The sequence below is a fragment of the Manis pentadactyla genome, chromosome 12, assembly GCF_030020395.1.
Source record: "Manis pentadactyla isolate mManPen7 chromosome 12, mManPen7.hap1, whole genome shotgun sequence".
Classification (NCBI taxonomy): Eukaryota; Metazoa; Chordata; class Mammalia; order Pholidota; family Manidae; genus Manis; species Manis pentadactyla.
In genome coordinates this window covers 76,579,377-76,651,465 of record NC_080030.1, presented here as the reverse complement: position 1 = coordinate 76,651,465, position 72,089 = coordinate 76,579,377, and the positions used below count along the sequence as shown (strand labels likewise).

The 72,089-nt window shown below is 37.5% G+C and overlaps 1 protein-coding gene across 4 annotated transcripts; it reads right to left on the bottom strand.

Moving 5' to 3' along the window:
* Positions 1-14,392: 14,392 nt before the first annotated feature.
* On the bottom strand, positions 14,393-52,962 carry HDAC2 (histone deacetylase 2). 4 transcript variants are annotated; one of them, XR_008992782.1, is made up of 15 exons: positions 52,684-52,962; positions 37,727-37,839; positions 36,748-36,865; positions 34,512-34,586; positions 33,852-33,990; positions 31,710-31,851; positions 28,921-29,013; positions 28,731-28,839; positions 19,995-20,135; positions 19,648-19,756; positions 18,937-19,067; positions 18,022-18,177; positions 17,117-17,164; positions 15,901-15,958; positions 14,393-15,251 (listed from the first exon to the last, which is right to left on the bottom strand). XR_008992782.1 is itself a non-coding variant. In XM_036893568.2 (14 exons), exons 1-14 carry the CDS (start codon positions 52,733-52,735, stop codon positions 15,221-15,223), a joined length of 1,467 nt encoding a protein of 488 aa, XP_036749463.1. In that variant the 5' UTR covers positions 52,736-52,961; the 3' UTR covers positions 14,393-15,220. The 4 variants fall into 4 exon arrangements, 3 of the variants coding, with proteins under 3 accessions (XP_036749463.1, XP_057345306.1, XP_057345307.1); XM_036893568.2 differs by lacking the exon at positions 17,117-17,164 and having other exon boundaries at positions 52,684-52,961; XM_057489323.1 differs by lacking the exons at positions 17,117-17,164; positions 52,684-52,962 and adding an exon at positions 51,980-52,095.
* Positions 52,963-72,089: the final 19,127 nt, after the last annotated feature.

The window sequence follows — 72,089 nt, the reverse complement described above, 5'->3', positions numbered from 1 at the left end:
TTCAGCAACTATCTCCTCAGAGACACTTTCTATCCCTTTCTCTCTCTCTCTCTTCTTCTTCTGGTATCCCTATAATGCGAATATTGTTCTGCTTGGATTGGTCACACAGTTCTCTCAATATTCTTTCATTCTTAGAGATCCTTTTTTCTCTCTGTGCCTCAGCTTCTTTGTATTCCTCTTCTCTAGTTTCTATTTCATTTATTGTCTCCTCCACCGTATGCAACCTGCTTTTAATACCCTCCGTTGTGTTCTTTAATGATTGGATCTCTGACCTGAATTCATTCCTGAGTTCTTGGATGTCTTTCCATACCTCCATTAGCATGTTGATGATTTTTATTTTGAATTCCCTTTCAGGAAGAGTCACTAGGTCCATATCATTTAAATCTCTCTAGGGAGTTGTATTAGTAATTTTACTCTGGACAAGGTTCCTTTGGCGTTTCATGTTTGTATATGGCGCCCTCTAGTGTCCAGAAGCTCTATTCTGGAGCTTCTCAGCCCCTGAAGCAATGTCAGGGGTCGCAGGGGAGCAGTACTGGTGCCTGGGGGGAGGAAAGAGCTGTTCCCCACCTCCCGGCTGCTGTGCCTGTCTCCTCTGCCTAAGCCATTGGGCCAAGCACACAAGTATAAATTTTTGCCCCAGAGCAGCTGGATATGGATCCCTGCTTTCCACAAGTGGCCAGAATCCCAGTCTCCCCAGGAACTCTGCCTGTATTAACTTTCCAACCCGGTAGTCATGCAAGTCTCATGGAAGCACCATGAAATGTAGGTTTGTGCTCCCAAAGCAGGTCTCCGGAGCTAGGTATTCAGCAGTCCCAAGCCTTCCACTCCCTCCCTGCTCCATTTCTCTTCCTCCCACCGGTGAGCTGGGGTGGGGGAGGGGCTCAGGTCCCACGGAGCCACAGCTCTGGTACGTTACCCTGCTCAGTGAGGTCTGCTCTTTTCTCCAGGTGTGTGCAGTCTGATGCCGTCCTCTTTCCTGTTGCTCTCTCTGGATTAGTTGCGCCAACTATAGTTTCTAATTGTATCCAGTTTTAGGAGGAAGCCTCTATCCCTCCTCTCACACCGCCATATTTCTTGTTCCTATCTATCTTTATCACCAACCAATCTTCCCACTCTCACCACCAATCAGAACTGGGCTCTCAGTGGTGCCTCTCAGCCTCATTCATTCTGGGTTTCCAGCAAGGAGCTCACTGCTTCCTGGCTTTTGCCCTTGTTGGAGTAGGTTTCAGTCACCACTTTGTAACTTTCCAAAGTGATCGTTTCGCTTTTCTATTGTGGTGTCCTTTTCCATTCTCCTTTGGATTTATTTTTTGGTCCTTCAAATATATTACAGCTTTGGGAAGGACCAAAACAACTCTGGATCTCGTTTAATCTTTGTATCCATCTGATACTATTATTATCCCTATTTTATAAATAATGAAACTAAGGCTTGGAGAGGTTAGGAAACTTGTCCAAGGTCACAAAGACAGTAAGTGGTAGAGCCCAGTTGCAGAGGCCTTTATATTAACTTTTACAGCTTCACTAAGCATGAGTAGACACACTTTGCTCCAATGTCATCTGGCTTCAGAAATTGTTTTAAAACAAGTTTTGTTTTAGAAGTCCCTCTGTTTCCTAGGGTGTAAAGCAACAAGTTAATCTTCCTACTGCTCATACCCCAAGACTAACCAGGTTCATTACATTAACCTTCACTTATACTCAGTGGTCCTAGAGATACAGGAATCTGTGTTAGACAATTATTAGCAAAGATTCAAAAGGCAGTAAAGAGGAAACTGGTGATGATATTGGCTAAGATAGATGTATGTATTGGAGAGCTGTGCTGGATGGAAGAGTAGATTTGCCTCTAGTGAATGGAGGGCAAAGCAAAAGTGATTCAAGTGAAGCCTACTTGAGCCCACAGAATAGTTGATGATCTTATTACTCTGTTGTACACACAGTTAATGCCAAAGAGTCTTTTGGAAAGAGGAACAGGCCAGTTATCAGTTTATTGCCTCTAGCTCAAAAGACATCCTTCATTGCCTGCACTGCACTATTAGAATTGGATCTTTTAAATATTTCTATTTTGTCAGCTGGCATAATATACTACTCTTGTCGATAGAGTGTGCTACAGAAGGAGAGGGTTTCTTTTCTCTGGTTCTGGTGTGCTCTTCTTAGCAGGTCCTTACAGCATGCATGGCTTCTCTGATACCTGACACCTGCAGCACATGTAGTAGCTTCTTTAGTGCATGGCTCCTGCATCACCAGTCAGTACTCTGGCACTTGGCCCCTGTCGGGTATGATGTTCAGCAGCACCCAGCAACAAATAGTTCTGTACCCATTCAGGCTGTGTCATGGCACAAGACATCTTTCCATGAGTACCTTTCCCTAGTACCCTAGAGGAAGGATTTCCAGCAAGTTCTAACAGTGCAATACACCAGTGACTTGTCTGCTATCCAGTGAGCTATGACTGTTCCCTCTCCAAAGTCTGGATCTGTCTTGGATGGGGGTGGTGGGCTCTTTTTGGGGCACTCATTCTCAGCCCTAAGGATAGTGGCTGCTCTTTATATGTTATTTCTGTTTGTTTTATTTTTGGAATTATTTATTTTTTTTTAGTATTCTCCTTATTTTTACTAGGACGCCCCTCATTGCTCCAATCCTGTTATAGTTAATGACCACATTAAACTTTTCATGTACAAATTACAATGTGGTTTCTCTTCCCAGACTGGACTCCAACACAAGGAAACTCTGGTCTCTGTGACCTTTGTGATAGTTTTCCAATAACAATTCTTGGCCTGATGAACTGATTTAAAATTTTAAAAATGAATCTCTATGGGGAAATGTTTAGATATGAGGAAACAACTGATGTTAAAAAGAACTTCTGATTAAGTATATTGTTTTCACCAACCAATAAATACATTGCATACCTGTTATGCATAAAGACATAAAGGCACAATGTTGATTTTGGACTTTATAAAGATCTTGCAGCCCAGGGATGGCAGAAGTGTTTCATCTTTAATGCCAACTCAGATTAATTGTAGTGGCTATCTGGGTTGAGAAGGATTTTCAGGCCAGAAAGCAATGATCAATTTGTGCTATTTATCACAGGTAAAAGAAGTGGTGAGAAAGCGTGGTTACTTGTCAGCTGTTACCTAGCGAGTTTTACAGATTAGTAAGCAGAGGCACAGAAATTTAAATGGCTTGGCCAAAGTAAAACTATATAGCATAAAGCTGGGGCTAGCTCCATAGTTACAATTTCCAGTGCATTTCTTTACCTATTACTACTCTAAGTGATGATGGTGTTCTGAGGTCAGGTAGGAAGTACAAACACATGTAAAATGAGTCCATTTACCTTATGTAACTGTTAGGGTCCAGGGAACAGATAAAGGAAATCATATTTATCACCACCAAAGTCAAGAACAGATCTGAAATGAAATGAACTTACAGAATTTTCTGCCTTACTCCAGAAATAGAACAGTGGAAGCATCTTAGGAAAGCCCAGTGCTTTACCATTTACTTAATTTGGCTTTCAGATCTCACAAGGGTATTCATCACCAAAAGCATGGGATATCATGAAACTATGCTTAAGCCTATTACAGATACATATTAAACTATACAAATTATGCGTCTGAGAATAATACTTACTTTTTTAATTCACCAAAAAGTTTTATTTGCACTTGGTTGATGGGGAGGATGATAGCTAATAATAGTTTGGACTTTGGACTGTAGAGAAAATCTTTTTCTGGAAAATATTGTATGTCCCCTTTGGGTAGATCCTATGGAAATTAGGAATCCAGTCCATTTAAAGGTGTAACTTCTGAAATATTGATGAGATAAGTCTTTCTCCCATTCTTCCACCTGCAGGGCTGTTACCCACCACCACTGGAGCACACAAGGGTGGCCTTAAATCCCTAGAATCTAGTCAAAGGCGATACAAGTCAGAACTTCCCAGTAGAAAAATGAGATTTTTGAAGTAGTTTTCTCACTTAAGGACATAGCATAGTGTGATTTTAAAAAGCAGGTGAAATTTTTGTCTCTTCAAATCAGACATTCAGTTTATTGGTTGCCAGAACATGATGACCTTTTGCTGGTATTTGTTAAACAGAAGCAATTTTGATGTTTTCTCTTTTAACTTAGGAACTGCTCTCTATACTAGCCTGTTATTGAAACCTTTTACCTGTGCATCAGCCTATAAAGTACATGCCACCTGACTGGAGGCCACCGTTGAAATGTTGATTTCTGAAAAAACAAAAAAGGTAACTAGTTAGATGACACAGGAGAGAAACTGGAAGCTTCTGATTTATCAATAGAACTAGAAATTCACAACCCCAAGGAGATTAGTCTTAGATTTCAATCATAACTTTTTTCAACTCACCTCTAAACACACACCAGTTACAAGATGGACAAAAAGTTTTACCTATTCAGAATCCTATTAATTTTATTTTTAGAAATAATTTATACATATTTCCTCAACATTTAGAGTAAACATTCTTAAATTATCAATTAAAAAGAGCAACAGAATCTAATCAAGGAATCTGATCTCCCTTAAAATTTATTGTACCAGAAAATAATTTATTAATAAGCCTAATCACAACTCTGTAAAGTATCATAATTTCAAAGACAAAAGAAGCTGGGTATTTAGTTTAGTAACAGAATTTGTGGAATAAGAATTTAATGCCCCTGCATATTAACTTCTCTGTATTAAGCTACATTTCCTAGAAATAAATTTCAGTTCTCCTTTTCTATTGTATATACTAAATAAGTTCATCCCAAGCCAAAATAGAAAACTATTCTGGGTCTCATATTCATTTCTATTTTACTTTTTACTAGAAAAGCCACAAGTAACGATTTACTATCAGATATGCTGTTTTATGAATGTAAAGCTCAGGAATTAGTTTTATAATTGTTCCATGTAAAGAAAAACTCAAATCAGTACACCATATTGCAGTTTAATTCAAATAGTATTGAATCCAATATTGCACTCAAAAGAACCTGTTATTAAGTGCTACTCTGCTGTAAGTGGACCACCAAGAGCACAAATGAAACTAGAAAAAAATTTAAAGAATGGAGTATCTGCCATCTTGTGGTAAGATGGGGAAATGCAGCAATTGTCGAGAAGCTTGCAAATACTGTAGCCCCGCCTAAATATTATTTCTTCACATTAACATTGCTACTCATGTGAACAACCAATAACAATGCAATGTGCTTGTTTTTTTTTTCCGTGATTCACTTACAACCATTTTTCTTGACAGATTATTCTTTGGTAAATTGTTGGTGCCTTAAGATCCCCCTAAACTTGCCAAGTCTTATGAGTTTCCTAGCTAAAATCAGTTTTCAAATGGCTTGCTTCTGTATTCACCATGACCTAACGGTGTAATGTTAATAGCCATCATGCTGTAACAAAAAGCTCAGTGCAACCCATCTGATGTCTAGAGAACACTTGAAGATTTAAGACTTCTCCCCTGAACTATTTTGCCCTACCTCTCTTTGCCTGATACTGTAACAATAGTTAACACTTACTGAGAAAGAACTGTGTATAAACTCAATCCTTACAACAGCCCTCCAGCAAGGACTATTTTCATCTTCATTTTGCGGAAACCACTGAAGCACAGAGAGTTCACTAACTTGCATGAAATTATGATGAAAAAGGGATCATAAACTACTGAAACTTGTGACTTGTGATAACACAAATCAGTTTTTATTTAAAACCTTGAAAACCCATGTTCCAGACACCAGAGAAGCTTCAGCAGTATTTCTACTGAAGCCATAAAAACCAGAAGATATAGGTAAATTACTTCAATGTAAGAACTTCAAAGAATCTATTAACAGAATGCTAGTAGAAGAGCAAAGATTAGTTATTATGTAACTACCTTATAATGCCAATGCTGATTGGGAGCAAGCATTCATCCATGCCACCAGGAAATGAGAAAAGTGAGAGAAAACAGGCTTTTGTTTTCCTGAGTTAAGGCCTTAAGGTATCATTTTTAAAAAGTGAAATGATGAGTTTGATAGCTACTTTACCTCGATCAGGACCACAATTCTTCCAGATGACTTTGTCTCCGCACTGGGGTTTTTAACCACATGGTGAATCTCCCTTCTCCTAGGAGGTGATGAAGCTATTAAAGTCACTACTGTTGCATCAACATTACACCAGTCTTTTAAAGTCCTTCCAAGAAGTGAGCAGAGAAATGGAAGCTGTAAGGTTGGGGAAACTTCATCCCTTTGACAAATTATCTGCTGGCACTTTCAAGTGAAATCTTTGTATCGTATTTGCATTAAGCAGCACTCAAAAAAGCCATTTCAATGCTACAGTTTCACCATAATCTTAGATATTGTTTAACCAAGTCATTTTGCATGGTTTTTTTTATACAAAATGTAGTACATTATGTAACTCACAGCTTCATTGCCTTTTTTCAGTTAATGATTATCTTGAAGATATTTCCATATATAGTATGTAGTTCTCATTCTTGCTATGGCTGTATAGTCTTATGATATCCTTCAACTCATCATCAATCAAATACTTGGGTCATTTTAATCTTCTATTATAATTTTTAACAATGTTGCATAATGAAGATTTCTGAAAGTCATTTTGCACATCAGGTATTTTAATTTTCCAAAATGGATTTTGAATCAGATTTCTGGTTTTTATATAGAGTATCAAATTAAGCTTAAAGTGATGACTTACACACTATACCTCCATGTGTGACAGTTCTCTGTAACTCGTTTTTCTTTTTCAAAATTCTGAAAGCATATTTTTATTAGCATAATATTCCACTTAAAGTACTCTACCATAGTTCCTTTTTTTCCCTTACTTTTTTTATTGAGGTATTATTGATATACACTCTCATGAAGGTTTCACATGAAAAAATAATGTGGTTACTACATTCACCCATGTTGTTGTGTCCCCACCATAACCCATTGCAGTCAATGCCCAACAAGATGGCAAAGTCACTATTTGCCTTCCTGTGCTACACTGTCTTCCCCATGATCTCCCACACAACACGTGTGCCAATCATAAAACCACTCACTTACCTTCTCCCTCCCTCCCCACCTATCCTCCTCACCCTTCCCCTTTGGTAACCGCTAGTCCCTTCTTAAGAGTCTGTGAGTCTGCTGCTGTTTTGTTCCTTCAGTTTTGCTTTGTTGTGATACTCCACAAATGAGGGAAATCATTTGGTATTTGTCTTTCTCTGCCTGGTTTATTTCACTGAGCATAATGTCCTCCAGTTCCATCCATGTTGTTGCAAATGGTAGGATTTGTTTCTTTCTTATGGCTGAATAGTATTCCATTGTGTTTATGTACCACCTCTTTTTCATCCATTTGTCTACTGATGGACACTTAGGTTGCTTCCATATCTTAGCTATTGCAAATAGTGCTGCAATAAACATAGGGGTGCATATCTCTTTTTGAATCTGATAAATTATATTCTTCGGGTAAATTCCTAGGAGTGGAATTCCCAGGTCAAATGGTATTTCTATTTTCAGTTTTTTGAGGAATCTCTATATTGCTTTCCACAATGGTTGAAGTAGCTTACATTCCCACCAGCAGTGTAGGAGGGTTCCCCTTTCTCCACATCCTCACCAGCATTTGTTGTTCTTAATCTTTTCGATTCTGGCCATCCTAACTGATGTGAGGTGATATCTCATTATGGTTTTTATTTGCACTTCCCTGATAATTAGCGATGTGGATCATCTTATCATGTGCCTGTTGGCCATCTGAATTTCTTCTTTGGAGAATTGTTCATATCTTCTGCCGATTTTTTAATTGGGTTATTTACTTTTTTGGTGTTGAGGTCTGTGACTGATTTATATATATTTTGGATGTTAACCCCTTGTCGGATATGTCCTTTACAAATACATTATCCCATACTGTAGGTGCCTTTTTGTTCTGTTGATGGTGTCCTTTGCTGTACAGAAGCTTTTAAGTTTGATGTAGCCCCATTTGTTCCTTTTTGCTTTTATTTCCCTTGCTCGTGGAGATGCATTCAGAAAACAGTTGCTCATGTTTATATTCAGGAGATTTTTGCCTATGTTGTAGTCTAAGAGTTTTACAGTTTCACGACATACATTCAGGTCTCTGACCCATTTTGAGTTTACTTTTGTGTATGGGGTTAGACAATAATCCAGTTCATTCTCTTGCATGTAGCTGTCCAGTTTTGCCAACAGCAGCTGTTGAAGAGGCTGTCATTTCCCCATTATATGTCCATGGATCCTTTATCATATATTAATTGACCATATATGCTTGGGTTTATATCTGGGCTCTCTAGTCTGTTCCATAGATCTATAGGTCTGTTCTCTGCCAGTACCAAGCTGTCTTGATTACTGTGGCTTTGTAGTAGGGCTTGAAGATGGGGAGCATAATCCCCCCAGCTTTATTCATCCTTCTCAGGATTGCTTTGGCTATTCGGGGTCTTTTGTGGTTCCATATGAATTTTAGAACGATTTGCTCTAGTTCATTGAAGAATGCTGTATTTTGATAGGAATCACATTGAATATCTAGATGGCTCTATGCAGGATGGCCATTTTCACAATACTAATTCTTGCTATCCATGAGAATGGGATGTTTCCATTTATTGGTATCTTCTTTAATTTCTCTTGTGAGAGTCTTGTAGTTTTCAGAGTACAGGTCTTTCACTTCCTTGGTTAGGTTTATTCCCAGGTATTTTATTCTTTTTGATGTAATTGTAAATGGAATTGTTTTCCTGATTTCTCTCTCTGCTAGTTCATTGTTAGTGTATAGGAATGCACTTGACAAAATTCTGTGTATTAATTTTGTATCCTGCAACTTTGCTGAATTCGGATATTAGATCTAGTAGTTTTGGAGTGGATTCTTAGGGTTTTGTATGTACAATATCATGTCATCTGCAAACCGTGACAGTTTGGCTTCTTCCTTGCCAATCTGGATGCCTTTTGTTTCTTTGCATTGTCTGATTGCCATGGCTAGGACCTCCAGTACTAAGTTGAATAGAAGTGGGGAGAGTAGGCATCCTTGCCTTGTTCCTGATCTTAAAGGAAAAGCTTTCAGCTTCTCGCTGTTAAGTATAACCTTTATTATGTTGAGGTACTTGCCCTCTATATTTTGTTGAGAGTTTTTATCATGAATGGATGATGAACTTTGTCAAATGCTTTTTCAGCATCTATGGATATGATCATGTGGTTTTTGTCCTTTTTGTTGATGTGGTGGATGATGTTGATGGATTTTTGAATGTTGTACCATCCTTTACATCCCTGGAATGAATCCTACTTGATCATGATGGATGATCTTTTTGATGTATCTCTGTATTCTGTTTGCTAATATTTTGTTGAGTATTTTTGCATCTATGTTCATCAGGGATATTGGTCTGTAATTTTCTTGTTTGTGGTGTCTTTGTCTGGTTTTGGTATTAGAGTGATGCTGGCCTCATAAAATGAGTTTGGAAGTATTCCCTCCTCTTCTGAATTTTGGAAAACTTTAAAGAGAATGGGTATTAGGTCTTCACTAAATGTTTGATAAATTTCAGCGGTGAAGCCATCTGGTCCAGGGGTTTTGTTCTTTGATAGTTTTTTGATTACCAATTCAATTTCATTGCTAGTAATTGGTTGGTTCAGATTTTCTGTTTTTCTGGGTCAGCCTTGGAAGGTTGTATTTTTCTAGAAAGTTGTCAATTTCTTCTAGGTTATCCAGTTTGTTAGCATACAGTTTTTCATAGTATTCTCTAATAATTATTTGTATTTCTGTGATGTCCGTTGTGAGTTTTCCTTTCTCATTTTTTATTCTGTTTGTGTGTGTAGACTGTCTTTTCCCTGATAAGTCTGGTAAGGGGGTTATCTATTTTGTTTATTTTCTAAAAGAACCAGCTCTTGCTTTCATTGATTCTATTGTTTTATTCTTCTCGATTTTATTTATTAATGCTCTAATCTTTATTATGTTCCTCCTTCTACTGACTTTGGGCCTCATTTTTCTTTTTTTTTTCTATTTCATTAATTGTGAGTTTAGACTGTTCATATGGGATTATTCTTCTTTCCTGAGGTAAGCCTGTATTGCAATATACTTCCCTCTTAGCACAGCCTTCACTGCATCCCAGATTTTGAGGTGTTGAATTATTGTTGTTATTTGTCTCTATATATTGCTTGATATCTGTTTTTATGTGGTCATTGATCCATTGGTTATTTAGGAGCATGTTGTTAAGCCTCCATGTGTCTGTGGGCTTTTTCATTTTCTTTGTGTAATTTATTTCTAGTTTCATACCCTTGTGGTCTGAGAAGCTGGGTGGCACAATTTCAATCTTTTTGAATTTACTGAGGCTTTTTTTGTTGACTAGTATATGATCTATTTTTCAAATGTTCCATGTGCACTTGAGAAGAACCTGTATCCTGCTGCTTTTGGATGGAGAGTTCTGTAGATGTCTGTTCTAATGTATTGCTCAATGCCTCTGTCTCCTTATTTTCTCTCTGGTTGAACTGTCCTTTGGAGTGAATGGTGTGTTGAAGTCTCCTAAAATGAATGCTTTGCATTCTGCTTCCCTTTTTAATGGTTAGTATGTTTCATATATGCAGGTGCTCCTGTGTTGGGTACAGATATTTATAATGGTTATATCCTCTTGTTGGATTGACACCTTTATCATTATGTAATGTTCTTGTCTCTGGTGACTTTCTTTGTTTTCAAGTCTTTGTCTCCCTATTAGCTGCATGAAATATCTTTTTCCATCCCTTCACTTTTAGCCTGTGCATGTCTTTGGGTCTACAGTGAGTCTCTTTTAGGCAGCATATAGTTGGGTCTTGTATTTTTATCAATTCAATGACTCCATATATTTAGATTGGGGCATTCAGACCATTTACATTTAGGGTGATTATTAATAGGTGTGTACTTATTGCCATTGCAGTCTTTAGATTTGTGGTTACCAAAGGTTCAAGGGTAACTTCCTTACTACCTAAGAGTCTAATTTAACTCACTTAGTATGCTATTACAAACACAATTAAAGATTCTATTTCTCCCCCTTTTCTCCCTCCTCCATTCTTTACATATTAGGTATTATATTCTGTAGTCTTTGTCTATCCCTTTTTACCTTTGGTGACAGCTATTTAACCTTATGAACACTTGCATCTATATAAGTCCCTCCAAAATACCCTGTAGAGATGGTTTGTGGGAGGTAAATTGTCTTAAATTTTGCTTATCTGGAGATTGTTTAATCCCTCCTTCAAATTTAAATGATAATCTTGCCAGATAAAGTATTCTTGGTTCAAGACCCTTCTGCTTCATTGCATTAAATATATCATGCCACTCCCTTCTGGCCTGTAAGGTTTCTGACAAGATGCCTGATGGGTTTTCCTTTGTATATGATCTTTTTTTCTCTCTGGCTGCTTTTAATAGTCTGTCTTAAATGGTTGAACTTTACCATTTTAATTCTTATGTCTTGGTGTTGTCCTCCTTGTATCCCTTGTGCTGGGAGCTCTGTGCACCTCCATGGCCTGAGAGACTATCTCCTTCCCCAGATTGGGGAAGTTTTCAGCAATTATTTCCTCAAAGTCACTTCCTATCACTTTTTCTCTCTTCTTTTTCTGGTACCCCTATAATGTGAATATTGTTCCATTTGTTCACACAGTTCTCAGTATCCTTTCATTCCTTTTTTCTCTCTGTGCCTCAGCTTCTTTATACTCCTCTTCTCTAATTTCTATTCAATTTGTTTCCTCCACCATATCTAATCTGCTTTTAATACCCTCAGTTGTGTTCAATGATTGGATCTTTCCTAAATTTATTCCTTAGTTCTTTAATATTTTTCTGTACCTCCAGGAGAATGTTTATGGTTTCCCTTTTTTGAAATCTCTTTCAGGAAGATTTATTAGATTCAGTCTCGATCCTTTTTCTGGTGGTGAGATTTCGCTTTCAATCAGGTTCCTTTGATGTTTCATATTTGTTATGTGGCACTCTCTAGTGCCCAGAAGCTCTACTCTCTGGAGCTGCTCAGCCCCTGGAGCGATGTGGGATGTTGCAGGGAGTGCTGCTGGTGCCTGGAGGGAGGAAAGAGGTGTTCCCTACTTCCTGGCTGCTATGTCTATCTCCATTGCCAGAACCAGTGGGCTGAACATACAGGTGTAAGCCTCTATGCTTTGCATTTGTAGCTGCTGTAGGCAGTGCTTCCCTCTGGCTGGCCTGATGCCAGGGCAGGGTTTGCCAGTTTCTGAGCCAGGTGCAGACTGACTGAGGCAGGCGGATCAGGCTGCATTATCACGGTGGGGGGCCTTGGAGCTCTGTAGCCAGACAGGGGGATAGAATGCCTGAAGACTGTGAAAGTTCCCAACCTGCTGCTCTGCAGAGTGCACCTGGGCAATTTTGTCTACCTGTACTTTCTCCTGAGCAGTAAGCGCTGTGCAATTCTTGCTTGCCCCTTCAGCAGCCCTGTCGCTTTTAGGAAGTCTCTCGGACTGACCACCTAGATCAGCCAGAAATGGATCCCCGTTTTCCACAAGCTGCTGGAATTTCTCTCTCCAGGTATTCCACCTGTCTTAGCTTTCCAACCCCACTAATCACCAGGGCACCATGTAATGTAAGTTCATGCTTGCATAGCAGATCTCCAGGGCTAGGTCTTCAGCACTCCCCGGCCTCCACTTGCTCTTGCCGTTTCTCTTCCTCCCACAGGTGAGCTGGGGTAAGGGAAGGGCTTGGGTCCCGTCAGGTCATGGCTTTGTTAAGTTACCCTGTTCTGTGAGGTCTGTTCTTCCCTCCAGGTGTATGTAGTCTGACAGTCTTTCATGTTGCTTTCAGGATTAGTTGTATTAATTATATTTTCATATTATATGTGGTTTTGGGAGAAGGCCTCTGTCACCTCTCATGCCATCTTTAATCCCCCTTTTTAACCTTATGATCTAATAAAGTTAAAAATTATCTAATTGCTTTTAATCTTCATTTCCTAAGGTTAAAGACCTTCTCATATTTAAGAACTATTTATACCTTTCCCAGGTAATTGTTGACATCCTTTATGCATTAAAAAAAACCCTCAATTATCTTTAGATATTAACCTTTTGATCTATGACAAGTTCCAAATCCACACACACCATTTGTCATTTTTTCAACTCGTTTTTTGCTAGTGTATGGAATTCTTTTTTAGTCAATTATATCAACTGCTTAGGTTTGATGTTACAGACTTTCTCTAAGTATTTAAAATTGTTTCTACTTAACATTTTTCCTTTCCACTTTAAATCTTAATGTTCTAGTGGAAGGAATAATACAACTTTCTTTTTCCACTTGGCTATCCATTATTCCAACACCAGCTAAGGAACAATTTTTTTCCTCAATGACTTGAAATACTTTTACCTAGTATTAACTTCCAAATGTATCAAGTCATGTATTTTTGACATCCTAGTATGTTACACTGATCTCTCATACACTGGACCCATAGCTTCTTTGTATTTTTATTTCTGCATATTTCCACTATTACTATTGTAAATGGGTGTTCATTCTTCCAAGACATCTTCTGGTTGTTGCCTGAATATTAAAGGTACAGGTTTTCCAGTATTCATGTTATGCCAAGTCACCTAGTTGAATCTGGTTTAATTTTCTTGTTTTAGTTTTATATAAATGCTATTTGCAAACAGGAAAACAAAATCTCAAGTGTGCCCAGGAGGTTCACTACAGTACGTTAATAATTTTAAGTATTTTCTTATACTGTAACAAATACATAGCAATTAAAATGGATGACATTTGTTCAACAGGCAAATCACAGTATGTAATGAAAGCAAGTTACAAAAGAGTTCATATGTGATACCCACTTATGTTTTACAAATACCAAATACATTACTCTGCTAATGAAGGACTAATTCCTTAATTACTCTCATAAAGTTTTATATGCTGACAGATAATGCAACGAAAGAGTAAAACCATGGGATACCCATAAACTTCATATCGGTTATTTTTGAAGAGGGAGGGAGGGGAATTAAATGGTTAAGTATATATATACACAGGGTTTCAACTCCGGTATAATTTAAAAATATTTGAAGAAAATATAGCAAAAGCAAAACATCTGTTAAACTTGGGTGAGCTTGTGGCTTAATTACAGAAGTCTAGGTGCTCTTGTTAATGTTTGGTATTTGTTAGTACTGCGGCTTATTTATAAAACATATTTTTGACTGATCAATCTTCTAGCACTCCATAATTTTCATCTCAGAAGAATCAAGCAGGGGCTGGCAATAAGTTCCTAAGATGTTTTCCTCCTTAGCACATCTTAGTAGTAGAAATCATGCCATTTGTCTGCTTTCTACCACTAGAATATAAGCTGTGGGACCAGCCATTCTTCCATTATGCTCAGTTGCATATACCCAAAGCATTAAACCAGGTAGATATACCATAAACCAAAAGAAAAACTACTTCTTTATTTCTTTGGTTTAGAAACCTGGGTGTAATAGTGAAACCTGGATGCCACGTAAATGCAGTGAAAGAACCAGGTTTTGTCTAAATAGGTTTATTTTAGAAAGCCTTAATACAAGAAAGTTCTAGTCAAACACAATAATACAACTCTTTGTTTACGTGGTACTTGGTAGAAGTTGGAAAAAAAAAATACATACAGCTGAAGATGGAAGCTACATTTCCTTCTGGTTGTAGATTTCTTCTTTCAACTCAGAATTCCCATTTCTAATTTTTGGGAATCTGGTTCATCTCAAAGATAACCCGTATATCTCAACTGCATAGCTTGTATTTTAATTTCAGATATAACGAGATGCCAATCTTCACCAATTCTCAGTAGCTACCCTAGAGGACAAGATGGTGTAATTCCTTCCCACCTCATAAAGAAATAGTCATTACACTACTCCTTCCTAAGGAAACAGTAAATGGATGTCCTTTAAGTTATAATCAGTATCCTTCACGACTCTAATTCTCCAGAGTCACACCATTAGTGTCTGAAAAAAAGATTTCATGTTGTAAAAAACAGACAAGACAATCCAAGTACAATTTTTTAATAAAGATAATTACAAAAGATGGAAAAGCTCAGAAAGGCCAATTACTTCTTCAACAGATCAGCTCTTTGACATAACTCACATCCAATTTTAAATACTATCACATAAAGCATGGTGGAGGAAAACAAATTTTGCTTCCTAATTAGAAAACTCATAATAAAACTTGCCAAGAAAAACAAAAACAAAAAGCCATTTTGAAAATAAATACAGTTCATGCCAAAGTAGTATAAAATGAAGCCAGAAGTCTTCAAATAGAAAACACTTCTTCCCATTATTTTCTCACTTGTTTTATGGTTTTTGAAGCTGGTGACTCTCAAATTCAAGGGTTGTTAAGCTGTTCTGATTTGGCTCTGTTAAAAGAGGCAACATAAAATATTAAAAATGGCACGATCTCAGTTTAAACACATTGACCTACTACTGACCACATCTTGTAGGCTCATACCAAGGAATATGTAAGCTGATAATGCCTGGAGTGCTCTGGCATACTGACTGCCTTAATCTTTCTAGTGGTTTTATGATCCAGCCAAGTTTTCCTATAAAGGATATGTGTAGCTAAGCATTTATATGCTTTCTCACAACAAAATCTTAATTATGCTTTTACTTAAAATTTGTTATGCTAGCCTAGTGTTTTCTTAAAAGAAAAAAACCCATCTCAAAACTATAAAAATCATGTATACAAAAATAAGTGCATCATGAAAGATCATGAGAGCTTATATAAAAGTTAGTAACAAAAGGTTTCAGATATATTATGTGTAAGAATACAAACTGATTTATATTCAGTTAAGTCAAAAACATGACATATAAACAGATGGGTAAGAAATGGCCAATGCTGTATTACGTACCAATACAAACTAAAATTCAGAGCACCTCATTCCACCTACTGATGTTCTCAAGTTTAGTGTAGTACTTCTGCAAAGAATACACACATACACACCCCAAGTAAATGTGTTTATTATTTTTATAGTATTTATAGATTTCTAGATAAGGAATGCAATTTACCCTTTGGTATCTGTTTTTTCACTATTATTGTCCTTGGCTTTATCTTCTTCCTTAACATCTAAAAACAAAGATTGGGAAGAGATTAAAACCTATTTTGAAAGATAAGATGTATACATTTTATTTTAAAACATGCTTAAAATATAAAGATTTGTCATACACTATCTTTTTTATTCATTAATTCAGTAACTAAATAAGCTTTTGTGCTAGGTGCTGTGCTAAATGGCAGAGGTTCAGTGTCTGTTAACAAAATAGTCACTGGCTTTTTGCAAGTTTTGCTTCTTTGGGATCATAGATTGCAGCTGGGGTCTGTGCTGCGAAGAAGTTCAGCTTACAGACATAAGCACAGCCCTGCAGGAGATTGCGAAAGGCTACCACAAAGACCTGACACTTGAGAGGCATCCTGAAGAACAAATAGCTTCTGTGTGGGGAAAGCGGAAGTATCTTGAAAGGAGGGACCACTTACAAGGACTCTGAGGCAAGAAGCAATCAGCAGGTTACAGGGAAGAATTGAAAGTCAATTTTGGCTGAAATATTGGGAGAATTGGGGAGAATTACTAAGATGAACCCCACAGACACAGCAGATGATAAATCTCATTACTTAACACCATTAGTTTTTAACCTTAAATATGTAAGTATTGAAACTTTTACCATTTTAATAAAAATTAATGAACGTAAATAATAAAAGCTCAAGATCACTAAATCTTATTAGCCCAAATGTGCTCAATTTTTTGTAATAAAAGCAAACAAACCCAAGTTGTAAGGCAATGATCTAATAATAAAGATACAGTGATTAGATAACACTGCTGTTAAGCATTCTACATGGAAACCTCAGGATGCTGGTCTAACCTATTAATACAAATACATGTGCTGAGAACAGGATATAATGACATTTGTTTCAACTTCTGGCTTAATTATGGATATGCAAACTTAATAACTCATAGTGTCAAAATGGGATCAGGAAAGGGAAGAAGAGAAAAGGAATGGCCTTAACTTTAGGTTTTAACATTAATCCACCACTCTGAATTTTGAGCAATATAGCAATGAAAGACAAGCAAGCACCCCTGTACACATACTTTACAACTGGGAAGAAAAAGCAAACAAAAGATAAAGATTCTTTAAATGGGAGGATGTCTTAAAAAAAAGACAAGACATACTAGCAGTGACAGAAAAGAAAAATACTAGAAAAATCCTACAGCTAAAGCTAAATCCTCCTTACCTCAATTATAGCTGGAATTCTGGATGTCCATCAGTCCACAAGAGCACACTGGAGTGTATCATTTTAATACATTGGGAAGTTAAAATTATAAAATGGCAGATAGCAAATGGTGGCCTATTGAGTGAATCATGTGTAACAGAACAGGACTGGAAGTGTCAGATATGCTAAGGAGTCCTAACTCTATAGTGAAAAAAAAGAACAAGTTCACTCATGTAACTTCACTGTGACAGAAACAGGAAAGGATGTTGACCGAATCTCAGAACTGTCTTCTTTCTACACACTAACGGGGTCAACTAAAGCTAGACATCATCACCACAACGTCATGCAGGTTATCAGGTGTCCGGAGACAGATACACCAAGTGCTGAGAATACATGTATTTGACGTTATTGCTCCCAAATCCCTTTCTATTCATTCTTCAGAGTTTTTGCTTTCATCAAGTAATTTCTGAACAAAGTCCATTCTCTGAGCTTTTTTAAAATGGTGAAAATGGTCTAAGGATAATAACTCTTGTTTTTGTGTTTTATTCACAAGTAAACTTTAGGTCGTTAAAAATTCTTAGAATTTTAGCTCTGCTTACAAACTACAAATGGATCTAAAACTACTTTGTTCTTTCTCTTACCCAATCTGTATCATAGTGTAATGTTCATATTTTAAATCTGTCACAAAAGAAGGTAATAAGGTTCTCTGTATTATGAAAGCAAAAATAACTAATACAATTCAGAAAGCTCTAAATAAGGTATATTTAATAGCTAAGTCCTCTTTACACAAGGAAATAAAAAAGGCTACCTGGATCCCCCAACTGCCCCAACACTTGTGTGACTGACTTCACAACCTTATGAAAACTGCAGTGTAGCTCACTTTTTAAAACTAAACTAAAATACATTTACCAAAAACTGAATCTGACCTGCTTTTTTGTCCTCTGTTTCCTTCTTGTCTTCTTCGATTCTAGCTTTCTTTGCTCCTTTCTTATGATCAGCCACATTTCTACGACCTCCTTCTCCTTCGTCTTCAGAATCTGAGAATTCTTCATCACAAGCTATCCGTTTGTCTGATGCTCGAACTGATACATAAAGATTTCAGTAAGTTCTGACAAAAGCAGCCATAGGTTTATAACTGTGACAGCACGCTTTGTACAAATGTGCTAATAGCTCACCACATTTAAAAGTATAGGATAACAGATGTTTACTGACTTAAAAATTAGAAGTGAATGTACGGTTTGCTAAATACTTACACAGCTTTGATCTAGGAAAAAAATAATTCAAAGAAACATGAAAAATGCTTGGGGATCTCAATTAAGAAAACTTTGGAGGAAAAAATGTGTTTTTCTACCAGGAGGTAAAAATAATTTGTTTATTTAAAAAGTAATTGTTTACTAAGAGGGGATACAGACAAAACTTAAAATACAATGAATACCAAGCATGTTACAGTGACTAAACCATGACAGTGCTGTGTCTCTGCCTCTACTAAGTAGACAGAGAGGTTGTAGAATCAAAAAGAATTTACTTCATGTTACTCAACCAATTCTACTTTGGATAAAAAAGGTTATTGTCCACTTTATTCCCAAGTACACATAAATGGCTTATTTGTGGAAACTTTTGATCATATCTCCAAAGTCATATAAACCGAAATTGCTGACACTCAACTCAGGCTCTAAGACATAAAGTCAAATTCATATAAGATTAAAAATGAGGGGGGCAATAAAGTATTCATGAAAATATGATCCACAGGAAGTGCTTCAGTCACTAAAACCTTCAATTTGTAGTGATGACTTAATAAACCAGAAAAATGTAACAGAACACACATTAAGGTATTGTCTTACTAGAAATTCTTTTGTCTGGGTCTTCTCCATCTTCATCTCCACTGTCTTCATGAACAGCATCTTCTGGAATAGCTTGCATCTGGACGCCAGGTGCGTGAGGTAACATGCGTAAATTTTCAAATAAACGCTGTCTGAATTATACAGGCAAAGTCATTAGACAAAATTCACTTTCAAGTTCCTCTTACATATAAATATGAAATGGTAAGAGTAAGCAATAATTTTTATCTTTTTATCTGGCTTCAGTGAACAATTAACATTTACTGAGCTGTGATACTTTACAAAATATTATTAACCATCCCATTCAATCCTCAAAATTTACAACATGGGTATGGCAGTGGGAAGCCACAAATCATCAGGCCCATGTACTACAATGTCCTTCTAAACACTGTGTTCTTGGACATGAAGCTTTATTAAAATGCTACAGGAAATAAAATTTTCATGTAAAGAAAACGTAAAATTTCTGGTGCCATGTGAAATTTAAAAATCCATTTTAACTAACAGAAAATTGAAGTATTTTTGTGCTATGAAGCCCATACCTTTCCATTTTAAAAAAATGAACCAAAATTCTTAAGAATTTCAAATGCTTTGAAAAAGACAAAGAAAATATCTGATTCATATAAAAGTAAAATGATCTACTGCACTTTGCCCTTTAAAGGCTTCCAGAGCTATACCAAAATGAAATTTTATCAAATCAATTCAATGATGTCTTACTTTATCTTTTCCATATATTCTGGAGTGTTCTGGTTTGTCATGTTTGAAGGACTAATATGCAGTTTGAAGTCCGGTCCAAAATACTCAAAGTAATCATTATATGGCAATTCTATTCATAACAAGGAAATAGTTACGTGTTAAAAAGGCCAGTTTTTACACAAACCCATGCACAAAATCCAGATTCATGCTGTGAAATATTTCCATACAAAATATTTAAACATGAACATAAAGTGAATTCATTCAGTCACTGCTCTCCTATTTACACATCATTTTGTAATCTCTTATACATCCATCAATTTATATATATTAACAGTTCATCCCATAAAAATACCACAATAACAACTTACCATTGGGAATTTCACAATCAAGGGCAACTGCAGTCTCATATGTCCAACATCGAGCAACATTTCGGATTGTGTATCCACCTCCTCCAAGCATCAGTAATGGTAAATTGAATGTTTTTACAACTTCTACACATTTAGCATGACCTAAGACAAAGAAGATTTGGGTAACAAGAAATCTGCACACTACAGCAGCTTTAAAAATGAATTTTTAAAAGATAATGAATGCAAACAGAATTTTACTCAACCAAAAAGGCTTTTCTAAATACTTTAAAAACAAGTGTGTAAGAATTTCAAGAAATTTCTAGTCCAAGTTTTTATTAAATAACTTTCACACAATGATATACAATATAATAAGGTATAATTTGCTATTTTAGCAGACATCCCTAGTAAGTCAAATATACAACTATGCAAGATTAAAAATATAACATATTTTTGTTGACACAGAAAAATGTTTTATGATACGCAGATGCTACTTTCATATGAGGTTATATGGCGGGGAAAAAGGTTATAATGAAACATGCATAATCTAAATGGATTTTTCTTTTTAACAATTCCCCCTATGGACACATAGAAAAACTACATTTTAATTTTAAGTTTTCTTTAGGTGATGGTATTATGGATAATTTTTAAGATTATAAAATTAATACACACTACTATAAAAAAAAGTTCAACAAATTTCCATGTATAGAAATTTGAGTAAAAAGGTAAACCTAACATAAAAACAAAGTATTTCCTTTGGGTAAATATAAGAGCTCAATAATCAATTACTAGTTACCAATAACTTATTGTTTATAATCATTAAGGTACACATATCAATCTTTAAAGAAAAAAAAAATTCATGGTTTTTGAAGAATATTTGGAAAAATCAAAAAAGAACAAAGAACAGTCATCCAAAAAATGTTAAATATTCCCTTCTAATTCCTACTAATTTTACTGAGTTTAACAATACGCTTTCTTCATGTAACTGTATACTGTGAGCTTTTCATTAAGTATCCTTCAATTCTTGCATATGATTCACAACTCAATTTTTATTACTGCTACTAGAGAAACAAGGGTTTCTTAAAACAGAGAAAAACTGGGTATTTTTTAAAAGGCAAACAAACAAAAATTAACTTATACACTCCAAGTAAAGACAGATGGCTAACAAAGTCATTTACTTTTCATCACAAAACCTAATAAAAATGCCTACAAAGGAATTTTTTTGAAGGCTAACATCCATAAAAATTAAGAATGGGAGAAAACTCAATGGTAGCAAGATAACTGAAGGTAAAAGGGAGATGGACAAGAAGTACAACTGACTTGAGCAAACCTGGGTAATCTGAATTGAAGCTGCAGTGGAGAAAGTTTAGAATTTAACAGTTGGGATTGCAAACATCCTTAGGTCTTACCCAACTGAAATAATGTCAGTTGAAGTATAATGTAGACTTATATAAGAGTAAAATTCTGCAGCTTATGATTTTGAAAGGGAAGCTATTAATCAGTACAAAAACAGAACTTTCAGACTTAAGACAGGAAAGCTCTTGAAGAGAACATTAGGTGACTCTGAAAAACATTGGTGTAGAAAAAAGGCAAGGCAAAAACCTCCTCCCAAAATCACATAGAGCCTGAATACACAGCAAGTACAGCTAAACCTGAAAATGATCTGCAGGCCTGACTGCCTACACCTGGGGAAGAAGAGAAGACCTTACAGAGAAGGGTAAAGTGGCAAAGCCGTGATTCCGCTGGACCTTCACCCTCCCCTGCAACCCAGCCCACAGGCGGGAGGAAGAGGAACAGAGCTGGGAGTAGAAGCCCTGGACCACTTAACACCTGGCCTGGAGATCTGCTCCGGGAACATGAGCCCACAGTACACGGTGCCCTGGTGATCGGTGGGGCTGGACAAGAAAGACTGGAGGAACGCTCAGGGAGGCTGAGATCCCAGCAGCTTGTGGAAGACATGCTCTACCGGCCCAATGAGAAAAAAGCAAAGCAGACAGTTTGATAGACTTCCCAGAAACCAGAGGGGCAAGGATTACACAATGCTCTCTGCTCAGGAGAATTGGCAGGGGGAACAATACCTCCCAGCCCGCCCTCAGCCCAACAGGTGGGGCTCCATCCCCATAGCTGGCAACACAGCCCCGAGGCTCCTCCTTGTGGTGTGTGGCCTGTCAGCCAGCAGCAAAACCAGACTTTGCTCCCGGGTAGGAAGAGGGGTGTACCACCAGCTTTTTCAGCACTTTCAACAGAGCTGCAAGTGGGAGCCAGCTCCGGGAGTACCTTCCTCCCTGCACGTGCCCATCCTGCTCACTAGTGGCCCGATGGAGGACACCTCCCGGGGCACAGCCCTGAGGCTCCTCCCTGGCAAGCACATGGCTCACCTGACCTGGCAGCGCAGGCAGACGTCTCAACCGGGAAAACAGAGGGAAGCCCTTCCAGCTTCTTGGCCCTAATTTGGCCCAGTCATAGAAGTACTGTGGGAGCCTGCCCCGGGAGCTCTCCCCTCATAGCAGGCTCCAGTTCCACTCGCCTGCAGCCTCCACCAGTGCTGCAGACCGGCTGGGGACGGCTCTGTCCACAGCAATTCCAGACCCGAAGCTTGGAGTATCCTCCCCGTTCGCATAATCAACCAAGGGCCCACACAGTCCATCTTAAACCAGATCACTACAAGCCAGACAGAAATGTGCTGTGCCCATTGCACGCCAGCAGCTGGGGCTCCTCCTTCATAAAGCTATTAATCCACAGCGAACACTGTAAAAATGAAGAGGCAGAGAGAATTTGGTCCAGAGGGCTGAGTCAAACTGAAATCACCCATCTTCTTGATAATGACTTCAAAGTAAAAGTGATAAACATGCTCACAGATTACAGAAAAATATTCAAGATCTCAGGGAGGACCTCAAGAAAAAGTAACTCAGAACTGAAGAATACAGAACCTGAAATGAAAAATACAATGGAATGAAGTAATAGATCTACATAGGTTGAAGAAGTTGTAGGTGATCTGGAAATTAGGGAGCAAGAAACAATGAAGCTGAAAAAAAACAGAACAAAGGATCTCTAGGAATGAAAGAATAGTAAGAGATCTGTGTGACCAATCTAAACAGAACAATTATACGGGTATGAAAAGAGAGAGACAAAGGGTTTAGAAAGTCTATTTGAAGAAATAATTTTTGAAAATTTCTGCAATCTAGCAAAGGAAATAGACACTAAGGTCACAGGAGCACAGAGATTTCCTAACAAAAGGAACCCTAGGAAGACAACACCAAGACATACAAGAATTAAAGTAGCAAGATCAAGGGCACAGAGAGAATACTGAAAACAGCAAGAGAGAGAATAAAGATCACTTATAAAGGAAACCCTATCAGGCTATCAGCAGACTTCTCAACAGAAACTTTACAGGCCTGAAAGGAACGGCATGTATATATAATGTTATGAAACAGAAGGGGCTCCAACCAAAAATACTCTACCTGGCAAGATTATCACTTCAATTTGAAGAAGCAATTAAATAATTTTCAGATAAAAGTTGAAGGAATTCACCACAACTAAGTCATCCCTACAGGATATATTAAAGGAATTGTTCTAGACGGCGATGTTCCTAAGGCTAAATAAATAGCTGTCACCAGAGAAAATAAACTCACAGTAAAGGTAGTAGACCAATTTATTACCAAGCAAATACAAAATTAAATAAATCACTCACAAAATCAGTCAAGGGTACACAAAAAGTGCAGAATATGACACCTAATATATAAAGTGTGGAGGAGGAAGAGCAGGAAGAAGAGGGAAAATGGTACCTAAGAATGTGTTTGAAATAGAGTAATCAGTGATTTAAGAGAGACTGTTAAGATAGTAAGGAAGCTATCCTTGAACCTTTGGTAACCACAAATCTAAAGCCTACAATAGCAATAAGTATATAACTATGGATAATCACCTTAAATGTAAATGGACCAATCAAAAGACACAGAGTGGCAGAATGGATAAAAAAACGAGATCCATCCATATGCTACCTACAAGAGACTCCTTTCAGACCCAGAGACATAAACACAAACTAGAAGTGAGGGGATCCGGAAAAGATAATTCATGCAAATAACAAGAAGAAAAAAGCAGGAGCAGCACTACTTAGACAAACAGAGCTGATAACAAAGAAAGTGAACAAGAGAGTAAGAAGGACATGACATAATGATAAAGGGGTTAGTCCAACAAGAGGATATAACCATTATAAATATGCACCCAATAGAGGAGCACCTAAATATGTGAAACAAATACTAACAGACTTAAAGGTGGATATAGAATGCAATGTATTCATTTAAGGAGACTTCAACGCACCACTCACTCCAAAGGACAGATCAACCAGACAGAAAATAAGTAAGGACACAGAGGCACTGAACAACACATTAGGAGAGATGGACCTAACACATCTACAGAACACTCCACCCAAAAACAGCAGGATACACATTCTTCTGAAGTGCACATGGAACACTTTCAAGAATAGATCACATACTAGGCCACAAAAAGAGTCTCAATATATTTAAAAAGATTGAAATTGTACCAACTAGCTTCTCAGACCACAATGGGATGAAACTAGAAATAAATTACAAAAAGAAAATGAAAAGTTAGACAAACACATGGAGGCTTTACAACATGCTCCTAAATAACCAATGGAGCAATGACCAAATAAAAACAGAGATCAAACAATATATGGAAACAAATGACAACAATAATTCAACACCGTAAAATCTGTGGGATGCAGCCTAGGCTGTGAAAAGAGGAAAGTATATTGCAATACAGGCCTACCTCAAGAAAGAAGAACAATCCCATATAAGCAGTCTAAACTCACAATTAATGAAAGCAGAAGAAGAACAACCAACGAGGCCCAAAGTCAGTAGAAGGAGGGACAGAATAAAGATTAGAGCATTCACAAATAAAATCAAGAAGAATAAAACAATAGAAAGAACCAATGAAAGCAAGAGCTGGTTCTTCAAGAAAATAAACAAAACAGATAAACTCCTAGCCAGACTTATCAAGAAAAAAAGACAGTCTACACACATAAACAGAATCAGAAATGAGAAAGGAAAAATCACTACAGACACCACAGAAATACAAAGAATTATTAGAGAGTACTATGAAAAATAATATGCTAACAAATGGGATAACCTAGAAGAAACAGACAACTTTCTAGAAAAATACAAACTTCCAAGGTTGACCTAGGAAGAAACAGAAAATCTGAACAGACCAATTACCAGCAATAAAATTGAACTGGTAATCAAAAACCTACCTAAGAACAAAACTCCTGGACCAGATGGCTTTACCGCTGAATTTTAACATTTAGTGAAGACCTAATACTCATCCCCCCTCCTTAAAGTTTTCCAAAGAGTAGAAGAAGAGGGAATACTTCCAAACTCATTTTATGAGGCCAGCATCACTCTAATACCAAAACCAGGCAAAGACACCACAAACAAGAAAATTACAGACCAATATCCCTGATGAACATAGATGAAAAATACTCAACAAAATATTAGCAAACGGAATACAGAGATACACCAAAAAGATCATCCATCATGATCAAGTAGAATTCATTCCAGGGATGTAAAGGATGGTACAACTTCGAAAATCCATCAACATCATCCACCACATCAACAAAAAGGACAAAAAAAACATGATCATCTCCACAGATGCTGAGAAAGCATTTGACAAAATTCAACATCCACTCAGGATGAAAACTCTCAACAAAATGGGTATAGTAGAGGGCAAGTACCTCAACAGAATAAAGGCCATATGTGACAAACCCATAGCCAACATGATACTTAACAGCGAGAAGCTGAAATCTTTTCCTTTAAGATTGGGAACAAGACAAGGATGCCCACTCTCCCCACTTCTATTCAACATAGTACTGGAGGTCCTAGCCATGGCAACCAGACAACACAAAGAAATCAAAGGCATCCAGATTGGCAAGGAAGAAGCCAAACTGTCACTGTTTGCAGATGACATGACATTGTACATACAAAACCCTAAAGAATCCACTCCCAAACTACTAGATCTAATATCTGAATTCAGCAAAGTTACAGGATACAAAATTAATACACAGAAATCTGTGGCATTCCTATACACTAACAATGAACTAGCAGAGAGAAATCAGGAAAACAATTCCATTTACAATTGCATCAAAAAGAACAAAATACCTAGGAATAAACCTAACTATGGAAGTGAGAGACCTGTACTCTGAAAACTACAAGACTCTCATGAGAGAAATTAAAGAAGAGACCAATAAATGGAAACTCATCCCATGCTCACGGGTAGGAAGAATTAATATTGTGAAAATGGCTATCCTGCCTAAAGCAATCTAGATTCAATGCAATTGCTATCAAAATACCAACAGCATTCTTCAACAAACTAGAGAAAATCGTTCTAAAATTCATATGGAACCACAAAGACCTCAAATAGCCAAGGCAATTCTGAGAAGGAAGAATAAACCTGGGGGCATTATGCTCCTCAACTTCAAGCTCTACTATAAAGCCACAGTAATCAAGACAATTTGGTACTGGCACAAGAAAAGAACCATACCAATGGAACAGACAGACTAGAGAGCCCAGATATAAACCAAACCATATATGGTCAATTAGTATATGATAAAGGAGCCATGGACATACAATAGGGAAATGACAGCCTCTTCAACAGCTGGTATTGGCAAAACTAGACAGCTATATGCAAGAAAATGAAACTGGATTATTGTCTAACTCCATACACAAAAGTAAAGTCGAAATGGATCGGAGACCTGAATGTAAGTCGTGAAACCATAAAACTCTTAGAAGACAACATAGGCAAACATCTCTTGAATATAAGCATGAGCAACTCCTTCCTGAACGCATCTCCTCGAGCAAGGGAAACAAAAGCAAAAAGAAACAAATGGGACTACATCAAACTAAAAAATTTCTGTATGGCAAAGGACACCATCAGTAGAACAAAAAGGCATCCTACAGTATGGGAGAATATATTTGTAAACAATATACCTGACAAGGGATTAACATCCAAAATATACAAAGAACTTACATGCCTCAACACCCAAAAAGCAAATAACGCAAATAACAAATGGGCAGAATAACAAATGGGCAGAGGATATGAAGAGACAGTTCTCCAATGAAAAATTTCAGATGGCCAAAAGACACATGGAAAGATGCTCCACATCACTCATCATCAGGGAAATGCAAAGTAAAACCACAATGAGATATCACCTCACAACAGTAAGGATGGCCAGCATCAAAAAGACTAAGAACAACAAATGCTGGCGAGGATACAGAGAAAGGGGAACCCTCTTACACTGCTGGTGGGAATGTAAGCTAGTTCAACCATTGTGAAAAGCAATATGGAGGTTCCTCAAATAACTAAAACTAGAAATACCAGAATCCCACTCCTTGGAATTTACCCGAAGAATACAACTTCTCAGATTCAAAAAGACATATGTACCCCTATGTTTATTGCAGCACTTTTTACAATAGCCAGGATATGGAAGCAACCTAAGTGTCCATCAGTAGATGAATGGATAAATATGTGGTACATATACACAATGGAATACTATTCAGCCATAAGAAAGAAATAAATCCTACCATTTGCAACAACATGAATGGAGGTGGAGGACATCATGCTCAGTGAGCCAGGCAGAGAAAGACAAATGCCAAATGATTTCCCTCATTTGTGGAGTCTAACAATGAAGCAAAATTGAAGGAGCAAAATAGCAGCAGACTCGGAGACTCCAAGAATGAACTAGTGGTTACCAAAGGGGAGGGGTGTGGTAGGGTGGGTGGGGAGGGAGGAAGGGATTGAGGGGTATAGGGGTATTATGTTTAGTACACATGGTGTGGGGGATCACAGGGAGAACAGTGTAGCACAGAGAAGGCACATAGTGGATCTGTGGCATCTTACTACATTAACAGGCAGTGACTGCACTGGGGTATGGGTGGGGACTTGATAATATGGGTAAATGTAGTAATCACATTGGTTTTTCATGTGAAATCTTCATAAGAGTATATCAATCATACCTCAATTTAAAAAAATAAGAAAAATAAATAATAAATAGATGATGATAGATGATAGAGAGGGCAGGCGGGCAGGAGGGCAGGCGGGCAGGTGGGCAGGCAGGCAGGCTGGCAGGCAGGTAGATGAAGAAAATTGCACAGGAAAAAAGCTATGCAATAAAGAAACACTGGATAAGCTGAAAAGTGCTTTAATGTTGATGATGCTGTGAACACTCACTACGACAACCAAAATTCTGGTGTAAGTATGGATTCAAATTGTAGAAAAATGAAGACATTGGAAGTGTGTTGTGTGCCTGTGTTGGATATAAAGTGGTGAACGAAAGCTAAATCCCTCTTCTTCCACAATGGGAAGTGAATATGTATACAAGGCTAAAATTAAAAACTTAAAAGTAACAAAGTTTGCACATTATTTGGAGAAAGAAGATCAAAACAATCAACCAAAAATGTTAAAAATGGCTGCCTTGGTTAGGACTGCAACCAGCCTTATCAAATGATCCATGTATGCATGCATACATAAATTAAACAAAATATTAACACCTAATAGACTGAGACAAGATTAATTATAGTTATGAAATCAATCCCAAATACATACATATGACAAAGACTAATGAAAAATATAAGACACATGGTTCTGTTACAATAGTATAGGTAAAATATTACAGTGACAACATTTATAGGAAATTCATAAGAAGGAAAAACACCCTATTTTTATGGGAATATCACCTTTTAAGTTGCTCACCTTTGACTGTTAGATTGAAGCAGCCAAGTCTATCACCGGACAGCGAGTCTGCACCGCACTGTAACACCACAGCACTAGGCTGGTACATCTCCATCACTTTTGAGATAATCTATGCATAAGATAACAAATGTTATCTCTAAATCTCTTAAACATTTAAAATTACCATTTTGAATCTGAAAATAATACTTACAGGCTTAAATATCTGCCCATATGACTCATCATCTATACCATCTCTCATTGGAAAATTGACAGCATAGTATTTGCCTTTTCCAGCACCAATATCCTAAAATATACAACAGAGAATATTTTGTAATAAGATTTTGATGTATTTTGTTTATGGATTGCTTATAAAGTTGAGAAGACCAATTATAATTTATCTGTAATAATTGTTTTGGGGTTAAAAGAAGTTCAACAATACATTAAACAACTTTGAGTAAAACTGTAGAAAATATACATTCTAAGCCACAAAATTTTACAGCACAATTGTCTCTGAAATGCAGAATCCTTCTTGTGGCTCAAATCTGGTATGAGTTTACTTATGATGAAAGAAAAGCCCAGGTCTTCTTCAAGTTTTAACAGCTGCAGACTAAAGCAATGAAAGCTATTAAATGAGTGTGAAATACATTGTGTTTTTACTTGTTGAATAAATACCACTCTAGACATTAATACCGCTCAAAAGAGGCAAAGGAGAGAAATTGAGAGCTAAGATTCAGCTACACACACATACTTAAGATATATATACATGTATTTATTTAATGTTATACATGTATTTATGTATACATGTGTGCATATATGGATATACACACTCATATGTACACATTCCTAGACGAGATGGTGTAACAGAGACATTTCTACAAAGAATTACTTTTAACTACAGCACCAAAGGATTGGGGGTAACTGAATCTTATGTGCTTTAAATTATGTCTCAGTATATGAGTCTTTTAGGACTAACAGTTGTACAAATTCTTCTCTCATCTCTCATGGAATGAGCTTAGCTTGAATCCATTTTTTAAAAAAGCATAGTTCATTATTATGATCCAACTTTCAATGAAGAAAAAGCCAGTGGAATTAAACCCTACCCCCAATTTTTTCTTAAAGAGATCTACATCTTTATATTTTACTAAAGACAAACTATACAAATGTGGATGAACTATTGTGAATCCCTAGACTCCTGCACTAAAAACACAACTGGAATGCACAGTGACACCAAGATTTCAGAACGCAGTGAGTTCGTCATCAATTGTCACTCTATGTTATGTAATGGCTGGCAACTCAGATCTGCTGTCCTTGTTGGATAGTTTCCTAGCTTTCATTTCTTATTCCATATTGTTTCTTAATTACTTTTGTTTTTATGTTTTACCTGAACTATAAATCTAATAAATACAAGCAGAGTTTAAATAATTATTTAAGCTCAGAGTAGCCTTTTGACTTAGAATGAATAGGTAGAAAAGAAAATGCTTATTTTATTCAATTAACATCTAAATATACAGAAGTTTCATCAAAGTCTAACTTTAACTACACAATAATGATTTTAGTTTCCTTACCAAAATGAGATACATTTATAATATCAAAGGAAAACTATTATGACATTTCATATAGTGTGTGTAAAATCTTTAAGTGAGGAAAAGATGTTGAAAGTCATTCTAAAGTATTTTTAAAACATGCACTCTTCAATATTTTCCAACTGCAAGTAATAAAAAATACTGCCAGAAATTAAAATAGAGGCTTCCATTTGACATTTCTGAAATTAATTAGGATTATACTACAAAGACATTAACTTTAAGTTTAAAGCAGGGAAGGCTTTTGCTTATTTTCCACCGGGGTGCAATGGTTTTAAACAAATTAATTCTATTGGTAAAAAACAGTCATTCTTAAATTTTAGTGTGCAGAACCATCCAGAGTCTGGCGCCTGAGAATATGTGCTTCTAATAGGTTCCTGGGTGATTCTGATTCTACAAAGTTTAGGGCTCATACTGAGAACCACCGGTCAGACAAATTGGGGAAAGACATTGAAGGAGCTAAATGACAAGGAACTGAAAATATAAATTTGCCATTTTAAAAGTCACATAATTTAAACTTAAATAAATGTCCTCCTACCCATTTATAAGTAATTTCACAATCACAACTGTTACTGAAAGAACACCACCTTGTGGTCAAATAGTCACACATTTTGAAGAAACACATTAAGGCTACTCTAAACTTTTGGTTCCTAAATAAACTAACTACTTATCACAGATATGTAAAATAACATTAATAAAATACTTTAGAACTAATGCCAAATGCCATGCTAAGTGAAATTCCTTACATAATTAGGCTGAATTAAAAACAGCTATTTCAATTTCTGAATTAAACTTAAACATGCATGTAGTTTGGTTAAAAAAACTTCAAAAAGCTTATAGAAACAGGTTTGATTGATAGTATTTATATTCATAAAATACAGGAGAATCAAATTGAAGAAAATAGCAAAAATATAATAGAAATAAATGCATTTAATGTAATAGGCAGAATACACTATGGTATTTTTTCTTTCCCCAAATGGTATACTACAAATTACAGAAGCCTAAGGAAAAAAAAGATTAAAATTAGACCCATCATTAATCAAAACCACTCATAAAAGAAGTGTAATACAAGAACTTAAAAAAGTTGATTATTTTCCACCAATCTTTATAACTGACAACGATGTAGACTACCATCAAACTGGTTTTGAAGATTCAAACTGAGTATCAAGAAAACTGTTTCATACTCCAGTCAATGTTCAAAAATATTTATTCAAAGAAAATAGCTGTGAAAAAGAAAGTCCTCTTAGTTATCATGTTTTTTGTTTACGGTCAGCAAAAATGAATGCTAGCAGATTCAACAGCATATAGAATGACTCAATTTTGCATACAAGCTTCAATTAGTGACTCAGGATTAGTTCGGATATAGGTATATTAGCTTCTTAGGTTGTTTCTTATTTATCCAGACACAATTTAGTCTTACCCTCAAGTCTCCTGTTCCAGGAAAGTATTCCCCATATTTATGGAATGATACAGTCATTACACGATCTGTTGTATAAAAAGCTTCTTCAACACCATCACCGTGATGGATATCAATATCAATATATAAGACTCTCTGATGATACCTGAGAACAAAGCCGGTAAATCTTAGGAGGAACCACCACAGATGCAGAAACCTATTTTTAAGCTCTTACATTCCAGAATGTTTAATCCCCTTTGTACTTTACTTCCAGCCTAAACGACCCATATTCAAACATCTGAGGATCCAGTTTGAGACTGAGACCTTAAAGTCCTCCCTTTAGGCTTTTAGGCTCAGTCTTGGTAAGAAAATGTATTTATTCTGTGAAATCTGTCCTACTCTAAGTGCGTTAAAAACATAATACATTTCTATACATTAACAACTGAAGATTATATCATACTTAAGATTACTTTAAAACATCTCTCTAGTAAATCTCCAGTATTATAAAATGGGTTGGCAATCTAAGGTTCACAGCCCAAATTTGGCTAATACCCTCTTTTTTGTACAGCCTTTGAGATAAGAATTGTTCTTACATTTTTAAATGGCTGAAAAATAAAATCAAAACAAGAATGTTTTATGATATATGACAAATGAAATTCAAATTTCAATGTACATAAATAAAAGCACTACTGAAACATGGCCATGCTCATTTGTTTACATATTGTCTATGGCTTCTTTTGTGCTTCAACTGCAGAGATGAGTAGTTGTGATAGAAACTACATATGATACTCTCTCTAATCTCCTCACAGTGCTATTGGAGCACTACACACTGCAGCAACACAGTTATAACTAGAACGCATTTTAAGAGTCACATGTATCACCATATTGTGACATCTTATTACTAGTGCATGCCCATGTCAAAACAACAAAGGAAAGTGAACTTCCAATGTTATCCCAGTGAAGTGAGGATTATTTTGTTACTGAATTAGACAGCAGAGCATTGTATTTATGATACAATGATACCACAGTGGTGTTAAATAAATACAATATAAACTGACATTACCAGATTAAACACTCAGAATATTCTCATCTCTCAGGACGGCAACATTCAGAAAACTTAGAAAGTAAAAAACAGTATGTCTCATCATAGCAGAACTTCACAAAAATAAAAAATAAAACTGTGAGCAAAGGAAGTTTCTGAATGGCTCATGAACTGTTATCATCAATTAAATCATGTTTGACTGCACCAGCTGAAATACATCTAGAAAAATTAAACTTGCTTAACACTATCAGCATGTGGGCAAGAACTGCTCCTGAAAGATAAGATTCAGGAACCAACATCAATAGTTAATTAAACAGGAAGGCCAATCATTTCCAGTGGTTTTCCTTGGCCCTTGATGAGTCCAAGAAACACAGCTCAACTGTTTATTAGAGGAGTCAATACCAAATTATAGGTGACTGAAAAATTAGCCTCTATAAATAATAGTATGTATGGAATAATTACAGGCAAGAACATTTTCAAAGTTGAGAAAACACTAATTCACTACATTCAAAAGTGGACTCTGCTAAGATGCAGTTACAAATGATGACAGTAAAAGGAAAAAAATCTAACCTTGTAAATCTCCAAATTCACAAAGTAACTATCTACAACAGGTAACTCAAACTGTAGTCAAAGATTAGTTTAAAACTAATGCCTTCAGTAACTAAGAGATAATTATATCCATTAGTAGAGAACAAAGCCCCATTCTATGTGGAAGCAAGGCAATTAGCTAAACTCATTCAACAGGTAAATAAATTTCCTTTAATACAGGTTTCAACTTTTGCCTTCAAAAGTTAAAACTTACAAAATGTTATAAACTTCTAGGGTGACTGTCATTTTTTAAAATTAGTTGAAACTAATTAAAATCTAAATACCAAACTACTAATATTTTTTAAAAGGGTACTTACTGGTAGTTTTAGACATTTATATCCATTTCTCATTCTTGCTAATCCAAGGACTGGGCAAATTTTCTCTATTTTTACAATGGTTTGTGATGAATCTACAGAGACTCATCACTAACTATTTTCAATCCACTATTTACTTATTTTTAAAAAGACTGTATTTTAAAAAGTGTTTTAATCAAAACACTTTTTTCTTGGGAAAACTATAAACATAAATTAACTTACTTTAGTAATTCAAGGATGGCAAGTACAATATCATTAACATAACAGAATCCTGATGCTTCTGATTTCTTTGCATGATGTAATCCTCCAGCCCAGTTAACAGCCATATCAGTTTGTTGTCGGTTCAACTTCACAGCCCCAGCTAAGAAATAAGACAGGGTAGACTTTTTAAATGTTTAAAATCAGAAATTATTACAAATACAAACAGACAGAAGTTTTATAGGAAAGAGTATGCCATGAATAAGCAAAAGTCTCTAAAATCACAGAAGGACCAGACCACTATGCAGGGCATACAGCAGCTCCTCCTTGGCCTCCCTACAGCTGTGATGTGACTGAACAAGAGTGTACACAGAAAGTGGTAGAGTAGTGGGGGACAGGAGAGAAGTCTCTCAGTGAAAAGACAACTGAAGTAATAAACTAAAAAGTGAAAACAAAAACGAAAAAACCGACAACCATCCAAAAAAAAAAAACCCACACACAAAATACATTTTGACTCATTATGATCATAAATCATGGAGGGTTTTAAAGACAACTATATGATGAACAACCTACTTTTTGCTATCAATTTCCACCACCATTAAAACTTTTGCTTTATACAAATAACTCAAAAGACACATATCAAATTAGATCAACCTTTAAATCTGACTGAATCAGAATACTTACCAACTGAGCCACCCGTTGAGAGCTGACAAAACTCAAATAGTCCATCAAATACTGGGCAATCCTCTCCAACATTAACTGTGGAAGATAGACTTATTAACTTTAACCCATTCTGTGAATTAATAAAAGCTTTTTCTTACAAAAATTATTTCCTATGAATACTTTTTGATGCAATCATAAAACACACCATGTGGTAATCTAAAATTTACAATTATGAAAGTATAATTTATCACTTTATCCAAGGTGATTAGTGTGATATGTGAAATACCACCACCACCAGATCTTAATAGAATTACTTGTAGAACATCTCTGACTCTATTAATAAGAAATCAATAGATATCAAAACAAAAAATGTATTTGCTTTTAATTAAAACATGACTTAAATTTTATAAGTACTTCTCCTCAAATATAAGACAATAAATTAATCAATCCTAAAAAGTTTAAATGACTTCAATTGCTTTAAGATTTACTTTCTTTAGGTATACAAAACATTTACTACTTTGAGATTTATCTTAGTATTAAAAGCATTTAACAGCTGGTTACCTATGCAATCTTAAAAGATGGAATTAACTAGATTCATGATAGCCAAGATATAGAAGGAAGGGGTACTTAAGGCCAAAGAAACACACATACACAGGACACATCATGACATATTTATTGCTTTAGTACTAAGAGAATGAAAAGGACACATGTATATAACCTATCCTCAGTCTCTCTCCACCCTTCAAATTAGAAACCTCTTCAACTATAAGGGCCACTATTTTACATAGTTTTGAATACACTTAATTTATTAGCACTATAATGAATAAATTTGTTTCTTACTAAAATTTTAAGATGTGATTATACATATTAAGATATCATAATCTAATACAGTTCAGTATTGTATGTTTTTAATCAACCCTGTTAATTCATTTGACCTTGGGCTACCCATGACAGTCTAAGCCTGAATCTCCATTGAAAAAACAAGGGTAAATAATATCTATTCTATATTATGCCATTTATTGAATCAAATAATCTATGGCAGGAATACATTTATATTTATATATTAAGTTCTTTGAATATATGAGATGGTTAGAGCTACACTTAATTTAGTATTACAGAAACTCTTCTCTTTAAAAAATTATCACTAAGTCCATCAATAAAAACACTGGTAAGAATGAACTCCAGTAACAAGCTTTAAAAGACACTGTTCCAATCATTTTAGGATGTTCTTTTGCATTCCTTCAATACACCCAATTTCTAATGAGATATTTAATTATAAAAGAGAACAAACACTATGTAGAAGAAATAGCTTCATTAACAATGACAGAAAAGGGAATTAACAGTTGACATGTATTACAAACCAGAATAAATAACCAAAGTATAGAAATAGAAGCCAACAGGTATATACAACAGACTAAAACTAAAGTACAGCTGAGCCTTTGACAACATGGGTTTAAACTGTGCTTGTCCACTTATATGCAGATTTCTTCAATAAATACACTGGGAAATATTTTTGGAGATTTATGATGATCTGAAACATTTTCTTTTCTTTAGCTCACTGTATCATAAAAATACACGTAACATTTAAAATGCATGTTAATTAACAGTATAGTATCAGAGTTCTGGTCAACAGTAGGCTATTAAGTAGGAAAGTTTTTGGGGAGTCAAAAGTTATACACAGATTTTCAACTGCACAAGGGTTGGCACTTCTAACTTCTTGCATTGTTCAGGAGTCAGTGGTGTATATATATATATATATATATATTTTTTTTTTCATGTAATGATCCCTAGTTCTAAAGCTAAGGAATGATTAAGTCTATTGAAATAATCTGAAAGAACATAAGGCTGGAAGTCAGAAGACACAGTTCCTGGCACTGGTGGTTTTGAATGAGCTTTGTGTCCTTCAGTGAAGCACTCGAATGCTGTTCAAGGGTCAAGTGTATAATTTTTTTTTTTAATTGAAGCAGGGGAATAAGGTCTCCCTACCAAAATCCATTATCAAAAGTTAACATAGGACCAAAACAAAGAGCAAAGGATCATCCGAACAGCTTCAGCAATTTGGCAGACCCATAGGCTTCAAGGAAGCTGTCTTTTTAAAGGTAGCTTTGGTATGATTACACTGGTTTGCAAATCAATAATTACAGTAATATTTTACATCAGGAAAACACCTAAATTTGGATAACTCTAACTACAATCTTCTAAAAATACTCATTTGTACTTATCAGTGCTAGTATATACTTTTAACATAGAAACGTACATCTCTGCATCTGCTTACTATACTCAGACATGTTATCTGGTCTTATTGAACGTAGAAATTTGATGTACTCATCACTGTGGTATTTTGTCATTTCTTCAGCAGTGGCTTTATGGGGCCTCTGTGAAGAAAATGAAATGTCAGACTGTTGAATTACAACTGGTTACATCAATGTTATCAAATACAAAGTATACAATTTTCCAAACAGTCCTCTCAAAAGAACTAGGTCTGCCATAACAAAACAAATTCCAAAGCTAATTCATACTCCTTTTAAAAGCACATCAACTATGACTGAGCTTTTCCTTTGCCTATTTTAAGCATCCTTGTTCCAAAAAGGTCAGTTTTATTTGTGACACATTTCTTCCCCAAAGCTTCCTTAGTCTTATCCAACTCTTCCTCTTCTCTAAATATCTGTATCTGAAAGAAAATAAGTCACATATATTGTTCAACATTAACTGCTTCAAGTGTTTCTTTTCTCCCCAAATAGGTAAGAACTGTGTCTTGTATTTGTTTATATATACTTCTACCTTTATGTACAAAAACATTTACAGCAGTAGCTCTATCTTACATGTTATCTGTACTCAGCATGCTAACACAGTGTTTCGTATGCCAAAAGATACTTATAGGATTAATTTGCTGCACAATTCTTTTGTAAGAGTTCCAGGTCAACTCTTCAGCAGCAAAGACAGACCAACAATTATTTTAACAAAAACAGTAACTAACCAGATTTGTTTTTCAGAATGTGAAAATCTGGGGAAGGGAAAACTGTTTTCAAAATGGTTAAACAAAGAGGGAAAAGAAGCTCCAGGTTCCACACACTGTTTTCTCTGAAGAATAAAACTAAAAAGGAGTTTTCTATTTTCTTCCACTCCTTTTCATCTGTTAAATGCCCTCCAAAGGGAATAAACAAAGTTTCAAAGCAGTTAATTAAAAAAAAACACAGAAACATTAGTGCTGAATATTAACCAAAAGGTATACTCACGTATATTTCCATTTTTCTATATAAGCCATAATTTAGCAGCAAGTTATGAGTCATGCGGATTCTATGCGGTTTCATGGGATGACCCTGTCCATAATAATAATTTCCAATATCACCTAAACAATACAGACAAAAGAATCTTCATGAATGACCTAAGTTTATATATGTTCATTAGAAGGCATTTATTAATCTAATTAAGATTTATTTAAAACCTTAATAATGATTTTAGATTCTGCAGCTTTCACACTGTATTAGAAAACCATACTTCATACTTCAACATGTTGGCAACTCCATTAAATAAATTATTTGTTTATAGATTAAGACAAGCAAGCTTTTCTGACTTCCAGTTTATCAAAATTTCTCATTTAGGATTAGCCCAAGTAAATTATTCTTTACTCACAGAGGTAGTTTTTGTTCTTTACAGTGATACCTACTTTTAGAATTCACCAGAAAATTCAGATATTTCAGGTAAATTCTGAGTTTGACTGGTATGATTTAAAAATTTGACAGCAAATATTACTTCTTGGATGATTTACTATCAATCACAGAAATCCTTCATAGGTGGTATTATAATATTCTACATCCACAGCAGTCTATTAAGGGAAATTTGGTAACTTAAATTTCAATCCTAAATATGCTCTAATAAGACATACCCATGACATTTTTCAAGGTAATAAGAGTATTATATTTTAGTTTCCACAATTAAAAAGTTGTAATCCTTAGCCTCTTTTTGTGACATCTTTATACTCAATGTCTTAAAACTTGTTCATAGGACTTATTTGAAAATAAGTAACACCAAGATGAGATTTTCATCTGCCAAATTTCAACAGAATACTTTAAGGTAAAGATTTAGTTTTTCTATAATAAAAAGCGGTATTAAGAAAGTCTCTTAAACATACATATTTTTAATGTAACAGGAGCTTATTATAACAGCCTTCATTGAACATGAAATTACTGGTAGTACTAATTCTAGTCTTAAGCAATTCCAAATTTTGTTAGGACAGCCAAGTTGATTTTAATGGCCTGAAGTCAATCGTTTCAATATGGGTTTATATAATAAAAGCCAGGGTTTACTAAAAAAAAAAAGTCTTTTAACCCATCTTCAAAATCAAAAGACCTTTCAAGATCCTGCCTAAATACATTATCTTTTTATGTTTAATGGAAACTGAGAACTTAAACTTTTGTTTGTCTTTCATATATTTGTTAATAGTCCAGGATGAAAACACACTTGTATAACATACCTGCTTCTAACTACTAGTACTTAATTTTGTTGGTATCATACCTCTAACTAAGGTAACTCTTCTTTTGTAACACAAGCTCTCTTGTGGAAACAATTCATTTTACACGGTCATTTAAAGGGAAAGCCATGTCTCCTAATGCAGATGCCAAAAACAAAGCTGACACAGACAAGGAGAAAAGCATGGGGATAGGAGACATTCCTCTGCATTTATCACAATGCAAGAGGCTATGAAAACAGGAACAAACCACCCTGGAAAGGAAGATCTGCTATAAGGCTCTGCCCTAAATGGTGGCAGTACATACAGTTCCTTGAAAGCAGCCTGCTATCAATGAATTCTTAGATATGGAAAACCCACTAGTTACAAAAAACATCATGGCTCAAGGTAATACAAGGAAAGTATTTCTAAGTTATCACTATTACCAAAGGAAATTGTGAGAATGAGAATAATCAAGATGAAATGTCTCTAGCATCTACTACATCTTAAGATCAAACACTCTAATTAGGGACCTGCTGAGAATCCAGAGGAAAGCCACCAATAATCTAATAATAGGAAAGACCTGAATAATCTACACAAGGGAGAGTGCAGTTCCAATTTTTCAGCTAGCATGTTTGAAATGATAATAGCGATAATTAACATTTATTGAATGCTCACTAAGAGGCACTATTCGAAGCACTTCACATGTATGACCTGTTAACCTTCTCAACAACCCTATGATGTAGGTGCTATTACTATTGGTCCTATTTTATGATAGTGAGGAATGGTGAGGTACAGACAAGTCAGTAACATAGCTTGGAAGTAGAGGAGCTAGATTTAAACACAAGCAGGGCAACTCAGCTAATAACTGGCTTACTTCAGTAGTAACTACTAAGGTAGCACTTAGTCACTAGAAATAAATCGTAGAAGGAAGCTTGACAAGAAAAGGGCATAATATGAAATACAAATATTTTAATAAAGGCTTAGGGTCTTTGTTAGAGAAAATGAACATAAAGAACTACCTAACTAATCTATCAAAGTAACTTTTTTTTTTCAAAAACAGGGTCCTCAAATTTTTATGAACATACACAGCTTTCAACAAGTTTCTCTGCCACAACTTAGGGATCTCAGATCCACCAACAATACACACACTACCTAAATGATACATGTCCACAAAGGCAGCCAAGCTACAGATAACTACTATTTGGTTTATCAAGAATTCTTCCATAATGTAAGAGGGTTATTAAAAAAACCATCTCCTACAGCATCTTACTACGCTGACGGACAGTGACTGTGAAGGGGTATGTGGGGGGGACTTGGTGAAGGGGGGAGCCTAGTAAACATAATGTCCTTCATGTAACTGTAGATTAATGACACCAAAAAAAAAAAAAAAAAAACCATCTCCAACTTTTCCTGCTTAATCCATAATCTCAAAATTCTCTTTAAGGCTGCTTTGTAGCCATCCACTTCTTAATAAACATAAAATGGTCTTTTCTTAGTGTTAAGAACCTGTGGATTTCATCTCATTTAAATTGTCAGTAATATAATATGGGTATTTTTAATATTATTCTTATTCTCATCAAAATAATAAAAATGCATTACCAATGAAGAAACACCTAGAAAAATTAACTAAAGGTGGTTCCTTGAACACAACAAACTTTAACTGTCAATGTGAAAAAATTATCACAATGAATTATATCTACAAAATTTCAGAAACTGCTCACTCTTTAAAAAGCTACCAAAATGAAGTGGCTACTGAGGCCTAACAATCTCTGGTCCAAAGTCCTTGGAACTCGATGTATTTCAGAATTTTTTCAGGTTTTGTAAATGTAGTATGATACATCTGCCATTATTATGTGATATCCTTAAGTCTGGGCATCATTATATAACCAAACAGTATTTCTGCAACAAAAATATGTGAATATTCATTGAGTGGAATAAAGATCACAAATATTAATTCAAATTAAGCTTTTGATTCCAAGTGAGTAGTTAGAAAAGTTTTTCAATTTCAGGACTGTGAAATGTACCTTCAACCCTGGAGAAAAACTGACTATAAAAATGATTCAGGAAAACACAAAAGCAGCAATAAAAGCCACTGGATTATTTGTCTTCCACAAACTACCTAGTCCACTAGTAAGTGGCTTTAACATACTTCTTCCTTGAAACACTGGGGTCTTGGCTTCTGTAATATCACTTCCTGGATTTCACTCCTACCCCAAAGCCATTCCTCCACCAACCTTTAAATATTAGGAGTTTCTCAAGGTCATTCATTAATGTAATACATTAAAAGCCTGCCATACGCCAGGCACAGTTCAAGGTGCTTGGGTTAGTCTGTGAGGAAGACTGCTGCCCTACATCTCTCAGGAATGAGCCACCTGACTGCTCAATTTAGAAACTAAGGAGTCATCCTTTATTCTGTACCACCATCACCCAACCCAATAGCCAATCCAACAAATTCTGCTGGTTTTACTCCCCAAACCTCTCTTAAATGTGTCCATTTTTAAAATATTTTTTGTTGAACTATAGTTGACATATAATATTGGTTTCAAGAATAAAAGTGATTTCAGTTATGTTCATGATTAAATGCTTACCCCAACTAGTGCAGTTACTATCTGTCAATATAGACATTACTATTGACTATATTCTCAATGCTGTGCTTCCATTCCCATGACTAATTTATATTGATTGATATTTTGTGCTTCTTTATCCCCTTCACCTTATTTTACCCCCACACCCCAGTGGTAACCACCAGTCACTTCTCAATGTCTGAGTCTACTGCTGTTCTGTTTGTTTTGGTTTTAGATTTCACAAGTGATATAATATGGTTTGTCTTTCTCTGCCCGGCTTATGTCAGGCCTAATAGCATAACAACCTCTAGGTCCATCCATGGCAGGATTTCTTTCTTTTCTATGGATGAATAACAATTTATTGTATATATGTACCACATCTTCATCCATTCATCTACTGGTGGACACTGCAGTTGCTTCCTTATCTAGGCTATTGTAAGTAGTGAAGCTCTAAATATAGGGGGGCATATCTTTCACATAAGAGACTTTTATTTTCTTTGGGTGAATTCCTAGAACTGGACTTACTGGGTCCTATGATACTGTATTTTTAGTTTTTTAGGGAACTGCCATACCGCTTTCCATAAATGGATGCACCAATTGACACTCCCACCAACAGTGTAGAGGGGTTCCCTTTTCTCCACATCCTCACCACACATTTCTTGTCCTTTTGATAGTGGCCATTCTGACTGGTATGAAGTGGTATCTCACTGTGGTTTTGATTTTCATTTCGCTGATGATCAGTGGTGTGCAACAATTTTTCATGTGCCTATTGGCCATCTGTATGTCTTCTCTGGAAAAATGTCTACTTGAGTCCTCTGCCCATTTTTTAATTGGCTTGTTTTTTTTGTTGTTGGGTCATTGAGTTCTGTATATATTTTGGATGTTAGCTCCTTACTGGACGTATCATTTATGAATATATTTTCCCATGTAGGCTGCTTTTTTGTTTTGTTGACAGTTTCCTTTGCTGTTAAGAAGCCTTTTAGTTTGATATAGTCCCACTTGTTTTTGCTTTTGTTTCCCTTGCCTGGGGAAACCTATTTACAAAAAAATTTACTAGTGCCAATGTCCAAGTGTTTACTGCCCATGCTTTCTTTCAGGAATTTTATGGTTTTAGGTCTTAAGTTTAGGTCTTTAATCCATTTCAAGTTTACTTTGGGGTATGGTACAACACAATTATCCAGTTTTCCCAACACCATTTACTGAAGAGACTTTTTCCCTATTGTATATTCTTGCCTCCTTTGTCATATTAATTGACCATACATACATGGGTTTATTTCTGGGCTCTCTATTCTGTTCCATTGTTCTATGTGTCTGTTCTTATGCCAGTAACATACTGCTTTGATTATTGTAGTTTTGTAGTACAGCTTGAAGTCAGGAGTATAATACCCACAGATCTGTTGTTCTTCCTCATAACTGCTTTGGCTATTTGTGGTATTCTGTGGTTCCATAGCAGTTTTAGGATTATTTGCTGTAGTTCATTGAACAACTGCTATTGGTATTTTGATAGGGACTGTACTGAATCTGTAAATTGCTTTGGGCAGGCTGGCCATTTTGACAGTATTAATTCCTCCTATCCATGAGCAGGGGATAGATTTCCATTTATTTGTTTCTTCTTCAATTTCTTTCATCAGCATCTTATAGCTTTCTATGTACAGGTCTTTAACCTCCTTGGTTAGGTTTATTTCTAGCTATTTTATTCTTTTTGATGCAACTGTAAATGGATTTTTTTTTCCCAATACCTCTTTCTGCTAGTTTGTTGTTTGGTATACAGGAATGCAACACATTTCTGTTTACTAATTTTATATCCTGCAACTTTTGCTAAATCCAATTATTAGTTCTCATAGATTTTTGGTGGAGTCTTTAGGGTTCTCTATATACAATATGTCATCTCCAAATAGTGAGAGTTTTACTTCTTCCTTATCAATTTGGATGCCTCTTATTTCTTTATCTTGTCTGATTGCCATGGCTAGGACCTCCAGGACTATGCTGAATAAAAGTGGGGAGAGTGGTAATCCTTGTCTTGTTCCTTATCTGAGAGGAAGGGCTTTCAGCTTTTCACCACTGAGTATGATGTTAGCTGTGGATGTGCTGTATATGGCCTTTATCATTTTGAGGTATGTTCCCTCTATGCACTTTATTATGAATGGATGTTGAATTTTGTGAAATGCTTTTTCAGCATCTATTGAGATGATTAGTTTTTATCTTTCCGTTTGATACTGTACATACATAAATCACACTGATTTATGAATATCATATTATCCTTGCAACCCTGTAATAAATTCCATTTGGTGGTGATCCTTTTTATGTATTTTTGAATAAATGTGTCTATTTCTATCAGCCACAACCATTACATTATATGTGGACCAATATGCATTTGATTTTTACTTCTAGTCTTATATTCTACCACTCTTTATCATCATTTTCCTGCCCAGAGAATTCTCTCTACTTTAAAGACTACAGTGGTTTTCCACTCCCTGAATAAAATCTGAATCTCTCACTACAAAGTCTTCTGTGGTCTGGCCCTTTACTGCCTAGCCCGCCTTCCATCCCACAGTTCCCCCATGTCTTCCTCTTGGCTTCCTTTCTGCTCAGTGCTCCAATTCCTTTCTAACTACTGGACCTGAGCAGTTTGCAGTGTCTTACATATGAAAGCTCTAGTAAGTCCAGCTCACTTTATTCCCTCAGGCCTTTCTGATCACCCTACAAAGTCCCCCTCTCTTACTGTCTAAGATACAGTCTTTTAATTCCTTCTTAGGACTTAATCTTTTGTCTCTTTGGTACATAGTAGGGATTTTAGGCCCATTTGATATTTCTTGACCCAAAGTTGATTTCATAAATAAGTAAAAGTTAACTGCTATTAAAATAGGAACAAAACTTATTAAACCTTACAAACATTTTTATACTTAAACTTTTAAATCTCATCTCATCCATGTTTGAATGCTATTAACAATTCCTTAGAACCCTATACCCAGTTCCCTAACTCCAACTATTTTCTTGAAGGATTTGCCAACAGAAGCATTTAAAACTATTTTTAAGGGAAAGAAGTAACTACTGATACTTTTTGTAGCAGAGAAAACATTTTTTTTTTTAGCAGTATAAACACTGTGTAACCTCTCTGTGGACAATATAACTAGAGTCAATGTGGAAAAGGCTAACTGGTGGAGTCAAACACGGATATGAATATTTTCATCTGTAAAATAGACAAAATGCCACTCATTCTACCTGTTTGTAACTCAGTGATTATAAAAGAATGTTATATGAAAGTGCTCTGTAAAAGTAAGGTATTATTCATTCATCAATATTTAAAGAACCCTTAAATTTTTTAATTTAGATGGTGGAGGTATAGAGATAAGCAAAAGATGCTGTAATCATGAAGCTTACATTGTAGTGGGGATAAAGACAATAGTTAGTTGGTACAAGTAGTAGGGAGAAAAAAAGTTATGAGGACTAGGAAACAGGGGAAAGCCTCTCTGATAAAGTGAAATCTGAAGTGAGTGAGTGGCAGAGTGTATCTGGGGGAAGAGGATCCAAGTATAGGAAAATATTAGTCTTATTTAAAAATAATTATGTTCTTTCATGATAAAAACTCTCAGCAAAATGGGAATAGAGGGCAAGTGCCTCAACATAATAAAGGCCACCTAAAAAAAACCCACAGCCAACATTATATTGAACAGTGAGAAGCTGAAAGCTTTTCCTCTGAGATCGGGAACTAGACAGGGATGCCCACTCTCCCCACTGTTATTTAACATAGTACTGGAGGTCCTAGCCACGGCAATCAGACAAAACAAAAAAATACAAGGAATCCAGATTGGTAAAGAAGAAGTTAAACTGTCGCTATTTGCAGATGACATGATACTGTACATAAAAACACTAAAGACTCCACCCCAAAACTACCAGAACTGATATCGGACTACAGCAAAGTTGCATGATACAAAATCAACACACAGAAATCTGTGGCTTTCCTATACACTAACAATGAACCAACAGAAAGAGAAATCAGGAAAACAACTCCATTCACAATTGCATCAAAAAAAATAAAATACCTAGGAATAAACCTAACCAAAGAGGTGAAAGACTTATACTCTGAAAACTACAAGTCACTCTCAAGAGAAATTAAAGGGGACACTAACAGATGGAAACTCATCCCATGCTCGTGGCTAGGAAGAATTAATATCGTCAAAATGGCCATCCTGCCCAAAGCAATATAAAGATTTGATGCAATCCCTATCAAACTACCAGCAACATTTTTCAATGAACTGGAACAAATAATTCAAAAATTCATATGGAAACACCAAAGACCCTGAATAGCCAAAGCAATCCTGAGAAAGAAGAATAAAGTAGGGGGGATCTCACTCCCCAACTTCAAGCTCTACTATAAAGCCATAGTAATCAAGACAGTTTGGTACTGGCACAAGAACAGAGCCACAGACTAATGGAACAGACTAGAGAATCCAGACATTAACCCAGACATATATGGTCAATTAATATTTGATAAAGGAGCCATGGACATACAATGGCGAAATGACAGTCTCTTCAACAGATGGTGCTGGCAAAACTGGACAGCTACATGTAGGAGAATGAAAATGGACCATTGTCTAACCCCATATACAAAAGTAAACTCAAAATGGATCAAAGACCTGAATGTAAGTCATGAAACCATTAAACTCCTGGAAAAAACATAACAAAAACCTCTTAGACATAAACATGAGTGACCTCTTCTTGAACATATCTCCCTGGGCAAGGAAAACAACAGCAAAAATGAACAAGTGGGACTATATTAAGCTGAAAAGCTTCTGTACAGCAAAAGACACTATCAATAGAACACAAAGGAACCCTACAGTATGGGGGAATATATTTGAAAATGACAGATCTGATAAAGGCTTGATGTGCAGAATATATAAAGAGCTCACACGCCTCAACAAACAAAAAACAAATAACCCAATTAAAAAATGGGCAGAGGAACTGAACAGATGGTTCTCCAAAAAAGAAATACAGATGGTCAACAGACACATGAAAAGATGCTCCACATCGCTAATTATCAGAGAAATGCAAATTAAAACTACAATGAGGTATCACCTCACACCAGTAAGGATTGCCACCATCCAAAAGACAGAGAACAGCAAATGTTGGCGAGGCTGTGGAGAAAGGGGAACCCTCCTACACTGCTGGTGGGAATGTAAATTAGTTCAACAATTGTGGAAAGCAGTCTGGAGGTACATCAAAATGCTCAAAACAGACTTACCATTTGACCCAGGAATTCCACTCCTAGGAATTTACCCTAAGGATGCAGCAATCAAGTTTGATAAAGATAGATGGACCCCTATGTTTATTTTATCACAGCACTATTTGTATGAGAAAGATCAGTGCAACCCTATGTTTATCGCACCACTATTTACAATAGCCAAGAATTGGAAGCAACCTAAATGTCCATCCATAGATGAATGGCTAAAGAAGATGTGGTACATATACACAATGGAATACTACTCAGCCATAAGAAAAGGGCAAATCCAATCATTTGCAGCAACATGGATGGAGCTGGAGGGTATTATGCTCAGTGAAATAAGCCAAGCGGACAAAGAGAAATACCAAATGATTTCACTCATCTGTGGAGTATAAGAACAAAGGAAAATCTGAAGGAACAAAACAGCAGCAGAGTCACAGAACTCAAGAATGAACTAACAGGTACCAAAGGGAAAGGGGCTGGGGAGGATGGGTGGGTAGGGAGGGATAAGGAGGGGGGAAAAGAAGGGGGGTATTAAGATTAGCAAGCATGGGGGGGGTGGGAGAAAGGGGAGGGCTGTACAACACAGAGAAGACAAGTAGTGATTCTACAACATTTTGCTATGCTGATGGACAGTGACTGTAAAGGGGGTTATAGGGGGGACCTGGTATAGGGGAGAGCCTAGTAAACATAATATTCGTCATGTAAGTGTAGATTAATGATTTAAAAAATAAAAAAAAGCAGTTCCTGTGTGATGACCTCCAATGAGTTCTACACAATGATATAAAGGGCATATAAAACTGTAGGCAATGGGTCTGTTTGTGTTTATACAGAGGATCAAAGCCTAATTTGGCTACCCTGAAAATGAACTAAGATACGATATGAAAAAGAACTTCCAACATCAGCACTCTCTGGAATACTCATGCCAGAAGATGATCATCAAAAAAACCCCAACAAAGATCCACGTACTGCTACAGGTGTAGATGCACTCATCCCACCAGTTCCTGGACTTGCCATGGGAATGAAGAAGGAGATATCTAAGCTGGCCTGTGCATATGGTAAAACAACAAATTTGACTGGATCTATACTGTTGGAACTCAACCAAGAATTAGGAGAAGTGCAAATTGTAGCACTCCAAAATCTTACAACTACAGACTATTTACTGTTAAAAGAACATATGGGATGTGAACAGTCCCCAGGAATGGGTTGTTTTAATTTGTCTGATTCCTCTCAGACTGTTCAAGTTCAGTTGGACAATATCCACCATATCATAGATAAGTTTTCACAAATGCCTAAGGTGCCTAACTGGTTTTCTTGGTTTCACTGGAGATGGCTGGTAATTACAGGTATGCTTTGGTTATGTAACTGTACTCCTATTATGTTAATGTGTGTGCGCAATTTAAGTAGTAGCTTAAAACCTATACATGAAGTTACTCTACAAGAAGATATGTCAAAGAAATAATCAATCTTCCCATGTTTTCTTCCGCCTGCTACTTCTATAGCTTTTCTTCTTCCTTCCTAATTACAACCCTTAAATAGAATTCGTGCCTCATATCAAATTTACCGAGTATCATAATTCTTCCAAGTGGTAAAGATACCTCAAGACAAATGCTGGGCACAGAAGCTACAGGGCATAAATATGCAAAGAAATAAAAAGCTAACCATTTCAAACAATAAGACTTCTCTCTCACTTACCAACTTTACATTTCCCTGTATGGCCCCGGAAGATGACTGGTTAGCCAGAGACGGGTAAGATTCCTCAAGGGAGGAACAACCTAAGACAGGCACAGTCGCAGGGGGGCCATCAGGTGAGAAAATGGGGATCAGCAGAGGTGAGGCTTAGAACCTCCCCCCCCACGCCGTTCTGAGAGAAATCTTCTGCATACGTGGATGTTTTATTGCCCGTGTCTAGCTTGGATTAACACATAGTCTACAGGCACACACCTGATCATCTACATTTGCTCTCTTACAACACTAAACTATGTTTTCTACCTTTATCCTGTATCTACCTACCACTTCAGCATTTTATTAAAAATAATAATAATAGAGAAATGTGGTACCCTCATATAAATCAAGTATAAAAATCAAATGAATATTCATATTTGAACTGACTGTTTATAGTTCATAATGGATGAGCAAAACCGAAAGCTTCTGTGATGACCTCCCTTGTAATGTTCACCATATAACTTATTCACTGTGTAAGAATTTGTTCTCCATGTAAGAACTTGTTCGTTATGCTTCAGAAGATTGAAGACTGACGAAAATTAGGCTTGGGGTGGATTAATGATTGTGCATTGAGCATTGACCCCCCTATACAGAATTTTATTGTTGTTAACAACCATTTGATCAATAAATATGAGATGCCCTCACACACACAAAAAATGTGTGTATACACACACACACACACTTCCAATTGTAAAATAAATAAGTAACCGGGATGTAATGTACAGCATAAGGAATATAGTCAAAATATTGTAACAACTTGGTATGGTGATAGCTGGTACCTAGAATTATCATGTATATAAATGTTGAATCACTGTGTTGTACAGCTGAAACTAATGTAATACTGTGTGTCAACTACCCTTCAATAAAAAATAATTATCTAAAAAAAAAAAAAATTATGTTCTACTAGGTTTAAATAATGATATGCAATTAAAAACATTGGTACTTACAAACTGCTGCTCTAATTCATTCAGATGTGCCCCTAAAGAATGATTATGCTTACCTATTTTAGAGATAATAAAGATTCATACTACAGCTAAGAAACCATGCAGTTATATTAAAGATTATCTAGCCAAAGAGTTTGGCACCATTGTTATAAATCAAAGTCTAAGAAAATCTGTCAATAGTTGGCTGCCAAGCAGAATTCTTATAATCTACAAAACTAGGAGTATACTGGGAGACATGATCATGACAAATTTTATATACTATCTTTGTACAGTGCTGAGTGCTTTTCTCTGAACCACTTGTATCCAAGTGTTTTGATGCACTCTATCAAACAAGGAAAAAAACAGAACACAGAATGTATAAAATTATACACATACACAAACATACACGTATATATAAACTCTATTACATTCTATACAGTGTAAAACAGGCACTTCATGGGATCTGCCTAAAGCTTAATTGAAAACAAGGTAGAGTTAACGTTTCTAGATAAAGTACTAAAAATGTGAGTATGTAATCAGGGCCTAACACAGCTTGGTTTGCTAAATACATGTTAAGTACAGAAATCACATCATTTTAAACCAAAATGGATCTCAGTGGCTAACTGCTGTATCACTTTTACAGATGATGATAATCCTGTATATATAAAATGACCAAGATGTGTTAAGTTTTTGGAAACATTAGGGGTATGAGTCAATAGCTACAGCAAGAGAAGAAAGAACATCTCTTACTATTCCTAAAAGGATTAAGGATACCTCCTCTATCAATGCTTGAGGGTTCACTTGGAACCAGCATTCCACTGATCTAAAGGATATAATACTGAAGACTATGTAAAGTACACAGAGAAAAATACAGGTCTGCTTAATGATCCCATTAAGTCTAAAGGTAGGATTACTATGGTTGAAGGATTTGCTACTTCACTCTTTCTTTTCTTCTCCAACTTCCTTTACCAACAAGTTAAAGCTAGCTAACTTAGGCTAAGAGATTATACAGCCCCTATACTACTACTGGTACTACCCACTCCAAATCCAATCCATGTTGCACACTTTTGAGTCATGATTCTTTAGAGCAGATGCTGCGTTACTTGGATCCTCTTCCTTCATAATTAAAAAAAGAAAAAAACTACTGCTGTTTTATAAGTGGACAAAACAGGGATTTTTGTAGGGAATAAAAAATGTAAGCATTTGTAATTAATTATGCAAAGCTTAGTATACTATCACATAATAATAATTAGTGTAATGATGCCTACACAATTTCTTAATCTCTGCAAATTTTATTAGCCTTCTCCCCGCAAACCTGAAGAATATTTCAAATATAATCAAAAATTCCATTCTAAAAAGGAATCAAGTAAAAGCCATACACAAAAGAAGAATAACCTAACCAGAGATTTCCAAACATTGTTATACACCTATTGTTGGTCATCAGGTAAAGAAGCTGAAAGGTCTACAATACAGTATTGATTAAGCCACAATCACAAGACTTAAACATACCCATTCTTCCACTCTATCAAGGCTTCATCCTGCCCTTGGTACCAGTGCCTTCTCCCATTCCCTCGACAAAGGCTCGTCATAAATGAGCCCTGGTACAAGCAGTTGTTCATAATTTGCTATCTGGTTCTACAGTTCAAGCCTGGAGACAAGAAGTTACAAGAAGCTTACTTCATCAGAGCCTATCACTGTCAACAACTAACAGCTCCAGGCAAAATTTTAGCACCAGTTTCCCCAACCTTTTTAAGGCCCTTCTTTTTCACCCCAAGCCCTGATGAGAACTCTAAACCTTAGGAACAACATAGTTATAAAAACTAACTTCTACACATCCCTATTTACTTTCCAATTTAATCAGGGAATACCAGGGCAAGGGTTTTGCCAGTGAACCAAAATATCCATTAATTCTTAAAGAATGAATTTTAAGAAATGTAATGAATGTTTAAGTTAAAAATGTACTCCCATCTCCACTCCTCCAAGATGTCATAATTTCAAGTAAATTTGTATTACACATATATATGGTTTTCTCAAAAAATACTTTAAAAATATGGCTGTTACTATTCAGTACTAGCCAGCAAGTTAACAATTTAGGTATCTTCTGTAAGATCTTAGGTTTTTCCACAAAAGACACAGGTGTTTATTTTAGATGAACAGGCATTAATTTAAGATTCGTCTTTGCTAACCCAAGTGATATGGTTTAGCCTTGTTCAAATTAAAATTAGATTTATTCTGACGTAGTCCCCCAAGGTCTTTCCACCTCTCTTAAGATTTTGTGATGTATAATAGAAAGAATTTAAGAAACAGCTTACAAAATGTGTGTTGCTTCAGTTAAGTCAGGTAGGACTTTCAGGCCATTGAACCTAGCTTCTTTGTTAAGTTGTCGAATTCCTTCTCTAGAGAGCAACCTGCTAGAAACTATTCATCCAGTTAAAGTCTTTGTGAAATCTGCATGCAAAATAGCTTACTACTCTAATATAATTTAGACTGTCACAAGAAAGGATTCAACAGATTTAATGTTACTGCTCAATCTCCAAATTAGAAAACCTCTAAAATTAAACTACCTACTTTTATAATTTATTGTACCTTGAGCTTCTCAAGCTTACCTGATTTAGTACTACTGCACTACTCCTCAAAGTTTTCCTACACAAGGACTCCCCACCACCTAGAAACAGCTTTCACAAGCAAGATGCCAATCAATGCTCTCCTAAACCTCCGAAGAGGGTGTATTTCCTGATGGAACAAAGAGCAACAAAGAAGTAGGTGGTAACCACCTCTCGTAGACGCCGGCGGGGACCCATCGAGTCTGACCTACAACACAGACAGTAACAGCTCCAAGTCTCCCTAACGCCGTCAAATTTCCCGAAAAGACGGACTACCTCATTCTCGAAAACATTCATTTTTTTTGAGAGGTGAGGCCCTTCCATTTGAATCCTGAGAAAGTGGTGCTCCAAGACCCCGGCGAACAAAGGAGAGGACGGAGCCCACGCGAAGAGCGCGCCAATGCGCCGCAGCCAGGCACAGGGCATGCCCGGGAGCTCCTCTCCAGCACGCACCGCGGCCCGGGGGTGCGCGGAGGCCGGGGAGGCCTGGAGCCGCGGGCGGCGGCGCGCGAGAGGAGGAACTGGAGAGGCGGTGCTCCCGCGGCCCGTAGGAGACGCGACCGCCCAAGGACGGGGCCGCACGGCGAGAGCTGCGCCGAGGCAGGCCAGGGGGCCGTCCGTGAGGCGCCGACCGCAGGGCGCGGGGAGGCGGCGGGTCGGCCCCGGGGTGGGCCCCTCCCCTTCCTGCGCCCCGCGCGGCCTCTCACCGTCGTAGTAGTAGCACACTTTCTTCTTGCCGCTTCCCTGACTGTACGCCATGGGTCCCCGGCCGCGGGCTCCGGCTCGTCCTCCAGCTACGGCCGCCTCGGTCGACGGAGGGAGAAGAGGGCTGGGGCGCGGACGACGGTGGCGGCCCCGCGGGAAAGGGAGGGCTGCAGGGAGGGGGTGGGGGGGCGCCGGCCGCGCTAGGTGCCGCAGGGCCGCGAGCGCGGAGAGGGGAGGTGGCGGCGCCGACTCGCGGCACTGCGGAGGGGGAGGGGAGCCAAGCCACCCCCGCTGGCCGCGGGGCCTGGGCGCGCCCACTGAGGCCTCCACGGGGGAGGTAAGGCCACGGCTAAAGAAAGAGGCCTCTTCCGTCTTCGAATAGGAAGCCTTCCAGTAATGAACAACTTGCAGAGGAAGGCGCTAAATGCAATCGTAAAAGGACAAAGGAGGGCGGACTTTCACTCCGCAATTAAATAAAGGACAGCGGAAACCGGCGATCACTTCCCCCTGTGGCTCTCCGCACAGTGGTTGCGCCCATCCCGAGTCTGCGCGGTCGGCGCCGTCCCAACCGTGGCTGGGCCGCCGGACCCCTCTGCGCCGTCCCTTCCCCCCTCCCCCACCGCCGCGGGGCTCCCGCCGAAGGAGACCACGTGCCCCAGAGCCCAGCGGGTACGCACGCCCTCGCGTTCCTTCTGGTTTCCTGGAACCCGCCAGGCTGCCGCCCACGATCCCTGTGCTGAGTCGTTTCGGGTTTTCTTGTTTGTTCATACTTTCTGCTTGTAATTGCTGTGAGCTTTTGACCTGTTAAGGGACTTAGAGGCTGAAAAGTACAGTGTTCTGCCTGAGTTTGAATGGGCGTTTATGGAGTGCATTTATGTGTAAGCCACGGTTTTAAGCATTTGCATTTATAGTATGTTTCATTGATGCCTGTTTATAATGGATACCTGTTCACTCATTTGAGACTCTTGAGAACTCTGGGATGTAAGTAATACAGTATTTTGTCCCTTTTTAAATGGCAGCAGATTCAGGAACTTGGTCCTCCCGGTGAGATAGGTAGGAAAAAAAGGAGAGACCAGTCCAATGCCACATATCTAAGTCTTCACAAAATGCCTGGTGACTCAGACCACTGGCTCTGTAAGGCTCCAATGTCTTGTTTTTCATTGCAACCTGTTGTTTTTAACAAGTTTTATAGCCACCATGTCCTAGGTATAGAGACCCCTTGGTCAGATAATCAAGGGACCAAGACACAAAACAACTTGTGTCATGCACATAAGGTAAATTTGGTGTCCCAATAGTTGCCTTTTCCTCATTATAATACTAAATTTCCCACCCCTGGGTAGAGATTTTTATATGCTAATGCTACATGTGATGATGCTGCAACATTACCTGTATGTATGTAATCCAATTGCTCATGTGCTAATTCAAACTCTCCCTATTAATGCTAGGAGACCTATTAACTAATGAACAAACATTTTTGCCTCCTATAACAGGAGCTACCCTGATTGTTCTCAGTGCTCACTTGGTCTATCAAGGTGTTGCTGTTTTCTCACCAAGTGCACTACTTGCTTTCATAGTCCCAAGTCTTGGTGTTAAATTCTTTTAATACTCGAGCACAAGGATGGAGGACCCTGTTTTAGTGCCTGTGGGTAACACTAGCTGTTGATTGATCTGGAGTTTGAATTTAGTCTTCTCCAAGCTACTCTATTATGCTGCTGCTGGCTGGACACTGGAAGACGGTAGCAGAAAGTTAGAAAAAGTACTTTCAAAACTCACTGATGTTATGAGACAGGGACCATGGGCTTAGACAGAATAGGGTGAGGGCCTCTGGAAAAAGCAAAGCAGAATATTTGCAGTCAGAGCCATGTAACTACATGCAAGGAAACCCCCTACCAAAACTCTGTGTTAAACATTAACCTCTAGGGTCATTCTTCAGTGAGATGAGTTAATATTCCCCAGATAAAGAAGAGTAGCACACGTTTTTATTATGCTAATCATTTGTAATCATGTGTTAAGATTCACTTTAGCATGCTAAAAGGCCTAGGCCTATGTGCTGTCTTTCCTCCTTCAGATCTGATGAGGTCATTTTGCAAACTGGGCAACTAATTTAGCATGCAGACCCAGATGTAAACAATATAGTAAAAGGCAGGAAGGATTCCACCTTAAAGATAAGGTTGCATTTTTAACACCCAGGAAGTTTAAGAAATAGGATTCTTGACTTAATCTTTAGCAAACAGACAATACCTCAGTCCACCTTGGGGGCTGGGCAGGCTGCCTTTTGATGGGCTCCCAGACCAAGACGCCAGTATCCGAGGGAGAAATCAGAGCAGTAAATTTCTTGTGTTAATTTTTAATACTTAGGGACCACTTAACAAGCCCACATCCCTAAGCCTTTTAACCGATTCCCCCAAATCCTCAACTGCCTGTAAAACCCCTTGACAACACACCACTACAGGCTCTTTTGTCCCCTCCTGGCATGAGCCAGGAACTCTGTCTGTCCTCTCACTCTCTCTCAATGAAAGTCTCCCTGGCAGGAACAACCTAAGACAGGCACAGTCGCAGGGGGGCCATCAGGTGAGAAATTGGGGATCAACAGAGGTGAGGCTTAGAACCTCACCACCCCCTGTTTTGAGAGAAATCTTCTGCATCCGTGGATGTTTTGTTGCCCTTGTCTAGCTTGGATTAATACTTAGTCTATAGGCACACACCTGATCATCTGCATTTGCCCTCTTACAGCACTGAATTATGTTTTCTACCTTTATCTTGCGTCTACCTACCACTTAAGCATTTTATTAATAATAATAATAATAATAAGGGAGAAATGTGGGATTCACATTTAAATCAAGTATAAAAATCAAACGAATAATTATATTTGACCTGATTGTTTATAGTTCATGATGCGTGATCAAAACCGAAAGTTTCTGTGATGACTGCCCTTGCACTGTTCACCATGTAAGAACTTATTCACTATGTAAGAATTTGTTCACCATGTAAGAACTTGTTCATTATGCTTCAGAAGATTGGAGACTGTTGAGAATTAGGCTTGGGGTTGATTAATGATTGTGCATTGAGTCCCCTATACAGAATTTTATTGTTGTTAACAACTATTTGATCAATAAATATGAGAGATGCCCTCTCAAAAAAAAGTCTCTCTGGCTCTACTACCTTGGGTGTTTGCTAAGTTCATTCTTCAACTCCACAAACAAGAACCCCAGCATCAGTTATAAATACCTACGTCCAACAAGTCAACAAACATTTATCAAGCACCTACCTCTATACCAGCCATCTTGCAGGTGTGAGGGTGGGGAACAGACAGTCTGCTATGTAGCATTCTTTTCCCAATGATATCATTTTTAATTTTCCCCAAATACACTCCCATTTAAAAAAAGCCTTATTGAAACAGGAACCATTTAGAACCACTAACAAAACTATCTGCTTTATTTTGCTATTTGGTTTCAAAATTCCCAAAGTGTTCATACTTAAAGCAGCAATTTTCCTGGACCTCACCTCCAAGAAATTTAGGAAAAGTGAATCCAGGGTAACTCCCCTTTCCCCAAGACTATTTTTAACAAGCACTCCATATAATTATTGCAATTGGTATAGGAACCACAATGTGAGAAACAATGGCTTCAAAGTTAATTACATGGTATTGACTTTCAAAGTTTTACTTCTATCAAGGCAAAATCAACTTGGTAGATTCAGAGACTAGAATAAGTTAATTTAATAAAAACTAATGTTCTCAGAGCCAATATAGTGAAATCTGAAATGAAACTTCATTTACTTCAAGAAGACTTCCCTAACTCTACCCAATCCCTGCCACCTCCAAGTCTGTTTTCTGTGTCTCACGTGGTGGCTGTGACCTGTACCCCCTAGCTAAACACTTACCATATTGTAGTTGCCCACAGTTTATCTGAACTCATTAAAATAGTTTCATGACAGGCAGGACAGGCTGTCTTACACATATTTGTATCTCTATACCTGTGACTTGGGGAAGTTGCTTAAACTTTTTTGGTCTGAATTGCCTTATCTGTAAGCTGAGACAGTATTACTGGGAGAGTAATTCCTTATATGAATATTTAGTATAAAATAAAATTAATCTTAAATCATTTTTAAATAATAAAAAATTATGTGATTAGAAGAGATTATTACAATTACTGTTTCAATGTTACAGCAGGCACTAGAACAGGGTCCTCACTAGACCACAATTTAACATTATGCAAGCAAGCAGGGAACTTTACTAGGTAAGTGAGAAAACAGAAACACTGTTTCAAGGTGGGCTGCTTCAGAGAGAGCCCTGAAAGGAATCTGGGTATCTCCTGTTAGGAGGAGTGAAGTGCTTATTCGTTAGTTATTAGGTCTAGCATGAACAGGGAGGTTTCAGTTAGCACATGAGCAATTGGATTACATACATACAGGTATGTTGCATCAGCATCACATGTACCATTAGCATATAAAATCTACCCAGGGGTGGGAAATTTAGCATTACAATGAGGAAAAGGCAACTATTGTACACCAAATTTCCTTATGTGCGTGACACAAGTTGTTTTGTGTCTTGGTCCCTTGATTATCGACCAAGGGGTCTCTACACGGAGGACGTGGTGGTTATAAAACTTGTTAAAACAATAGGTTGACATGAAAAACAAGACATTGGAGCCTTATAGAGTCAGTGGTCTGAGTCATAAGACATTTTGTCAAGACTTAGATATGTGGGGTTGGACAGGTCTCTCCACTTTTTTCCTACCTATCTCATAAAATCCCCCCTGAGAGTCATGCGTCCTATAAATCTATATAAGGTTGATGAAGGACAAAGTTCTGGCTTCTGAAGCTACTTCCTGCTGTTAGGGGTACACTGACACTACCTATTGGGGTTCATGAAACCTTCAACCTTTCTGATCTAAAGGTGTGAGACCTGTGAGTCTCACACCCTATTGATGGGACTGGAGAGAGATTCCATAAGGTTATTATTTCCTTTAAAAATATCCCAGACAGGCTCTTGTTCAGTATTTGTATCCCAGGGGCACAACAGCAATATAACAGCAAATCAGGGTCCCTATTAAATAATACAAGAATGATTAACAGTTTTCTCCACTAAGAACTAATAGACGAAAACCAAGCAGGAAACCATTGATCAAGTGAGAGGTTTGGATCAGATAATCATTTCACCTGTTGTTTCATGTCTTCTAAGGCCAAGGAAACATTACCATAATTTACAGATATATACACACAGCATTCATCCTTGATTATAGCACATGTTCTCTCTTGAGCAGCAGTTAGTACATCCAGGGACATCCTATTTTGAAGGACTGCCTTATGCATTGAAGTCATTTCAGTGTTTAGTAAAGATAATCCTCTAAATATATCATTTAGTGCCTTTTGAGTATAATTGGTTAAGGCTTCAACATGCCAGATCCTATCTTCTGTTCTAATTCGTGGGACAAAAATGGTTGCTAAATGATCATACCAGTGGAATACAGAACTTATCTAGTGCCCCTCAAATGAGGGAGATTTAAAGGATTGTCAGTGTTTTTTTTAATTCTTCTGCCTGGTGCCCATGTTAGGCCCAAGGTGCATTTGCCTACCCATCCTGGGAGTAACCATAGCCATAGGTTGCTGCCACATAAGCATTGTGTTCCATTTGGGGAATACCAGTTAATTCCTGGTCTCCTTGTACAATCTGTAACAAACCAATCCATACCTTTTAGAATCATGACATGCTCACATTGCTCAGAAAGTATCCAACCCATATGGCAAGTATGGGTTCCCATGTATTGTAAATATGATTTTGTTGCTCCCAGCATAAGGGAGCCCTTTGACTCAGATGTCCTCATGTTGGGGTAAGCCAGATAAACCCATCCCATGTTTGATAAAACCCTGCTTCATATCTCTGGTTCCTAGGCCTAACTACAGGGATCCCAGTCATTGTTTCATTTAGTAGTGGCTCAGCAATGCATTACACATTCTGGAGTAGAACTTAAAGAGAAAGGGTGTCTGTGTCTTTTTAATGAGATAGTGTTATTAGTTGGTCATTTATTGACTCTAACTTGGGTTATATCTCATAGCATATAACTTCACCTTTGGAAATCATTAATAATGATCTGTAGTAAAGTCCAGTCATGTCCCTGTAAGGGGGAAACCAACCAGGCCGACTAGAGGCACTCGAGAAGGGGAGCAACCTGCAAAGTGCAACAAGAATCCTACTGAAGAGTGTCAGCATAGTCTTAGGCCCAATTCAAGAAATGATTAGTGTCTACCAGTTGGCAATTTCATCCATTATAATTAACATATGGGTTATTATAATGGATAAATAAAATGACTTATCTTTGTTCCTCTTGCTTTTGGAAAAGCAGCTTAATGTTTTCGATAGGCTCATGGGAATATGTCTCAGTCTGGGAGTCTTCTTTTTGTTCAGTTTCCTATAAAAACTCAGAAGGTACACATTTTTTTTATAAAGGTATCACTGATATACACTCTTATGAAGGTTTCACAAGAAAAACAGTGTGGTTACTACATTCACCCTTATTATTGATTCCCCCCCCATACCCCATTGCAGTCACTGTCCATCAGTGTAGTAAGATGCCACAGAGTCACTTACTTGCCTTCTCTGTGTTACACTGTCTTACCCATGACCCCACACACACCATGTGCACTACCCGACAATCCCCTTCTCCCTCCCTACCCACATGCCCCCCCACAACCCTCCCCTTTGGTAAACCTCTAGTGCCTTCTTGGAGTCTGTGAGTTCTGCTGCTGTTTTGTTCCTTCAGTTTTGCTTTGGTATACTCCACAAATGAGGGAAATCGTTTGGCACTTGTCTTTCTCCTCATGGCTTATTTCACTGAGCAAGTACCCTCTAGCTCCATCCATGCTGTTGCAAATAGTAGGATTTGTTTCTTTCTTACGGCTGAATAGTATTCCATTGTGTATATGTACCACCCCTTCTTTATCCATTCTTCTACTGATGGACACTTAAGTTGCTTCCATATCTTGGCTTTTGTAAATAGTGCTGCAATAAACATAGGGGTATATATGTCTTTTTGAATTTGAGATCTTGTTTCCTTTCGGTAAATTCCTCAGAGTGGAATTCCTGGGTCAAATGATATTTCTACTTTTAGTTTTTTGAGGAACCTCCATATTGCCTTCCACAATGGTTGAACTAATTTACATTCCCACCAGCAGTGTAGGAGGGTTCTCCTTTCTCTGCATCCTTGACAGCATTTGTTGTTGCTAGTCTTTTCGATGTTGGCCTAGCTGGTATGAGGTGATATCTCATTTTGGTTTTAGTTTGCATTTCCCTGATAATCAGCAGTGAGGAGCATCTTTTCATATGCCTGTTGGCCATCTTAATTTCCTCCTTGGAGAATTGTCTGTTAAGATCCTCAGCCCATTTTTTAATTTGCTTTTTGGGTGTTGAGGCATATGAATTCTCTATATATTTTCAATGTTAACCCCTTGTCGGTTATGTAGTTTACGAATATATTCTCCCTTACTGTAGGGTACCTCTTGGTTCTGTTGATGGTGTCCTTTGCTGTACAGAAGCTTTTTAGTTTGATGTAGTCCCATTTGTTCCTTTTTGCTTTTGTTTCCCTTCCCTGAGCAGATGTGTTCAGAAAAAAGTCACTCATGTTTATATTCAAGAGATTTTTGTTTGTGTTTTCTTCTAAGAGTTTTATGGTTTCATGACTTAGATTCAGGTCTTTGATCCATTTTGTGCTTACTTTTGTGTATGGAGTTAGACAATAATCCAGTTTCATTGTGTTACATGTAGTTGTCCAGTTTTGCCAATACAAGTTGTTGAAGAGGCTATCATTTCCCCATTGCATATCCATGGCTCCTTTATCATATATTAATTAATCATGTATACTTGGGTTTATATCTGGGCTCTCTATTCTGTTCCATTTATCTATAGGTCTGTTCTTGTGTCAGTACCAAATTGTCTTAATAACTGTGGCTTTGTAGTAGAGCTTGAAGTTGGGGAACGTAATCCCCCTAACTTTATTCTTCCTTCTCAGGATTGCTTTGACTTTTCACGGTCTTTTGTGGTTCCATATGAATTTTAGAATTATTTTCTCGGCGGAGCCAACATGGCGGCATGAGTAGGACAGTGGGAATCTCCTCCCAAAAACATATATACTTTTGAAAATACAACAAACACAACTAGCCCTAAAAGAGAGACCAGAAGATGCAGGACAGTGGCCAGACTGCAGCTACACCAGCGAGAACCCAGCGACTGGTGAAAGGGGTGAGATACAAGCCCCGGCCCAGCGGGACCCGAGCGACCCTCCCCCCAGCTCCCGGCGGGAGAACAATAGGCAGAGCGGGAGCGAGACGGAGCCCAGGACTGCTGAACACCCAGCTCCAGCCATCCGGGCCAGAGCGCAGACAAAGTATGTGCCCAGGGGGCCCTGGATACTGGGGACACAGGGAGTAAGACCTCTGAGCGGGTGCCGAAGCTGATGCCCCTGTGACAAAGAAAAGCGGGGGCTTTTTGAAAGTCTTAAAGGTACAGGGACTTAACAGCTTGACGGAAACAACCCAGGTCACAGTACAGCAGCTGGAAATTACAGGGAAAACCGGGTGCACTAACCCCCTGGGCAACAGCTCTGAGACCCCTCACGGAGGTAAACAGTCAAGCAGCCCCCCCATCCATTACCCCACCGGGCGCTGCGAAAGCAGAGAAGCAGCCTGAGACAAATTCCGCCCACAGAAAGGGAAATTTCTCCCTTCCGGCCAGGCAAGACACAAAGACCCACTCTACACGCAATTACCCAACACAAGCCACTAGGGGTCGCAGTTGTCCCAGTAAAGAAAGGCCAGTAGCAAGTGAAAATTTTGGCCCTCCCAGCTGACAGTCAATAGCACCTGTCAACATGAAAAGGCAAAAAAATATGATCCAGACAAGACTAACCCAGACAGCTTCGGCATCTGCTACATCTTCCCCTGAGAAGGAATCTGGGGAGATAGATTTAACCAGTCTTCCTGAAAAAGAATTCAAAACAAAAATCATAACCATGCTGATGGACTTGCAGAGAAATATGCAAGAACTAAGGAAGGAGAATTCAGAAATAAAACAAGCTCTGGAAGGACTTCAAAACAGAATGGATGAGATGCAAGAGACCATTAATGGACTAGAAAACAGAGAACAGGAACGCAGAGAAGCTGATGCAGAGAGAGATAAAAGGATCTCCAGGAATGAAAGAATTTTAAGAGAGCTGAGTGATCAATCGAAAAGGAATAATATAAGAATCATAGGTATCCCAGAAGAAGTAGAGAGAGAAAAGGGGATAGAAAATGTCTTTGAAGAAATAATTGCTGAAAATTTCCCCAAACTAGGGGAAGAAATGGCCTCTCAGACCACAGAGGTACACAGAACTCCCATGACAAGGGATCCAAGGAGGGCAACACCAAGACACATAATAATTAAAATGGCAAAGATCAAAGACAAGGACAAAGTATTAAAGGCAGCCAGAGAGGAAAAAAAAGGTTACCTACAAAGGAAAACCCATCAGGCTATCATCAGACTTCTCAACAGAAACCCTACAGGCCAGAAGAGAATGGCATGATATACTTAATGCAATGAAACAGAAGGGCCTCGAACCAAGACTACTGTATCCAGCACGAATATCATTTAAATATGAAGGAGGGATAAAACAATTCCCAGACAAGCAAAAGTTGAGGGAATTTGCCTCCCACAAACCACCTCTACAGGGCATCCTACAGGGACTGCTCTAGATGGGAGCACTCCTAAAAAGAGCACAGAACAAAACACCCAACATATGAAGAAGAGAGGAGGAGGAATAAGAAGGGAGAGAAATAAAGAATCATCAGACTGTGTTTATAATAGCTCAACAAGCGAGTTAAGTTAGACAGTAAGATAGTAAAGAAGCTCACCCTAAACCTTTGGTAACCACAAACTTAAAGCCTGCAATGGCAATAAATTCTTACCTTTCAATAATCACCCTAAATGTAAATGGACTGAATGCACCAATCAAAAGACACAGAGTAATCGAATGGATAAAAAAGCAAGATCCATCCATATGCTGCTTACAAGAGACTCACCTCAAACCCAAAGACGCGCACAGACTGAAAGTCAAGGGATGGAAAAAGATATTTCAAGCAAACAACAGAGAGAAGAAAGCAGGTGTTGCAATTCTGGTATCAGACAAAACAGACCTCAAAATAAAGAAAGTAACAAAAGACAAAGAAGGACATTACATAATGATAAAGGGCTCAGTCCATCAAGAGGATATAACCATTATAAATATATATGCACCCAATACAGGATCACCAACATACCTGAAACAAATATTAATAGAACTAAAGGAGGAAATAGAATGCAATGCATTCATTCTAGGAGACTTCAACACACCACTCACTCCAAAGGACAGATCCACCAGACAGAAAATAAGTAAGGACACAGAGGCACTGAACAACACACTAGAACAGATGGACCTAATAGACATCTACAGAACTCTACATCCAAAAGCAACAGGATATACATTCTTCTCAAGTGCACATGGAACATTCTCCAGAATAGAATTATTTTCTCTTGTTCACTGAAGAATGCTGTTGGTATTTTGACAGCAATTGTATTGAATCTGTAGATGGCTTTAGGCAGGATATCTATTCTGATAATATTAATTCTTCTATCCATGATCATGGGACGTATTTCCACTTACTGGTATCTTCTTTAATTTCTCTCATGAATGTCTTGTAGTTTTCAGGGTATAGGTCTTTCACCTCCTTGGTTAGGTTTATTCCTAGATAATTTATTCTTTTTGATACCATTGTGAATGGAATTGTTTTCATGATTTCTCTTTCTGCTGGTTCAACCTTAGTATATAGGAATGCAACAGATTTCTGTGTATTCATTTTGTATACTGCAAATTTGCTGAATTCAGATATTAGATTTAGTAGTTTTGGAGTGGATTCTTTAGGGTTTTTTTATATACAATATCATGTCATCTGCAAACAATGTCAGTTTAACTTCTTCCTTACCAATCTGGATGCCTTTTATTTATTTGTGTTGTCTGATTGCTATGGCTAGGACTTCCAATTCTATGTTGAATAAATGTGGGGAGAGTGGGCATCCTTGTCTTGCTCCCAGTCTTAAAGGAAAAGTTTTCAGCTTCCCGCTGTTAAGTGTGATTTGTCTATATGGCCTTTATTATGTTGAGGTACTTGCCCTCTATACCCATTTTGTTGAAAGTTTTTATCACGAATGGTTGTTGAATTTTGCTGAACACTTTTTCAGCATCTATGGAGATGATCATGTGGTTTTTGTCCTTATTTTTGTTGATGTGGTGGATGATGTTGATGGATTTCGAATATTGTACCATCCTTGCATCCTTGGAATAAATCCTACTTGATCATGATAGATGATCTTTTACATGTATTTTTGAATTTCGTTTGCTAATATTTTGTTGAGTATTTTTGAATCTATGTTCATCAAGGATATTGGTCTATAATTTTCTTTTCCTGTGTTGTTTTTGCCTGGTTTTGGTATTAGAGTGATGCTGGCCTCACAGAATGAGTTTGGAAGTATTCCCTCCTCTTCTACTTTTTGGAAAACTTTAAGGAGGATGGGTATTTTGTCTTCACTAAAGGTTTGATAAAATTCAGCACTGAAGCCATCTGGGAGAGGATTTTTGCTCTTAGGTAGTTTATTGATTATCAGTTTAATTTTGTTTAATTGGTCTGTTCAGAATTTCATTTTCTTCTTGTATCAGTCTTGGGAGGTTGTATTTTTCTAGAAAGTTATCCATTTCTTATAGGTTATCCTATTTGTTGACATGTAATTTTTCTTTTTTTTTTGTAGATAATTATTTTTTATTGATGGGTAGTTGACACACAGTACTACATTAGTTTCAGGTGTACAACACAGTGATTCAACATTTACATACATGATAATTCTAGCTACCACCTTTCACCATACAAAGTTGTTACAATATTTTGACTGTATTCCTTAAGCTATAAATTACATCCCAGTTACTTATTTATTTTATAATTTGAAGTGTGTACTTTTTTTTTTTTCTTGAGAGGGCATCTCTCATATTTATTGATCAAATGGTTGTTAACAACAATAAAATTCTGTATAGGGGAGTCAATGCTCAATGCACAATCATTAATCCACCCCAAGCCTAATTTTTGTCAGTCTCCAATCTTCTGAAGCATAATGAACAAGTTCTTACATGGAGAACAAATTCTTACATAGTGAATAAGTTACATGGTGAACAGTACAAGGGCAGTCATCACAGAAACTCTCAGTTTTGCTCATCCATTATGAACTAAAAACAGTCAGTTCAAATATGAATATTCACGTGATTTTTATACTTGATTTACATGTGAATACCACATTTCTCTCTTTATTATTACTATTTTTAATAAAATGCTGAAGTGGTAGGTAGATACAAGATAAAGGTAGAAAACATAGTTTAGTGTTGTAAGAGAGCAAATGTAGATGATCAGGTGTGTGCCTGTAGACTATGTGTTAATCCAAGCTAGACAAGGGCAATAAAACATCCACGTATGCAGAAGATTTCTCTCAGAACAGGGGAGGTGAAGATCTAAGCCTCACCTCTGTTGATCCCCAATTTCTCACCTGATGAACCCCCTGCGACTGTGCCTGTCTGAGGTTGTTCCTCCCTTGAGGAATCTTACCCGTCTCTGGCTAACCAGTCATCTTCCGGGGCCATACAGGGAAATGTAAAGTTGGTAAGTGAGAGAGAAGCCTTATTGTTTGAAATGGTTAGCTTTTTATTTCTTTGCATATTTATGCCCTGTAGCTTCTATGTCCAGCATTTTTCTTGAGGTATCTTTACCACTTGGAAGAATTATGATACTCGGTATATTTGATATGAGGCACGAATTCTATTTAAGGGTTGTAATTAGGAAGGAAGAAGAAAAGCTATAGAAGTAGCAGGTGGAAGAAAACATGGGAAGATTGATTATTTTTTTTTGACATATCTTCTTGTAGAGTAACTTCAGCATGTATAGGTTTTAAGCTACTACTTAAATTGCACACACATATTAACATAATAGGAGTATAGTTACATAACCAAAGCATACCTGTAATTACCAGCCATCTCCAGTGAAACCAAGAAAACCAGTTAGGCACCTTAGGCATTTGTGAAAACTTATCTATGATATGGTGGATATTGTCCAACTGAACTTGAACAGTCTGAGAGAAATCAGACAAATTAAAACAACCCATTCCTGGGGACTGTTCACATCCCATATGTTCTTTTAACAGTAAATAGTCTGTAGTTGTAAGATTTTGGAGTGCTACAATTTGCACTTCTCCTAATTCTTGGTTGAGTTCCAACAGTATAGATCCAGTCAAATTTGTTGTTTTACTGTATGCACAGGCCAGCTTAGATATCTCCTTCCTCATTCCCATGGCAAGTCCAGGAACCAGTGGGATGAGTGCATCTACAGCTATAGCAGTGCGTGGATCTTTGTTGGGGTTTTTTGATGATCATCTTCTGGCATGAGTCTTCCAGAGAGTGCTGATGTTGGAAGCTCTTTTTCATATCGTATCTTAGTTCATTTTCAGAGTAGCCCAATTAGGCTTTGATCCTCTGTATAAACACAAACAGACCCTTTGCCTACACTTTTATATGCCCTTTACACTCTTCTGTAGAACTCATTGGAGGTTACCACACAGGAACTGCCCTGCTTTTTTTTTTGGTTTTTTTTTTTGGTATCACTAATCTACACTTACATAACGAATATTATGTTTACTAGGCTCTCCCCTATACCAGGTTCCCCCTAGAGCCCCCTTTACAGTCACTGTCCATCAGCATAGCAAAATGTTGTAGAATCACTACTTGCCTTCTCTGTGTTGTACAGCCCTCCCCTTTCTCCCACCCCCCACATGCTTGCTAATCTTAATACCCCCCTTCTTCTCCCCCCTCCTTATCCCTCCCTACCCACCCATCCTCCCCAGTCCCTTTCCCTTTGGTACCTGTTAGTCCATTCTTGAGTTCTGTGACTCTGCTGCTCTTTTGTTCCTTCAGATTTTCCTTTGTTCTTATACTCCACAGATGAGTGAAATCATTTGGTATTTCTCTTTCTCCGCTTGGCTTGTTTCACTGAGCATAATACCGTCCAGCTCCATCCATGTTGCTGCAAATGTTAGGATTTGCCCTTTTCTTATGGCTGAGTAGTATTCCATTGTGTATATGTACCACATCTTCTTTATCCATTCATCTATGGATGGACATTTAGGTTGCTTCCAATTCTTGGCTATTGTAAATAGTGCTGTGATAAACATAGGGGTGCATCTGTCTTTATCAAACTTGATTGCTGCATCCTTAGGGTAAATTCCTAGGAGTGGAATTCCTGGGTCAAATGGTAAGTCTGTTTTGAACATTTGATGTACCTCCAGACTGCTTTCCACAATGGTTGAACTAATTTACATTCCCACCAGCAGTGTAGGAGGGTTCCCCTTTCTCCACAGCCTCGCCAACATTTGCTGTTCTCTGTCTTTTGGATGGCAGCCATCCTTACTGGTGTGAGGTGATACCTCATTGTAGTTTTAATTTGCATTTCTCTGATAATTAGCGATGTGGAGCATCTTTTCATGTGTCTGTTGGCCATCTGTATTTCTTTTTTGGAGAACCATCTGTTCAGTTCCTCTGCCCATTTTTTAATTGGGTTATTTGTTTTTTGTTTGTTGAGGCGTGTGAGCTCTTTATATATTCTGGACATCAAGCCTTTATCAGATCTGTCATTTTCAAATATATTCCCCCATACTGTAGGGTTCCTTTGTGTTCTATTGATGGTGTCTTTTGCTGTACAGAAGCTTTTCAGCTTAATATTGTCCCACTTGTTCATTTTTGCTGTTGTTTTCCTTTCCCGGGGAGATATGTTCAAGAAGAAGTCACTCATGTTTGTGTCTAAGAGGTTTTTGCCTATGTTTTTTCCAGGAGTTTAATGGTTTCATGACTTACATTCAGGTCTTTGATCCATTTTGAGTTTACTTTTGTATATGGGGTTAGACAATGGTCCATTTTCATTCTCCTACATGTAGCTGTCCAGTTTTGCCAGCACCATCTGTTGAAGAGACTGTCATTTCGCCATTGTATGTCCATGGCTGCTTTATCAAATATTAATTGACCATATATGTCTGGGTTAATGTCTGGATTCTCTAGTCTGTTCCATTGGTCTGTGGCTCTGCTCTTGTGCCAGTACCAAATTGTCTTGATTACTATGGCTTTATAATAGAGCTTGAAGTTGGGGAGTGAGATCCCCCCTACTTTATTCTTCTTTCTCAAGATTGCTTTAGCTATTCGGGGTCTTTGGTATTTCCATATGAATTTTTGAAATATTTGTTCCAGTTCATTGAAGAATGTTGCTGGTAGTTTCATAGGGATTGCATCAAATCTGTATAGTGCTTTGAGCAGGATGGCCATTTTGACGATATTAATTCTTCCTAGCCACGAGCATGGGATGAGTTTCCATCTGTTAGTGTCCCCTTTAATTTCTCTTAAGAGTGACTTGTAGTTTACAGAGTATAAGTCTTTCACCTCTTTGGTTAGGTATATTCCTAGGTATTTTATTTTTTTTGATGCAATTGTGAATGGAGTTGTTTTCCTGATTTCTCTTTCTGTTGGTTCATTGTTAGTGTATAGGAAAGCCACAGATTTCTGTGTGTTGATTTTGTATCCTTAAACTTTGCTGTAGTCCGATATCAGTTCTGGTAGTTTTAGGGTGGAGTCTTTAGTGTTTTTATGTACAGTATCATGTCATCTGCAAATAGCGACAGTTTAAATTCTTCTTTACCAATCTGGATTCCTTGTATTTTTTTGTTTTGTCTGATTGCCATGGCTAGGACCTCCAGTACTATGTTAAATAACAGTGGGGAGAGTGGGCATCCCTGTCTAGTTCCCGATCTCAGAGGAAAAGCTTTCAGGTTCTTGCTGTTCAATATAATGTTGGCTGTGGGTTTTTCTTAGGTGGCCTTTATTATGTTGAGGTACTTGCCCTCTATTCCCATTTTGCTGAGAGTTTTTATCATGAATGGATGTTGAACTTTGTTAAATGCTTTTTCAGCATCTGTGGAGATGATCATGTGGTTTTTGTCTTTCTTTTTGTTGATGTGTTGGATGATGTTAATGGACTTGCGAATGTTGTACCATCCTTGCATCCCTGAGATGAATCCCACTTGGTCATGGTGCATGATCCCTTTGATGCATTTTTTAATTTGGTTTGCTAATATTTTGTTGAGTATTTTTGCATCTACGTTCATCAGGGATATTGGTCTGTAATTTTCTTTTTTGGTGGGGTCTTTGCCTTGTTTTGGTATTAGGGTGATGTTAGCTTCATAGAATGAGTTTGGGAGTATCCCCTCCTCTTCTATTTTTTGGAAAACTTTAAGGAGAATGGATATTATGTTCTCCCTGTATGTCTGATAGAATTACAAGGTGATTCCATCTTGCCCAGGGGTTTTGTTCTTTGGTAGTTTTTTGATTACTTCTTCAATTTTGTTGCTGGTAATTGGTCTATTTAGATTTTCTGTTTCTTTCTGTGTCAGTCTTGGAAGGTTGTATTTTTCCAGGAAGTTGTCCATTTCTCCTAGGTTTCCCAGCTTGTTAGCATATAGGTTTTCATAGTAGTCTCTAATAATTCTTTGTATTTCTGTGGGGTCCATCGTGATTTTTCCTTTCTCGTTTCTGATACTGTTGATTTGTGTTGACTCTCTTTTCCTCTTAATAAGTCTGGCTAGAGGCTTATCTATTTTGTTTATTTTCTTGAAGAACCAACTCTTTGTTTCATTGATTTTTGCTATTGTTTTATTCTTCTCAATTTTATTTATTTCTTCAATGATCTTTATTATGTCCCTCCTTCTGCTGACCTTAGGCCTCATTTGTTCTTCTTTTTCCAATTTCGATAATTGTGACATTAGACCATTCATTTGGGATTGTTCTTCCTTCTTTAAGTATGCGTGGATTGCTATATACTTTCCTCTTAAGACTACTTTTGCTGTGTCCCACAGTAGTTGGAGCTTTGTGTTGTTGTTGTCTTTTGTTTCCATATATTGCTGGATCTCCATTTTGATTTGGTCATTGATCCATTGATTATTTAGGAGTGTGTTGTTAAGCCTCCTTGTGTTTGTGAGCCTCTTTGCTTTGTACAGTTTATTTCTAGTTTTATGCCTTTGTGGTCTGAAAAGTTGGTTGGTAGGATTTCAATCTTTTGGAATTTTCTCAGTCTCTTTTTGTGGCCTAGTATGTAGTCTATTCTGGAGAATGTTCCATGTGCACTTGAGAAGAATGTGTATCCTGTTGCTTTTGGATGTAGAGTTCTGTAGATGTCTATTAGGTCCATCTGCTCTACTGTGTTGTTCAGTGCTTCCGTGTCCTTACTTATTTTCTGTCTGGTGTATCTGTCCTTTGGAGTGAGTGGTGTGTTGAAGTCTCCTAGAATGAATGCATTGCATTCTATTTCCTCTTTTAGTTCTGTTTGTATTTGTTTCAGGTATGTTGGTGCTCCTGTATTGGGTGCATATATATTTATAATGGTTATATCCTCTTGATGGACTGAGCCCTTTATCATTATGTAATGTCCTTCTTAGTCTTTTGTTACTTTCTTTATTTTGAAGTCTGTTTTGTCTGATACCAGAATTGCAACACCTGCTTTCTTCTCTCTGTTGTTTACTTGAAATATCTTTTTCCATCCCTTGACTTTAAGTCTGTGCTTGTCTTTGGGTTTGAGGTGAGTTTCTTGTAAGCAGCATATAGATGGATCTTGCTTTTTTATCCATTCTACTAGTCTGTGTCTTTTGATTGGTGCTTTCAGGCCATTTACACTTAGGGTAATTATTGAAAGGTATGTGCTTATTGCCATTGCAGGCTTTAAGTCTGTGGTTGCCAAAGGTTCAGGGTTAACTTCTTTTCTATCTTACTATCTTAACTCGCTTCTTGAGCTATTATAAATGCGGTCTTATGTTTCTTTATTTCTCCCCCTTCTTATTCCTCCTCCTCCCTTCTTCATATGTTGGGTTTTTTGTTCTGTGCTCTTTTTAGGAGTGCTCCCATCTAGAGCAGTCCCTGTAGGATGCCCTGTAGAGGTGGTTTGTGGGAGGCAAATTCCCTCAACTTTTGCTTGTCTGGGAATTGTTTTATCCCTCCTTCATATTTAAATGATATTCGTGCTGGATACAGTAGTCTTGGTTCGAGGCCCTTCTGTTTCATTGCATTAAGTATATCATGCCATTCTCTTCTGGCCTGTAGGGTTTCTGTTGAGAAGTCTGATGATAGCCTGATGGGTTTTCCTTTGTAGGTAACCTTTTTTTTCTCCCTGGCTGCCTTTAATACTTTGTCCTTGTCTTTGATCTTTGCCATTTTAATTATTATGTGTCTTGGTGTTGCCCTCCTTGGATCCCTTGTCATGGGAGTTCTGTGTACCTCTGTGGTCTGAGAGGCCATTTCTTCCCCTAGTTTGGGGAAGTTTTCGGCAATTATTTCTTAAAAGACACTTTCTATCCCTTTTTCTCTCTCTTCTTTTTCTGGTACCCCTATAATGTGGATATTGTTCTGTTTCGATTGGTCACTCAGCTCTCTTAGAATTCTTTCATTCCTGGAGATCCTTTTATCTCTCTCTGCATCAGCTTCTCTGCGTTCCTGTTCTCTGTTTTCTAGTCCATTAATGGTCTCTTGCATCTCGTCCGTTCTGTTTTGAAGTCCTTCCAGAGCTTGTTTTATTTCTGAATTCTCCTTCCTTAGTTCTTGCATATTTCTCAGCAAGTCCATCAGCATGGTTATGACTTTTGTTTTGAATTCTTTTTCAGGAAGACTGGTTAAATCTATCTCCCCAGGTTCCTTCTCAGGGGAAGATGTAGCAGATGCCGAAGCTGTCTGGGTTAGTCTTGTCTGGATCATATTTTTTTGCCTTTTCATGTTGACAGGTGCTATTGACTGTCAGCTGGGAGGGCCAAAATTTTCACTTGCTACTGGCCTTTCTTTACTGGGACAACTGCGACCCCTAGTGGCTTGTGTTGGGTAATTGCGTGTAGAGTGGGTCTTTGTGTCTTGCCCGGCCAGAGTGGAGGAATTTCCCTTTCTGTGGGCATCGTCTGCCTTAGGCTGTTTCTCTGCTTTCACAGTGCCCGGAGGGGTAATGGACAGGGAGGCTGTTTGGCTGTTTACCTCCATGAGGGGTCTCAGTGCTGTTGCCCAGGGGGTTAGTGTGCCCGGTTTTCCCTGTAATTTCCAGCCACTGGGCTGTGACCTGTGTTGTTTTCGTCCAGCTGTTATGTCCCTGTCCCTTTAAGACTTTCAAAAAGCACTCACTTTTCTTTGTCACAGGGGCATCAGCTTCGGAACCTGCTCAGAGGTCTTGCTGCCCTGTTTCCCTAGTTTCCAGCCCTCTGCGCATGCACTGTGTCTGCGCTCTGGTGAGGGTGGCTGGG

Excerpts from the sequence above, each read along its gene's own strand:
- HDAC2 (XM_036893568.2), bottom strand. The coding sequence starts at position 52,735 with ATGGCGTACAGTCAGGGAAGCGGCAAGAAGAAAGTGTGCTACTACTAC. Across the intron at positions 36,866-37,726 it reads ATAGAAAAATGGAAATATAC|AGGCCCCATAAAGCCACTGC; the intron begins GTGAGTATACCT and ends TTTTCTTCACAG. Across the intron at positions 19,757-19,994 it reads TGATTGTGAAATTCCCAATG|AATTGCCATATAATGATTAC; the intron begins GTAAGTTGTTAT and ends TGTTATGAATAG.